The sequence below is a fragment of the Acomys russatus genome, chromosome 4 (genome assembly GCF_903995435.1).
Source record: "Acomys russatus chromosome 4, mAcoRus1.1, whole genome shotgun sequence".
Taxonomy (NCBI): domain Eukaryota; kingdom Metazoa; phylum Chordata; class Mammalia; order Rodentia; family Muridae; genus Acomys; species Acomys russatus.
Window position 1 is genome coordinate 7,618,982 of NC_067140.1, and position 70,631 is coordinate 7,689,612.

Below are 70,631 nucleotides of genomic sequence, written 5' to 3' on the forward strand. Positions count from 1 at the left end.
CACTCACAAAAGAGAGACTAGCAGGGCGGCCCACAATCCTCTCCTGGTGATATGTCCAGGGTGGGACATCCAGAGACAGAAAAAATAGTGGTGGAAGTCACCAACAGTGTTCTGAGGCACCAGAGAGGGGCGCAAAGAGCACAGCACGCTGCATGGAGAGTGGGCTGGAGGCAGACCCAGCCACTAGCGGCAGAGGCCTCCTGGCCACTTTGCTCCTTGGCAGAGAGCCTGAGTGTGATTGTCAGGGGTGCATGGGAGCCTGGGGGGGCAAAGGCACAGAAGCTGGAGAGAGCTTGCCGTGTTCCCAAACTGTATGGTGGGGTGGGGCCGGGCAGGGCCAGTGGGTGCTTAGTGCAGAGAGGGACACGGTACCACATGGTGGGACACAGTTGCACAGCGCCCAGGGAAGTCAAGGGGCCTGAGGTGGCTATAGGGAGGTACATGACAGCTCTCAGTCAACAGGAACAGAGAGAGGCTCAGGGAGAGAATGAGGGACCTACGAGAAGGCGAGAGGGCTCGTGGGAAGGGACAGCCTTCCATGTTCATGCAATAGGGAGACGGAAGGGGCAAGGAAGTCCTCTAGGGTGGCCAAGGACAAGAGGCTCTGGGGGGCTCTAGGAGATGCCGCTGCTCACCTCACAGGCCGCTGCCCCCTGGCCCTGCCCCCAGCCCCGCCCCCTCCCTGAGCCCTTCTCCCGACACCATGAGGAACAGCACAACTGGAATGATGCACATTCAGTATTTGGCAAAGAAGGACTTCTGCTCCTGAGGGTTCTTGGCCTTCTGCGCTTGTTCCATCTCTAAGCGCTCAATGAAGGCTGCAGTCTCAGGACCTAGGGTGGTGCCTGGAGGCCACAGCTGCACACATGTGTTGAACAGCTCCAGGTCCTCATCTTCCACCTCGGAGCCCCGGCAGCCCCCGGGGTACACCACCACTGACAGGCCCACCACGTTGCCAGCCACATCCACATGCAAGGCTAGCTGGTCAGGGAGGTGCCACTCCAGCAGGGAACTGGGACAAAGGAAGACATGTAGCTGCCAGCCTCAGGCCTCCTTGGGACCCGGACCCTGTAGAGGCCATTGAGAGCAGCCATATCCCAGTGCCGGCCAGGCTCCTCCTCGCTGAGCTGCCGCTGTGTCGCTCAACAAGGTGCCATCCTGCTGGTTCCAGAGCAGTGAGCCATTACTTCTGGAAGTTGGCTTCATCACCAATCTTAAATGAATGTTCCAGTAGCAATGCCTCAGTACCACAGCTCTCACTCTCACAGCCATTAGCCCCAGCCCTGTGCGCCACTGCCCCAACCCGCAGCTGCTGCCATCAGCAAAAGCACTTTTTTTGTTTGTTTGTTTTCAAGACAGGGTTTCTCCATGTAGCCTTGATTGTCCTGGACTTGCTTTGCAGACCAGGCTGGCCTCAAACTCACAGAGATCAGCCAGCCTCTGCCTCCCAAGTGCTGGGATTAAAGGCGTGTGCCACTACCGCCCTGAGTAAATAAATCTCTCTCTTTTTTTAATAAGATCAGGTTGGCCTTGAACTCAGAGAGCCACCTGCCATGGCCTCCCCAGTGTTGGGATTAAAGGTGTGCCACCACCGCCCAGCTCTGCTGGATGTTTTGAACATGTAATTTGATGATGTTTTGAACTCTCTCTCTCTTGCTATATACATAATAAATTCACTCATTCAAAACAAAAAATGTGACTATTGTAGATTATTTTCAGAATCATATAAAATAGTATGACAGATGGTGACAGCGTGGGAAGTTGGGAACAGTGACTGTGGGCAGTCTTGTCTGGTTGGTGTTCTGCCTCTACCAGCTATTTCCCAACAATGTGACCCTGGGCCTGCGCAGTAAGCTCTCAGGCCTCTCTGATCTGCTCTACTGCAGACTGCAGATGTCCGGACCCAGGACCCTAGTGTACGCAAGGCACTTGAAGGAAGCTTGGCTCTTAGACCAACTGGCCAGTGGTTGTTTGAGATCCATGTGCCTCCACACCCAATGTTGGGGTTACCTAGGTCCTGGGGACTCAAACTCAGGTCCTCATGCCTACAGAGTGGAAGCTCTTACCTACTGAGCCACTTTTCCAGCCTCAAGTTGGATCTTAGAGTTATTCTCAGCCCAAATCTCTCCTTCTTGGCTCATTTTGTTTCTCCCTGAAGTTTGTCCATATGGTCTATAGGACAGTCTTGACATGGTGACCTTGTGTCCCTAAAACCTAGTATAGCACTTGGTCCATATTAACTGTGATCCACCCAGGGATGGGTCAAGCTATAGCTCCCAAGCTGCTCTAGGCCACTTCTGCCTCTTTGCTGGGCTCAGAAGCCACTTCTACATTCCGCAATGTGGGCACTGATTAAGTAAATGAGCCTTGTCTCTGCTACCTGCTCTGATCCTACCATTGTGGTTCTTACAGCCAGAGTTCCTGCTGGCCTCTGGGTCCTGGGCCTTCCGTAGTTTCTAAGGCCCCTCCCTCCTGTAATCTCAGTCCAAGGTAGGGTAAAAGGCAGTGTCCAGGTGCCTCATTATAACAGAGGCCCAAAGAGGGCAAGTTATTTCCTCACAGTCACTCATTCTGGGAGATGGGACATTTCACCCGAGGTCTCAGGGTCACTGTCATCCTTTCCGGGGAACTCTGCCAGCCAGCCAGGTGAGGCCACTCAGCTCTTCCAAGAAGAGTGAAAACAGGGTGGGCTCAGTTTTTGTCTTTTTTCTTTGCTGTAAGTACAGCTTGCTCCCACCCATGCCTCAGTTTCCCTCCCATGAAAAGAATAATCTTGCTGGGCTTGGTGGCACACACATTTAATCTCAGCACTCGGCCAGCCCTTTCTACAAAGCAAGTCCAGGACAGCCAAGGCTACACAGAGAAACCCTATCTCGGGGGGGGGGGGACCCAAAACCAAAACCAACCTTCAGTTATGATATGTAAACATGTTTTCGTTATAATCCCAGGTACTTCCTCTCTCTGAGTGGGATCATACATTCTGATAGATTTTGTTTCTGTTTTCCTTCATTTAGCATGTTTTCATCCTTACTTTACCGTATATCAGACTTCATTACTTTTTATTGACAAGTAATATTCCGTGATATATATGTCATATTTTATTTGTCTTATTGTTTGTTTGTTTTTCAAGACAGGGTCTCTTTGTGTAGCCTTGGCTGTCCTGGACTCGCTATGTAGACCAGGCTGGCCTCGAACTCACAGCGATCTACCTGCCTCTGCCTCCTGAGTGCTGGGATTAAAGGCGGGCACCACCATGCCCGGCTCTTATTTATCTGTCTTTTTTATTTTATTTTTTTACTTCCCCCCCCATCTGTTTTTTAATGGACAGTTGCGTTGCTTCCACTTTTTCTCTACTATGGGTGATGGCACTGTGGACAACTTTCTGTGTTCACGCATACCCTCATTTCTCTTGGATAAATATCAACAGTAGAATTTCAAGGTCATAGGGTAGCTCCCATACTCATCAGTCTGCTCTTCTGAGCCTGACTTTCTCAGACTCTGAGGCTACTGATTGGGAAACCAGTGGATAAACTCAGCACTTCCAATATCTAGGGTCTTGGAAAGAAGCCTGCCCCTTCCCTGCCCTCCCCCTCCCCCTCTTTAGGCCATCTTTCAAGAGCTTTGGGACAGCCAGATCCCAGCTCCTCTCTGCTTGCTGTGGTTTGGGCGAGCCTATGATCTGTGACTCTGAGGCTCTTGCTGGTGGCTGTGGGCTCAGGTGAACAGAGTCCCCGAGCAGTGTTTTGTGTCTGCAATTTTTCTCAGCACTCACTGAGAGTCTGGCCCTGCCCTTCTCGGCTAGACATGCCATTTTTCCTTAGGGCACAGTTTCTCGGGCTCTTTCTTTTCCTCACAGGCTGCATGGGGCTCCTGGTCCCTGTGTGCCTGTTCAGGTGTGTCCTTGGAGGAAGCAGAGAGATGCTAAATAACACCGCCTGCCCTGGCTGTCCATAACAGAAGCTTACACAACTTGCCTTTTCTTTCCCCGGTGGTTTCTAAAGTGGCTTTTCCCTTTCTTTGTCCTCTGGAAAAGAAAAACATACTTTTTGGAGCCTAATAATTAACTGAAGAATAAACTTTTGCTAGGAAAGGAACCAAAAAAGATGCAAGTCACACATTTCTCTAATCAGTAACTTTTCTTTAGACCCGACGAACCCAGAGTACCCAGTGGCCTGCAGATAAGGGCAGCTTAGGAGACATGTTGACCGCACCCCCAGCCAACACCCGCCCTCTGTCTGTTCAGGTCTGCAGCCCAGGCACAGCAGTTTTGTGTGGAGACACCTCCATCTTCTTTGGTTTGCTGGCTTTCTGAAATGTTTTCTTTGTCCCAGGCACGTGTCCTTTAGCCGCTGGCTTTTTTTTTTTTTTTTTTTTTTTTTTTTTTGACTGGGTTGCACCAGTTGCGCCAGCCCCATGGTAAATGTGTTTGGAGGAGGCACTGGCCTGGCCCCACCCCAACCTCCCTCTTGGACTCCATCAGTGTTCTGTCATTCAAGGCTTGGCTGGAGGCTGAGGGGTGAGCTGGCAGACAGCCTAGGCAAACAAGAGCAGCTGGAAAGGAAAGAGGCCTTTCGGGTGGGAAGATGAACTGACCCCCTATTCCATGAGGGCTGCCAGGCATGTATGAAGGCCTCCATCCCAGAAGTCCCTGCTCCTGGTAAGCAGGAAGAGTTCTTGGAGGAACAGGGCTCTGTGCTGGCCATAGCTGCCTATATAGATCAAGGCTCAATTTTGCAATCTGCCAGCTGTGTGACTTGGGGCAAATTGCTTAACCTCTCTGTCCCTCCGTTTCCGTATCTACAAATAGGTGAAATGGCACTGCCTCCAGGGTTTCTAAAATTCCAGAAGAAGATATGGAAGCATACCACATAAACACGTTTGAGATGTTCTGTCTTGCCATTGAAAACCCACGACAGGAGCCAACACATGTCTGTCCTGTGCAAACAGCTCTACTTCTCTAGGCTTTTACTGAAACCTTTGTATTCTAAATAGGCAATGGACTGCTGTGTGTGTGTGTGTGTGCGTGCGTGCGTGTGTGTGTGTGTGTGCGCGCGCGCGCGCGCGCTCCCATGTGCATATGATGTCCATGTATGTCCATGTACACATGGAGGTCAGAGGTCAATGTCAGGTGCCTTCCTCGGTGGCTTTCCAGCTTATTTTTTGAGACAGGGTCTCTCATTAAACCCAGGTATCACTGATTTAGCTAGACTGGCTGGCCCCAAGATCCATTTGTCTTACCCACTCAACTTTATCCTCCAGTCCTGGGACTGTGAACTTGGGTGCTGTGTGCCCAGCTTCTATGTGTGTGTAAGGATTCAAACTCAGGTCCTCACACTTGTGCGGCAGACATTCCTCTAACTGAGCTATTGCCCTGATGCTGTGGTGGTACTTTTTTTCTTTTTAAATCATATGAAACAAGCACTGAATAAAAGTATGTATTTGTGGGTGACTTGCAAGAGAAAAGCTGCAAGTCAACTGAGCTATGTACAACAGAGCTGGCTGGGGTAGCTTTGTCCTTCCATGTTAGTGAGCTGTCAGGCAGGGAGCCAGAGCCCTCAGTTTTCCCAGAAGCCTCTTGCTGTGAGTCTGATCCTGCCCCAGAGCACCCAGCACACAGGCAGGTGCAGAAATGGCTGTTCACAGCCCTGGCCACCACCTGCATAAACATCTCCCTAAGATATGCAGAGGCCAAAGCATCTGGCAACAGCTGAGGAAAGCCTCAGAGAGGTGGCCTCCTTGGAGCCAGGTTTCGGAAGCTGAGGAAGAGTTCGTCAATGTCCCACCCAACCCATCCTTTCCTTTGCATGACCTCCTCTGCTTTCCAGGGGAGTGTGCCAGCTGGTCTCTGGTAAGGATCTACCAGCAGACAGCATGAAGGAGGATTGGTCAGACCAGCCTGCCTCTGCAGTAATGTTATTAAAAATAGTAATAAGTTATTAAAAAAAATAATAAAAGAGGTATTTTAATAATAAAATTTTAATAATAGAAATGTCTTGGGTACGTGTGTGTGTGCGCGCGCGCATGCACATCTGTGTCTACTAAATGCCAGCCCTCAGGTGTCATTTCTCAGGCATTGTCCATCTCTGTTTTTGAGACAGAGTCTCTATTGGCCTGGAGCTCACCAAGTAGGCTAAGCTGTTCGGCTGATGAACTGGAATTATAACAGTAGAGCTGGGATTGTAGTTAGGCACCACCACACACCATGGCATGTTACCGCAAAACACAGCTAAAGGTGACTTTGGTGTTAAGCCAAGCAGATGAGGAAGGGTATTTCAGGCACAGGAAATGGCAATAGCTCAGAGGTGCCTAAGAGGAAAGGACACTGGGAACAAGGAAGTTCCTGGCTCTGTTAGTGAGAGGGGTTTGTGGACAGAGCCTGGACACCCACACACCCTCAGAAACTCCCAAAGGATAAGTCAGACCTTGTTTGACTGTGAAAAATAGACCTTTATTTCAGTGCTCACATGTACTTCGAAAGCATGCCTACTTGTCTGCTTGGAACCTGAAGCTTGCACAAACCAACAGAAGCTGTGAGGGAACGGGGCAGAGGCACGGCGTGTGGTGCAATTCTCTGTGTAAAGCAGAACGTGTTAAAGGCATCGGTGTCATTCTTCCCAAACTCTTCTCTGGGATTTTAGGGGTTCCCAGAGCCTCTGACCTCATCACTCAGAGACACTCCCCCCGCCCCCGCTCCCCGCCCACCGCTTCCAGCTTGCAGGCCCGGCCACGGAGAGGTAGTAGGTGGGACAACTCAGGATGATGACCCATCGGTCCCCATGCATTTCTGGAGACAAGTGCTGTGCCTGGGGGTGCAGGCCGAGGAGGAAGGGCCGGTGGAGGCGTGACCCTGGTGGGCAGTGACCAGCATGGACAGTTAAGCCTCCTCCTGTGAAATCTAGTCTAGGCACCGGGCAGGCAGCTTATGGGCAGTCCTGGGACTACATCTGAGGAAACCCTGGCATAGGTGAAAAGCAGGATGGCCCGGGTACAGGCCTGGTACTGCTGCCTCCTTCCCAGAGGTGCCCTGGGCCTGGGTGTCAGGCTTTAGAAGCACAGGGCCAAGAGACCCTGGAGGTGGGCTTGTCTATTACTGCTCTGGTGAAGGAGGACCAATCCCAGAAGATGGGGTGGCGGGGGGGGGGCGGCAGAGCGTGACCCTCCTTGGAGCTTCAGCCCAGGCTGTGAGCCCCAGCTCCCCAGCCTCCCTCCTCACCCCAACTGTGTCCTTCCAGATTGGTCCACATTTGGCCTCCCTGACACTCTCAGGTCAGGGTTGCTGTCACAGATGGAGTGCTAGCTTCCAAGCCAGATGGCACAGGCCCTGTTTAAGGGCTCACCCACTGGCCCTGCAAGTAACGGCCTGCTCACTGGCACAGCACAGCACGGGCAGCCTCAGTTTCCACCCTGAAGCTTCTCATGGACATTGAACAGGCTAATGGCCCTGTGAGAACTTAAGGTGCCCAGCGGGGGGTGGGGGGGGGGAGGTGGGTGGGAGACCGATGGTCGGAGCATCCGGTTCCTTCTTTGAGCCACTGGGCTCACCATCCCCGGGTGCTTACTCCGAGGCTCTAGAAACAGTTGAAATAATACAGAGTGCTGGCAATGGTCCTCCTCTTCCCCTAGCTCTCATCTTCCAAGGCCAGGGTTCCCACTGTATTGGTACAGAACATTCCTCACAGCTAAGGGGACAGATGGGGAAGAAGATCCAGAGGAACATGATGGGCCAGAGGTACAGTCCCTTCCCAAGAGCCCCCCCCAGGCAGCCATGTCAGCCTAGGGGAGTAAAGTAGCTCATTATCTCGGGGTAAAGACCAGGTTGAGTTGAGGGTGGGCAGCAGATGAGATGGGGCTGGCTGAAAGGGTCGCTTAGGCAGGTCCGATGATGACGTTCCGGTAGCCCTTTACAGCCTTCAGCTTGTCACACTGGAAGTTCACCACCAGCTTGTGGAGGCCGACATCAGTTGGGAACAGGTCAACCCGCACCTTGGCCATGTCTCCTGCTGGCACGGGGTCTGGGCTGCAGAAACAAAGAAGGTGAGGCGAGAGGCCTGACTGCCATGTGAAGCCTGGCATCACTAGGACTTAGGCCTTAGGCCAGGGCCTTGGCGAAGGTAGACTAAGGCCAGTATTAATAATGGACCCACCTCATGGTATCTGCAGGATTGGGCTTCCTAAAGTTGTGTGTGTGTGTGTGTGTGTGTGTGTGTGTGTGTGTGTGTGTGTGTGAAAACACATGTGTGCATTTGAACAGTACACAAGTTTGGGTGTCTATGAGACAGTATGTATATATGTTTGTGTGTGCAAAAGTATGTATTAGGTGTGAGCAAGCATGCTGCTTGTGGGTGAGCAAGCGTATGTGGTGAGCAGGTGTGCCCATGCGTGCTGGCCATAAGCTGGGAATAACATGGGCATGCCCAGTGGCTACAGGAAAGACAACACATCATGTGGATTATGCATGCACTTGGTTTGTTCTGATTGTGTGAATTACACGGCAATGGAAAGAAAACCAGCATGTGTTCCTACATGTGCCTGTGTAGATGTGAATGGGTCCGAAGACACACCCATGCCTCTGTGTGTGTGTGTGTGTGCATGTTCACATAGACACACATGTGGACATCTGAGTCCTGTGAGGACTGTGTGGAGGCAACACGTATTGTAATGACTGATGTGTCTCAGGTGCTGGTGTGGGAATGACCTACAGTTAGCATGTTGTGAGAGCTGAAAGGGCACCTGCAGGCACGATGGCTTGGAGTTTAGGGTGGGTGGGGTCTAGGTGAGCAAATGAGTAGAGTGGGCTACAGGCGGGGCGGGGCTCAAGGGCCTTGCCTCCTGAATCTAGCTTTCTTTCCCGTGAGACCTGGACGCCCAGCACTTACACTTCCACAGACTTCTGCTCGTTGGTCAGGCCAGCCCCCTCCACGGTGAAGATGCAGCCATACAGGGGCTCAGAGAGTGGGTTCCTCAGGGACACCTCGGCCACCAGTTTGCGCCTCTGCTTGGGTTCCCCCAGGACCTGGAAGGGGTGCAGATGAAGGTTAAGGCAAGGGGCCAGGCTGGACACCTACACAACTTCTCCCAGTGTTTGCTAAAAGAAGTCGCTCCCGGCCCTGCCATGCCTAAGATGCATCTTGGTGCCTCAGTTTCCTATCTGCAAAACACAGATGATGGTCAGTCCTCAGGTCTCTTTCATGGAGCTTCACTGAGGCTCCACGTGGTCCTTGGGGTGTACGAAGGGTCTCTGGTGTCCCCGGGGTCCAAAGATGGCGGGTCAAGACTGGAACTAAGCTCACTCTGCCCTTCTCTACTGTGTGATACTGGGGAACACTGCCCCTCTCTGAGCCCTGGTTTTCTGATAAGAAAAACCTGCCAGTTCTTCAGGATGGAAAAGCTAAGGTGTGCAAGCATCAGCAGACTCTGGTCCATAGCTACGAGGCACTCTAAAGCAACTGCATCTGGGGCTCAGGGGCCCCTCAGAAGAGGTCTGGAAGGAAGGATGGTGACAATGGCCCAGTCAGCTTTCACCAAAGCCTCCAACCATGCAGGGCAGGACCGTAGGTGCTTCCTGTGGACATACTTGGATTTTCACAGCGTCCCCAAGTGCCAGCACTGAGTCATAAAGGTGTGAACTGGGGATCAGGAGGGTCAATTAGCATCTTCAGTGGCACCCAGGTGCAAGCCTGGGCCAGCACGCTTGCCAACCTTCTTTGGCCCCGGCAGCATCACCAAGATGGGCACACTGGCCTTTTAAGGACACCCGGGTCCCAGATCCCAACAACCACACCCCCATCCCAGGCTCTAGGAGCCCTTCCCAGAGGCTGCAAGTCCTTTGTTCTCTCAGTTTTATAGTACCCTCCTTCCACCAGGACCCAGAGATGCAGGAATGTTCCGGGCTGCAGAGAAGCAGATGTGTGCATGAGAGGGCTGTCCTGGGGCCCCATCCGCTCCTTACCCGGATTTTGATTTCCGGATTCTCCAGGTAGAGATCTCTCTCAGCCAACACGTAGCTGTTGGCAGCTGGCTCGATGAGGAGCCCCCGCACCTTGATGAGGTTTGACTCTGTCAAGCACTCACTGTATTTCTCGTAGAGGATGCGAAGGGGGATGCTGTTCTCTGTGACGAGGGAGAGGGAGGGCAGTGTGACGTGTGAGTTCTCAACCAAACTGCTGAGATGCCTGACATGCACCACCATGGCTGGATAGACCCCAGAGGCTCATGCCTGCCAAGCAAGGGCTTTCTCATTGAGTTGTTGTTTTCCCAGTTTGCCTCTGTTCCTTCTAGCTGGTGACTTGGCACGTCTCCATCTTCTAGGACTTATTGATAGTCCCTGGGTAGATGGGAGGCTGGGGAGAGTTTCCTGAATGGGGCAGGGAGGCACCTGGCTGCTAGCAGCTGACTGCCACACACCATGTCTCTCCCAATGCCTCCCATTTTAGCTTTCTTGACAACCCAAGCATGGTGGCTAGGCTTTGATTATCACCTAGCTTATAGGCAAGAAACCCGAGGCCTGGGCAAGTAAAATGGAATTGCCCTACACCATCAAGCAGCTGAGCATGCCACCCAGGCACCTGAATCGTATTGCCTGCATCACCTGCCCTCTCAGGGTGAACTCATTCCCCAGCGGGCCCACGCAGCCTTGACCCATTTGTGCAGATGAAGACTGTGCCTCTGCTAAGGAAGCCCTCATCAACTGGCTGTGTGAGAGCCAAGCAACGCGACTATCCTCTCTGATCCCTCTGGTCCTGGGGTCACCCAGCATATGCAGGGCAGAGCTCTGACTAGAGATGGTTGCAGAGCAATGGCAGACAACTGAGGGGCTCAGGGTAGGCTCAGCCTCATTTTTTTCTGGCAAGAAAATGGAGGGCAGAGGGCAGCTGGAATCGATGGGAATGCAGGATGGCTTGAAGGAGCCAGGAGCTAGGATCTAGTTACTGGCTTGACCAACCCACCCATTCTGTCTCCTTATTCACTGAGACCCTGGGCAAGTCCCTTTTCCTCCCAGGTTCCCTGGGAAACAAGAGTTTCTCAGAGATGGTCTCTGAGCTCCTTGGCATCCAGCCAACCTCGCACCATCTGGCAAGCAACTAGCACTCTGACAGCAGAGGCATCCCCTCGCCTTGCTAGACCAGCATTTACATATCCTGACTGGAATGATTTTCACACACCAGTATGATCCTCATATTTTACAATGTAATTTTTCTGTAACTTGCTTTATATTTTTAACCTTGTCATCAGCATCTCACTGCCATCATTATCACTATCAGCAGCATCACCACCACCACCCCCATCATCATCATCATCATCACCTCCACCACCACCGTCATTACCACCATCTTTTGCTAAGGGAAGATTTTCACCATTATTTGCAGCAAGCTGACACCACAATAAATATAAGCACCAATCAACAAAGTTCTGCTTGCTACACTCTGGTGGAGCACTCATGTCACAGGGACCAGAGCTAACTGATAAGTAAGTGGTCTCAAAAGGGCTGGGGCACCTAAGGCTAATTAGCACTACTCTGCCCCCTCACCCCAACTGCGGCTCAGGTCAGCAGGAGGGTTGACAAAGCTGAGCAGGGCAGTGGCCTGCTCATTGTTGGTCAATCAGCGGGTGGTGTAGGGTTTAGAAAGCTAGCCAGTGGGAGGCCTTCCACCTGCATCATCAGTGCTCCCCTGCCCCCCCCCCCTCGCCGCCAGGACTTGCTCCAGTTGATGATTGGGGAGCAGAGTCCTGGGCTCAGGAGGACTAAAGGCTGAAATGACAAGCCCCACCCTGGAGGGAAACTAGAAAGAGGAAACAATGGACATTAGGAGGATGTAGCCAGGACCGTTGGCTTTGCCAGAAGGCCAGGCTAAACCAGGGCAAATCCTGGAGAGCCACTGTTCACAGAGCAGTAACCAGGCCTTGGCCTCGGGCCAAATGCTGGCTGGGAGGAGAATCTGAATGTGGTCAGCTTCGACCCTCCCTTGGACGTTATGCCCTGTTCTAGAACATTCCCCTGGGGACGGTCACTGAACCACACTGACTGCTTTCCTGACCCACTGGTGCTGAGGGAGAAGAGAGAGAGAGAGCAGGGTGGAGGAAGGGGGAGCATCTGGACTCCATTCAGCTGTCCCAGGCCTGGCTTCCTGTCCATTAGCACATGGAAGTCCCCAGATCGTATCTTCAAAGAGCAATAAGCAACAACAGTGCTGCCAAAGAGGAAGGAAAATGAGCCTCGGGTTGACCTTGGCTTTGGAAGCCCCCCACAGGCCATGAGGTACTAGCTGTGCCTTCTAGCCAGAGCCCAGCACACAGAGCCCCTGGCCTGCCTTCCCTGTTCCCTGTGCTGTTCCCTCATGGGTTCCTGGCAGACAGGACACCCTCGTCCGTCCGAACTGTGGGCCTGGCTGGAGCTTCTGCAACACAATGCAGGTACTCTGATGGTTTCTGTGAGGCTGGGATAAGTCCACAGCTGGGAGTAAGGCACCTGGTATGTAGGGCTTGGCCTAGGTTCATCTCGTACACTCTGCCTCCCTTAGGGGTAGCTCACGGTATTGGCTGGAGGGCCTTAAAAGATGGGCTGGCCTTTGTGCAAATGGGGGGGTCTGTGGCCTGTGTGGGCTATTTTGTCCAGAGCCATAGCAGCAGGTGGTGGCAACTAGAATACGGGAATCCAGACTGGCTAGCCCGTGTAGCCCGGTGATTAACCTCTGCCCCACATTCCTGGGATCTAGACCAGGAGGTGGCGTCAGTTGGATCCTTCCCACTCCATCCACCAAGGTGGTGGAGATGCCCTGAGTTGACTCTGCCTTGTGTCACCACGGTGGTAAGGCCTGACGTGGCCTGTCAGTCTCCCTGGATCCCATGCTGAAGCAGAAGCCCGGCCCCGGTCCACATCCACATCTGCTCTGAGTGCCCAAGGCTGTCCATCAGGGGAGTATGGTGCTGCCTCAATGGGTTGGGGATAGTCACCTTGCCAGTCTGTGCACTGTGCACTGGGAAGGTGGCAGAGGCAAAAAGCCATGTGTGTTCAGCTGGCTTCAGAGTGCGTCTCGAGATGGTGTTACTGCTGGGACTCGGGCCTGGGGCTAAGGGAATTGGCCAGGCCTGGGAAAGAAGAGTCAAGAGCCAACCTGAAGACAGGCCTGCCTGCCTAGGAAAGCTAGGCTGTGCCAGAGCTGGGTGGAGGGCCGGGGGCGGGGGGAGAAGAGGGGCTCTGAGTAGGCAGGAGTGGAAGAAGAGAGAGTAACAGCTTGGGCCTCCTCCTACTCCAAGCGGGTCGCACTGGCCGATGATGACCCTTGCGAGTCTGATGGAGTGGCAGGGATGAGTGGGACTGGCCCCAGCTTTGCCTTCCCCAAAGGGGGTGACAGGGATGGACTAAGGAGCTGGACTGTGTCCTGGCCGTGGCTAGCTCAGTGTGTGACCTCAGGTCCCAGAACCATTTTAGGAGAACACCAAGGAAACCAGCCAGCAGGGCTCATGGGAAGATGCAATAAAACGAGACAGGCTCAAAGCTCAGTCCTCTCCTTTACTAGGTACACAACCCTGGGACAGTGACTCGACTACCCTGTGCCTCTGTCTCCTCACCACAACCCCCTCCCTGCAACACAACACCATCTTTCTCTTTGAGACGGAGTCTCACTATGTAGCCTAGGCTGGCCTCAAACTCTCAATCTCTCTGCTTCAGCCCCCTCACACCCCAAGAACTGGGATCACAGGTGTGCTCCACTTCTCTTAACTATAAGAATTAAGCTGGGAAGACTCCTCAGTCAGCAAAGCACTTACAAGCATAAGAACCCACGTTCCATCCCTGGACCACAAGTGAAAAAAAAAAAAAAAAAAAAAAAGCCAGTTTGTAATTGCAGTACTGGGAGGTGGGGACAGGCAGACCCCTGGGACTAGCTGTCTAGGCCATCTAGAGAGTTCCAGGCCAGTGAAAGACCCTGTCACATACAAAAAGGTGGATGGTATACACACACACACATACACACACACACACACACACACACACACACACACACCACAATTCTAAGAAAGTGCTTAGAACAGGGCTTGGCCCTGGTGACCCCAGGTAAGGGTCTGGGAGGTTAGATGCACATGCAAAGACGCACTGGATGCTCCAGGCAGGCAGAGCCTTACCAGAGTAGGGATCCAGGGTCAGGTTGAGGTTCTCAGAGCCACACTCGGGTCCCAGCACCCCGTTGTAGCTGACAGTTCGGGCGCACAGCAGGAGGCGGCAATCTCGGCTCTCAGAGGTATTGTTGCCGATGTGGGCGAACACGTCAAAGTCGCTGCCCATGCTCATGCTTTCCCCGACTCGGATCCGCATGGCCACCCCCGTCTCCTCCTTCTCTGCCAGTTTGTTCAGGTGGTTGGCCTTGGTGAAGGCTTCCCTCTCTTCGGGCGACCCTAGACAACAGAGAAGAGAACTCTTGATTGTAGCTGCAACGAGAGTCAATGGGAGAGTGTTGGGACGGGGCAAGCTGGCTTTCAGGGGCCTGATGACTCAGAGCAGCCCCCTTCTCCACACCTCTATGCTAGGAGGAGGAAGGTGTATGCTGCTCTCTACCGCTGAACTCCTATACAACCCTCAAGACCCAGCCTTACATGACCTTTCTCCCAAGAAAGCTTTTCCTACCATTCCTTCTTCTGTTGTTTTCTGTTTATGTATTTACTTCTTACTCCAGAAGCACAAGAGTCAGGGTGACATTTTATTTATCTCCATGCCACACTCAGAGCTGAACCGCTGGCGTTTATGAAACAGGGACACAGTGATTTGTTTGTACGGGGACTACACTACCCGGCTGCCCTTCCCTCAGCATCCTAATGTTGAAGTCTCCAGTGGAAATTGCCATTTCTTCCTGGGTTCCATCCACCTCTGTCCCGTGTGTCTTTTATTTTTTCCTTCCAGTGTTACTCGGTACATACCTGTTTTTCATTTTTTAGAAGATGCATTTATTTTATCTGCATGAATGTGTATCTGCATATACGTATGTACACTATATGGATGTCTGGTGCCAAGGAGGCCAGAAGAGGGAGTCAGATTGGATGAAATCGGAATTACTAATGGTTGTGAGCCACTGTGTGGTTCTATGTAGGGGCAGCACGCACTCTTAGTGGCCGAGCCCTCCCTTCAGCTTCAGCCTGTTTTCCTGTCAGTTCATCAGCCATGAACTTTGTTTGTTTGGTTTGGTTTTTGGTTTTTCGAGACAGGGTTTCTCTGTGTAGCCTTGGCTGTGTGGCTCGCTTTGTAGACCAGGCTGGCCTTGAACTCACAGAGATCCGCCTGCCTCTGCCTCCTGAGTGCTGGGATTACAGGTATGTGCCGCTGCACCTGGCTAACCCCGAACTGTTTGGAGGCCAGAGCATGTCTTATTCTTTCCAGCTAGAGCATGTCCAAGCGCCCAGTCAGTCTTGCAAAGCCTTCTTTCCCTTACTGATTCGCCATTAGCGAGAGAAAGATGCTGCCTTCTGGGTGGGACTGAACCTGTTACTGGTTTCCAGGAATGTTCTTCACGTCCTCTCTGGACTGTAAGCTTCTCTAGCATAGATGTATTCTAACGATGGTCTGTGTATCGCCAAAGACGCCGCCTCTGACACTCCCCATTAATAACATAGCACACAAAATGGACATTATCAATTTTCCTCTTGGGATGCACATCTCTCTTATAGAGCAGCTATACTCTCTAGTTTTACTAAGAGTCAAATCAATTAAAAAGTGAGACTTACAAACCAGAGTGACAGGGACTGGGGCATGGCTCAGTCAGTGCCTGTTGTCCAAGTAGGAGGACCCAACTTTATATCCCTAGCACCCATGTAAAAGCCAGGTGAGGCAGTGCATGGCTGTAGCCCCGTGCTGGGGAGCCACACGTAGGCGGCGCCCCGTAGTTCACTAACCAGCCAGGCTAGCCAACTGGTGAGCTTTGGGCTCAGTGAGAGACTCTGACTCAAAGAAGAAGGTGAGGTTGGAGGGATGCTCAGAGGTTAAGAGAACTTCCTGTTCTTCCAGGAAACCTGAGTGCAGTTCCCAGCGCCCACATCAGTCAACCCACAACTGTCTGTAACTCCAGCTCCAGGGGCTCTAGCACTCTCTTCTGGACTCCTTGGGCATACACACACACACACACACACACACAGCACACACACGCACAGCACACACACACACACACACAAACATGCACACACACATGCCCACGCACATGGATAAAAAATAAAAATACATATTTTTAAAGAATGGAGATCACCTCCAGCCTCCAAATACATGCGCATGTGCACGTATGCACCCAGACACACACATACACCACATCCTATCTATTGTTCTTTCTCTCTCCAGGTCAAATTCTTTTTCTTCCTTTCTTTCTTTTTTCTTTCTTTCTTTTTTTTAAAGATAAATGACCTCACTGTGTTAGTCTTGAACTCATATGCTTCCCCTGTCTTAGCTTCCGGCTCAGACAGATTTTTTTTTCTTTTTCTTTTCTTTTCTTTTTTCTTTTTGTTTGTTTGTTTGTTGTTTTTCGAGACAGGTCTCTCCGTGTTAGCCTTGGCTGTCCTGGACACACTTTGTAGACCAGGGTGGCTTCGAACTCACAGAGATCCGCCTGCCTCTGCCTCCCGAGTGCTGAGATTAAAGGTGTGCGCCACCACACCCGGCCAGATTCTTTTTGTTCAACCATTTTTCTAAACAAATCATCCTTTACTACTATACCCCAAATGTCTGCACCTGTTCTGGAGGAGTTTCTTAAACTAGAACGTAATCCATGGGTTTCTGACATACACAGGTTGCTAAATGTAAGGCAGGCGTATGCACAAGCCTGATGGGCTGGTAAAACTAGGTGCTTATCTGCGAGGCTAAGCTGAAGGCTCTGAGGATGCAGGCACTTACCCTCTGGGTACTTGTATGTGTGGGTTATGTCTTCTCGGTCATCACGGCCCACACTCTTAGTGCTGATCTTCTGCCCCACAACCAAGGAATTGTTGATGGATTTGAGCAAAGACCCATCTTCCTGCCGGATCCAGTCCACCACATCAGCATTGACCTCAGCGAACACAAAAGGAGCATCGTACTTGACGCTCAGGTCACCCTCCTTGATGGCCCGCACTGAGACTGGGCCACAGCAGTATGTTCCTGTTTGGGGGTAAGAGGGAGGGATGTCAGAGATACACAGAGGGTGGTACCAGACCCCTGCATGATTGGACCCCATGCAGCCCAAGCTCTCAGGATCGGACAACTCTGACCAGAGGAGCCGTTCTCAGAAGGCACCTGGGATGTGGATCTGGGATACAGACTCAAGAACCGGATAATGGCATTCAATTCTGAGCTCAGCCTCTCATTAGATGTGGAACTGTGGGCGAGTCAGTCACTTCTCCAAGCTGCGTTTTAATGTGGCATTATATCTGCATCCACTCAGTGAAGGCTCATGAACCACAGAGGTAAAGTTGTCTGTATAAAGCTCTACCATCTTTGATACATCAAACAGGCATCTTAAGGACACCAGAAGGCCAGGTCCACTTCCACCAACTGGGCGTGTTGAGTGGAAATCAATGCCTTGCCACAGCTTGGCATCAGCTGATGCTGAGTGTTTACAGAGTGGATTTACAGAGATGACTCCTCCTGACACTGTCCATACCTAGTGTTGGGGGCTAGGGATGGGTGGAGATGTTCATGGGACATGGTCACAGCAAATGAAAACTGAAGTCACAGGAATGTCACTCTGGGATACGGACAAGGCTACAAAGAGGCCGCCTACTGCTGACAGTCACTACCCATTACACAGACCCTGTCCAGCTTCGAACAGAATCTAAGGGTCCAGTGACCTGTAGATGTACAAAGATGGCATCTTTAACTTACTGAGCTCTGGCAGTTTGTCCTCTGATAACACTGTGACAAAGCATAGGAGCACTTACAACTGCCACCAGCAAGAACCAGAGACCTGTCGCCCTGGATAGCAGGAGCTGTCACCTACACTGGCTCCCTACACCTACACCCATCACCAAAACTTGCTCCACAAAAAAACAAGTGTTACTACGCAATAAAGTGGGGTTTTTGTTGTTGTTGGTTGTTTTTTGTTTTGTTGTTGTTGTTTTTGAGACAGAGGGTTTCTCTGTGTAACAGTCCTGGCTATCCTGGGCTCACTTTTGTAGATCAGGCTGGCCTCCAACTCACAGTGATCCACCTGCCTTTGCCTCCTAAGTACTGGGATTAAAGGCGTCCACCACTATGCCTGGCGGGTTTTGTTTGTTTGTTTGTTTCTAGAACTTTGTATAACTTTGATGCTCTTTGAATCTCTATGACTTGGATTCTGTACATTTAAAAAATATTCTGTGTTTTTGTTGTTGTTGTTGGTTTTCGAGACAGGGTTTCTCTGTTTCGCTGTGGCTGTCCTGGACTCACTGTGTAGACCAGGCTGGCCTCGAATTCACAATGATCATCCTGCCTTTGCCTTCCAAGTGCTGGGATTAAAGACATGCGCTACCATGCCCAGCCTGAAAAAAAAATATTCTGAAAGGATGTCCATGCGCTTTTTCAGACCTTTCTTTGGTGCTGTCTGTTGGTCTGTCTGTCTGTCTGTCTCACATATACAAACAGCACATTTGGAATTGGTGGAAGCAAGGGTGAGTGAAAATGCTATTTTGGGAGAGGGTAAAGATGTTGCTTTTTCTTTGTGCTTGTTCGCACCTTCCCTAAAAAAGTACACACTACAAACACACAGATGAGAGGCTGCCACCGCATTGCTGGCCTTGGGTTAGCATCTCAGCCCCACCAAACTGCAGCTTCTCCATGCCAGCTTCTCCCACAGGGAGCGCTGTCCCTACCCACCTTCGCTCTTCTCCTGCGGTGTGGGGTCAATGGCCTGCCACCCCTCATAGCCCGGCTGTAAATCCGGCCTGGTCATCCAGGACTCCACCCAGCAGTGGAAGTTCCTAGTGGGGGACAGAGGCAGAAGCTGGGCAGTTTTTCTGTCATTCCGCATAAATCCTACTCACCGTGGCCTATAGGAGACCAGGAAAATTCTGAACCCGCCTCTCTGGTCTCCCTTGGAGCTGCCTCAGTAGAAACCTCCTTAGTGGGGACTCAATCTTGTCCTCTGACCTTCCACTATCTCTGAGCCCTTTCAGCACCTCCAGGTCACACTGACTAACCTCTCAATTCCTTGGTTCTAGCTCCTTTCCTGCCCTCAGTCCCTGCCTGGTCCGGGCCCCCTCTCCACCCTCCTGAACACACCAGCCCTAGCTTCCTGATCCAGCCCTGGCGTATGGGGTTGGTTCAGTCCGCTCTCATTCGGAAGCCCAGCCAGGATGCCCAGCTCACACCCCAGACTTCTACCCGCTCCCGGTTCCTCCTGCTCTCCCTTCCAGGCCTGTCTGTGGTTCGCCTGCCTGTTCCTGCTCGGCAGGCGAGGACCCAGTTCAATCATGGCGTCCCCTCCCAGCCTTCCCCTCTCACCAGATCATTTCGCTCTTGTTGTTCTCCAGCTCCCCAAACTCGTTGCGGAAGTACTCGATGAGCAGGTTGCTGTTCTGGTCGTGGGCCGAATAGTAGTTGGTCACCACTCTGGTGGGGATACCGAGGCAACGCAGCACTGGGGGTGGACGGGGGGGGGGGGGAGGTTAGGGGGAATGAATAAGGGTCCACATTGTTGCTGAGGCTCTGGGGCAAAGCTGCTCTGCCCAGGCCTCCGTAGGCCCACCTGTACCCCAGGGGGTACATCACTGACCAGGTGGTGAAGTTATGTGCCTGCTACTCCTGCCCAGCAATGGTGCCAACCTGGCTGGTCACTCTGTGCCCACTCTGTCCCTCTCTCATCACTCTAAAATGCAAATAAAATCTTCGGTGGCCTCCATAGCACTGGACATCAAAACCAGAACTCTGTTGTGGCCACTGATTCTTTTAAAAGGTATTTTACATTATTATTATTGTTGTTGTTAGTTTGGTTTTTGAGACAGGGTTTCACTGCGTAGCAAGAGCCCTGGCTGTCCTGGAATCACACTGGAGACCAGGCTGGACTGGAACTCACCTCCCTCTGGCCTCTGACTCTTTTTTTTTTTTTTTTTAAAGATTTCTTTATTTAGTATGTATACAATATCCTGCCTGCCAGCCAGAAGAGGACACCAGATCTCATTATAGATGGTTGTGAGCCACCATGTGGTTGCTGGGAATTGAACTCATGACCTTTGGAAGAGCAGTCGGTGCTCCTAACCTCTGAGCCATCTCTCCAGCCCCCATGGCCTCTGACTCTTGATCACCTTTTTGTACACTTCACTCCAGCACCCCTCTAGCCTGCAAACCTCAGGAGCAAAGGGCAGATGCTGAGAGAGGTCACAAAGGGTCAGGAACCGGGGAAGGCAGAGCAAGGTGCTAAGTGCTCTGTGTAGACTAAGCTCAACTCAGCAAGCACAACATAAGGACAAGGGCAAGAGTCCTGAATGGCCCTGCCTCTGCTCTGCTTTAAATTTGGGTTTTGAGACAGGGTCTTATGTAACCCTGGCCAGCTATGTAGTCAATCATGACCTTAAACTCTTGACCTTTGAACTTCCTTTCTTGGCAACCTCCCCCCACCCCCCATTTCCTATGTTCTGAGGTTGCAGGCAGGCACTGTAACAGCCATTTATGTTCAAACCCAGAGCCTTATCTATCTATACGAGGTAAGGTTATTTACATTCGAGCTGCAGGCCCAGCTCTTTGGTTTCTTTGTTTCTTGACAAGAGCCTTAAGCCCACTAAGCAAGCAGGGTGTCCCTGAGACACACTCAGCCCTTACTGTAAAAGGGATAGATTCTCAGCGTGGGAAAAAGAAAGTAAACATCTAAGAGACGGAACTAGACTAAAAGTCCACGGTGAACACCAAGCACGGGGCTCATGTTTCACTTTTCCTTTTGACTGACTTTGAATCTTTAAGGGGGCGGGATGCGGCCTTTGCTCTACATTGGCCCTTGAAAGAGCTTCCCCAGACGGCCCTGGCTTCTGGCCAGGAGACACAGTGGGGTTTGGAGCGGGGAAGGGCAGCAGTGACTTGCTACCTTTTGCCTGGTTCCTGTAGCTTCAGCTGAAGCTGGTGTGAGCCCTAGGCCTTCTTCCACATACAGTGCACCTCTGGGTCCAGACAGGAGAGGCTGGGTTGCCCATTTGCTGTCTCTAGAACAGTGTCCTGAGAGATGTCATCACTACCGGTCTAAGGACATAGGGCTTCCCCCTGAGACATACATACCTGGTCCAGGGCCAGACTGTGCCCAGAACCAGCTGTATGACCTTGGGCAAGTCACCCTCCCCCCCCCACAGCCCCCCTCCCTGCTTGAGCTTCCATTTCCCATTGGGGAAGAGGAGCTAACAATAGTAACTTGGTAGGACGTGGTGATTCAGAGAGAGGCATGGGTGGGGCAGTCTCATCTATCTGCCTAGTGCCCAGAGCAGCACTGGGAGGTACTGTGGGGCAGCCAGCATGTCACGTGCTCTCCAAGGCAAACATCAGTGTGATGGATGCTGCTGAGAAAACACCTAGGGAGCCACCAAGATGCCCTGGAACCCTTGATGCCCTGGCACCGTGGCCTAGCCCATTCTTGGCCTGAGTCTGTGCTCAGTGGCACTGTCCCAGGCCTTAGGGCTCCCTGTGATCAGTTTATCACTGTTGTCTCTGTTTCTCAGATGGAGAAACTGAGGCTTGGAGACACAGATTCTATGGCCTAAGTCTACCTAGAGACTGAAAACAGTTAAGCCAAGCATTGCTCCCTGCATCTCTGAGCCATGGAGTTGATTGAAGTCCCCTTGTCTCTTTACATACTAGCCTGGAAGGTGGCCGCAGGCAAAGACAAAGGTACCTAGGTCAGAGGCTGGGATACAGAATCCCTTCAGGAGGTCCAGTGGAGAGAGGTGTCTTAGGCCCTAGAGAAAAGGGTCAGGGTATGGGCTCTGTGGGAAGAAGAGAGGCAGGAAATGGGCTAACAAGTTGCTATGTTCTCCAGGTCACACGGTATCTTTTGTTTTGTTTTGTTTTAGTTTTTTGAGACAGGGTTTCTCTGTGTAGCCCTTGGCTGTCTTGGACTCCCTTTGTAGACCAGGCTGGCCTCAAACTCACAGCCGTCCACCTGCCTCTGCCTCCTGAGTGCTGGGATTAAAGGCGTGTGCTACCACTGCCCGGCTGGTCACACAGTATCTTAACGGCAGAAACGGTACTGAAATCAGGTCTGCCTGTGGCCCCCACAGGCCTCCTGAGACTAGTCCCGGGCTGCCCAGCTACGACTCACCTGTGCAGGCCACGGCCGCAAACACCCAGCACTGCCCGTACTTCACGTGCTGGCAGCCGTGTTCCTTCCAGCGCCGCAGGATGTCCACGCTGCCGATCCAGGCCATGGGACTGACACCATCTGCGTAGTTGTTGTCCCAGCGACCCAGAAGCACTCCCTGGTCATCATTGCAGTTGACCTGGAGTCAATAGAGCATCATGGCAAACAAAGCCTGGGCCGAGATGAGGCGTGGGTCAGCAGGAATACGAGCACGGCAAGGGGTCAAAGTCAGGCCATCCCAGGACGACGGGACTGCAGCAGAGGCAGTGTGCCACAGTGCAACAGATGAGGTGTCAGGGGTAACTGGGGGGAGGGTGCAGTCAAGGGCTCAGGGGACAGAATCCTAGCAGAGCCATGGCCAAGAATCCAATTCAGGGGCCGAACCTGCCCTGTGAATCCAGGGTCACCCCCCAAATGGCACAGTGTGATTTGAAGTTCACAAGCACCCACACTGGCCCCCACATATCTCTGAAATTCCCACTGCTTCCAGAATAGAATTCTGGTCTATAACCCACAAGGCCCTGCGGCTCTGGCCCTGTCCACCTGCTATTTCTGAACCCACCCATCCCTCTTACTTACTCTACCCCAGCTTCTCCCCAGGGTCTGGGCACAGGCTAGGCTGCCTATTCCTCTTAGTCAGCTGTGGGACCACACTTGAGGGAGGACCCTCAAGCCGCTCCCTGTGGTGGGACCCTGTGCTCAGACACTCACACACCCTGTCTCTTCAGCACAAGCCTCTTGACTTATGGCTATGCACTCAATTCCTCAAGTTTCTTACCACTAGTGTCTGTCCCCTTTCACCCACCCACTCGAATAGAGTTTTATGGGATTTGGGATCACACATGGTTTAGACCAAACTCTACCCTAGCCCCAAGGACATTAGAGGTCGTTGATCAATATTTGCTGGGTGAATGGCTGAATGAATTGTATTGGGAACCTCATCATCCCAGAACCCCCCCCACCCCCTGCCTGACACACTCACCATGCCGCTCACCACGCGGCCCACGTAGATGGGACTGTTGCGGCGTGAGCAGTCCCGGCCACAGTCCTTCAGGAACTTGGGGTTCACGTCCAAGAGCATCAGGCAGGTATCCAAGATCCCATCCTCAAACTGTGTCCAAGCAAACAACAGACCAGGGAGCTGGGAGTGCCAGTCTCTCCAGGAAGCTGTCCTGCACCCCTACACCTGCAGGAGCCCCACTCCATCTGGCTAGCAAATGGGAGTCTAGCTGATTCTGGACACCTCCAGGATGCCAGCTGCTGAAGGCCTGGGAGGGAACAATGTGACATCTGGGGGCCCGTGAGTATGAAGAGGGGGAGGGGCACGCGCGTCTGGAACCTAATGATTCTCTGGCCTGCTTCTCTGCTCCATCTTGTGGTGCTGTTCTGGCCCAAGCCTTGTCTCAGCTTGTCCTTTCAGGCTACCAAACAGCCCTCTAAGACTTGCTGTGGCTCTCTAGTGCCATCAACCCGATGCTCAGAGATACTGTCAACCAGGGTTTCCCTCATCTCACCTCTTAGGGTTCCTTTACCCACAAATCCCTTCTCAGGCAGGATGTACACTTTCCCCACCTCTGAGTTTGTCCCACAGAGTCTGCCCTCCTGTAAGGCAAACTTGTACTTGTTCTTCAAAGCCCAGCTCGAATGCTTCTAGAAGGCCTCCCCAACCACTATGGACAATGAGACCTCCTTTCCCTTAAGTCTTGGTAAAGTAGAACCCTGAAGGTCCCAAGGCGAAGATGTGACCCGGTTTCTCTGAAGAGAATGCAAAGCCGTGGGAGCCGAGGTTGGCGAGGTTGGCGAGGTTGGCGAGGTTGGCTTGTAGTGGGGTTTGTGCATCACAGGGGCATGGTTCACTCACTGCCACAGCCAGGCCGCCCGCGCCCGGTTGGGATCGTTGCTGCTATGATCTCTCATGAGGAGGCTGTGGTCAGCATGGCTCTAAAGCATACAGAAGCACTTCCCTACACTCAAGGAAGGTTTTCTGGGTCTGAACATCAGACTCTGACCTAAAGGCTGCAGGGAGACAGCTCAAGATGAGCTCCACCCCAGGAGACTGCCTCCCCCAACACCCCAAATACCGGGTGCTGTGGTTCTGCTTTGTATATTTTCTCTACAGAGTCAAGAGGTTTTCTGGGAGGCAGGGTAATGGAGAAAATGAGACCTGAGGTTTGCAGAACCAGCCCTGCCTGGGAACCGGAAACGACAGGACAGATAGTTGCCAGCTGTCTGTGACCAGCCCAGCCCAGCCCCCATAGCCTTGCACTGACTGGTCTCGATTTGTGAGGAGCCCTGACCTGATGACGGTTATTAATTTCAGCCATTTATGTGTTAGGCTTGTTTGTTACTGAGCAGTGGCTGATTCAAACAGCTGTTCACAGGACAGCAACATCGGCACCCCTGGCAATGCTTTGAGAAGGCACACTCCACCCCTACCCAGAACTGCCTATCAAAAGCTAGGGGCGTGGCTTGGCCTCCTGGGCTTTCAGGTATCTCCTGGAGGCTCTCATTAGGAACTATGGTCCTCACCCATTTCCTGACACCTGCTGAGCTCCCACTGAACTGTCTTTTGGGGGATCTTCACTGCCCCCTCCTTTGAGAACCCCAGCAGGCTTCATTACCTCACAGACCCTCCTCATCCTTTTCCCACCCTTGTCCCAGGGGTTCTGCCTCTGCTGTGTGACCTTAGGCAAGCCTTAGACCTCTCTGGGCCTGCAGCTCTCTGAGGCACCCTGCATTCCTAACAGGATGGAATGGGTTACTCTGCAACCCACTCGCATCTTGAAACCCCAGGCTCCCTAGACACAGGCTGGCCTGCGGTCCCCGTGAGGGCCAGGCACTGTCCTACCTGCCCAAAGTTCCAGGGCACACTCTTGATGAACTTGGCGGAGCCCTGGTAGATGAAGCCCTGCTGGGTTAGGACGTATTCCCGCCGCTCCACCTCAGACTCCAGGTAAACAGCATCCGCTGTGGACAGAAGGAAGGGGCCTCGGCTTGAGCTGGCAAGCCAGGGGTCCTGCAACGCGGCAGCTGAGAGCTGAGTCCCTGGTGCCAAGGACCTCTCAATTAGAGAGGCCAATCATCAGGACACGTCACTTAGAGACAAGGCTGTCATAGATCCACCTTCCCAATGTGCCCAGAGCTGTGCTGAAAGCAGAATATGCATGAAGCCATGTACCCCCATGATTAAACACAGGGAAACTGAGGCAGTTGAGAAAGCTGACATCCAAATAAGCAATGGGGAGAGCTGGGCTAGGAAGTCCTTGGTCCTTGGTCCCAATGATCATTTTTTTAAACTTAATTTAATTTTTTTTTTTCAAAACAAGGTTCTCTGTGTAGCCCTGGCTGTTCTGGAATTCATTTTGTAGATCAGACTGGCCTTGAACTTGCAGAAATCCACCTGCCTCTGACTCCTGAGTACAGGGATTAAAAGGGTGTGTCACCAACACCCAGCTCTAATGCTTATTTTCTTTTTGCTTTCTTTTTTGTTTGTTTTTATTTTTTGTTTGGTTTGGTTTGGTTTTTGTTTTTTGAGACAGGGTTTCTCTGTAGTCTTGGCTGTCCTAGACCGGCCTGATGCTTATTTTCAATGTGACCTAGACATTTGAGCCCACCTCAGCACCTCTTGGGTTTGCCTGAAAGGTGTGGCAGATGCAAGGTGCTGGGAACGGAAGCCTAAGCCAGCCTAGGAAGGTGCCAGACGTCCTGGGGAGAAGGCACCAGAGCCAGAAAGACACCAAGGAAGGCTCTCCGTCGTCCTAGGGAGGTGGAGTCTGGCCAGCTTTGGGGTCAGGGAGGCTCCTTGAATCATGGCTGAGGAGACTGGAGGATGGCACCATGAGATGAGGACACATGTGCCGGACCTTTGTCCCAGAGATGATGTGGGTTATGGGCTTCCCTGTGACTAATGGGGAGGAAAGAGGGCCGAAGAGGCTGAGGCTTGATGGTCAGGCTGCCTTTATGATGTCTGCTTCAAAGACAGGGAAACTGAGGCTGGGAGGGGAAAGCCAGAGCCTCCTCATGATGACTCTAGAGAGTCCGTAAGGGCCTGGCAGCGGGTCTAGTCTCTAAGAATCCTTCCCTCCACCAGAGAGAAAAATTCAACCATGGTTTACGTCTTAACATCACACAAGGAAATGTTCACTTAAAAAAAAAAAACCAACTTTTTAAGCTGGGTGTGGTGGCGCACACCTTTAATCCCAGCACTCGGGAGGCAGAGGCAGGCGAATCACTGTGAGCTGGAGGTCAGTTTGGTCTATTAAGTGAGTCCAGGACAGCCAAGGCTACACAGAGAAACCCTGTCTTGAAAAACCAAAAACCAACCAACCAACCAACAAACAAACAAAAAAACCAACCAACCAACCAACCAACCAACCAACCAACCAACCAAACAAACAAACAAACCAGAAAACCAGAAAAACCAAAACCAAAAACTTTTTTAAAAGGCCGAGTCTAATGGATTCCAGGCTGACTTCAACCGCTGTATGCAGCTAAAGGTGGCCTTGTATTTCTGATCCTCCTGCCTCTACCTCTTGAATGCTGGGATTACAAGTGTATGCTACCTTGCCTTGTTTTTGCGGTGCTAAGGATCAACCCAGGACTTGGAGTGTGCCAGGTTAGTACCCCACCAATTTAGGCATGTCCAAAGCTCTTTTTTTTTTTTCTTTTTCTTTTTCTTTAAAAGAAACTAAAATATTTTCAGGACGTCTAAAAGAATGGCAAACGCTAGTCCCTGCTGGACCTGCTGGAGAAAGAATCCTAGGGGGATGCTACAAGGCAAGGCTATCCTAGACCTCCAGAGATCTGTGCAGTGCCCAGCATCTCTGCATTGCAGGGAGGAAGGTGAGTGTGTGTGAGCGCCCTAGGCATAACGCTTTCTGGCTCCAGAGTTGGGGTAGGAACAGGGACTGGGGTGGGGACGTTAGCTTTACAATACTGAGCTCTGTGAACACTGAAGAAAAGCAAGTGAAAGAGAGAGCATAGCTCAGAGTTGCCACATGGAGTGTGCTTAGCACATGAGGTGTTAGGACCATGGCTCTGACTTCTGAGGAAGTGGAGAGCACTGGGGACATGGAGCCATACTTGCTGGTCCTATGTGGTGGCCTTGGATCCAGGGAAAGGACTCCCATTTCCAGGCAGACCCAACCCTTTCCCATCTATCCTGGAGATTTCTTCCCCTTCAGAGCCCAACTTCCTGCCTCCCCCAGGCTCTGCCATGTGGGTCACCTTAGTCATTCGTTGTTCTGCTTGGCTGGGACCCACTCCAACCCTCAGGGCAGGGGAAGGCTGAGCCAGAGGAAAGGGGACATCCCCGGGAGCTGCCCTCTCCCTGCCCTGAACTCTAAAACCCTGTGGGTTGGCAAGGATTCTTGCTTCACCCAAACAAACCGTAGTTTGTCTCAGCAGAGGCACCTCTGTTCTAAACAATCCCTGCATCCTGTGCCCTGGAAGACACTCCACAGGTCACTGGGGGATGACCTCAGGCCAGTTAACAGGGCACTGGGCAGATGCAGTCCACGTGCGCCAAGTACAATGCATTTGGACTATTGGAAAGACTGGGCAGCTGCGTTCAGAGCGCTGTGCACAGATCTGAAGAAGACTGAGGGGAAAAGCAGATTTTAGCCGACTGAAATATGTATGGTCCTTCTGTGGTTTGGTTTGGTTTTGGTGCTGGCGATGGAACCCAGATTTTCAAGCATGCTCCACAAGAATTCAGCCACTGAGCTCCATCCCCAGCTTTCTCTTGACTTTTTATTTTGAGACAGAGTCACCCAGTTGCCCTGTCTAGCCTTGCACTCATAATCCTCCTGCCTCAGCCTTCAGGTATTAGGATTATAGGCCTGTGAAACTAGGCCTGGCCTTTCACGTTTGATGGAGGCCACCTTGGAAATAGCAATTTCCAAGTGCAATGTACCAGTTTCTCCGGTGGCATATGGATAGAGCTAAGAGTAACCCAAGAGAGCAGACAACAGAGGTCCTGAAGTATCCATGTTCTGATAAAAAGGAGTGTGTGTGTGTGTGTGTGTGTGTGTGTGTGTGTGTGTTGCTGGCATGTATGTAAGTGCACCACCAAGGAAGTCAGAAGAGGGCATCAGATCTCATTGAAATGGAGTTACAGATGGTTGTTATCTGCTGCATGGGCGAAGGGAATCAAACTCTGGCCCTTTGGACTAGTAGTCAGTGCATTTAACCACTGAGCCATCTCTCCAACCCCACAAAACAGGATAGGAGGTATTTTAAACTGGGTGTGTGGATGCTGTGTGGAGGATCAGAAGTTCCAGGTCATGCTCAGCTACACAGTGAGCTGGAGGTCAACCTGAGTTCCAAGAGACCCTGACTCAAAAATAAATAAATAAAGTAAAATAAAATAAAATAGGGTGTTCTGGCATTTGTTAGAATTAGAAATAAAAGCCAAAGTAGGCACAGCAGAAGAAAATTTAAAGCCTTCTTATCAAGTCTGCCATAAAATGCCCCAAAATGAACAAGAAAAGAAAACAAGCAATGATCCAGAGGAAAGGTTGCCTAACCGGCAGAGAGGTCAGACTCTGGCCTAGCCTGGAAGGCCACTGAAGTCCCAGGGTGGATGGCCTGGGGGTCCCCTCCTGCCTCACCATGTCAGAGCAAAAAGGAAACAAGACAGTCAGACCGAATGGGGAAACTGAGTCTGGGAGGTACTTCCTAGAGGTCTGGGCTTTTCACAGCCCCCCCCCCCCTTTCCTTTGCCACCATCCCCTAGCTGAGTGTCCAAGAGCCTCTTAACCGCTCTGAGTCTCTATTTCCTGTCTCAGCAGCAAGAATACTGCCGTCTCCCGGGGCAGCTGTAGAAGGAGGCAGTTATGAGTCAGCCCCTGGGCAGCCACTGTGCCCCGCTCACTTTTCCAGCCTTCAGCCCACCTGGATGAGTTTAAACCAGGGCCTCATGAGCAGAATGCCATGAGCACAGTGTCTGGCCCTGGCTGTAAGCTGGGTATCTCCCCATTAATATGGACTTCCGAACCACAACACTACCCTGTGCCCCGAGGTTCTTGCATTACCCCAAGGTAATGGTTTGGGCTAGTTACCTTGAGGTTAGGGTGACTTCAGAAGAGTTCAGCCCTCTCTCTCTCTCTCACCACATGATGCTTTTTGCCATGCTGGGCCACAGTAAGAAGGCCCTCACTGCATGCGACCACTCTGATTGCCACCCATGTTTATAAACAGTCTACGGGAGTCTATGATAGCAGCCAAATGGATCCAGACACCTGGCTCGGCTCCTAATGCTGCAGGAACTCACAGGCCCCGGACCTGGAGTGCCCCCTTTGCCATCAGATGAGCTACCTGGCTTCCTTGTCTGTAAACTGGGATGCCCAAAGAATCCTTATTTTGAGGCTGGAGCAGAAGTTGGTCCACAGCCCCACCCAATCCTCTTCGACACTTCCTCTATTGGTCCCTGCCACTCCCAGCCCCTATACGTAGATAATAGCTCACCTGGGCACCAGGCATTGAAAAGAAGGATGAAATGGCCCAGCACGAAGCTGGAGCCTTGGTAGCCAGTCGAGGCCTCCAGGCTGAGGCGGTACTGGCCGACAGGAGCATTGGCTGGGGTGCAGAACTGCAGCGAGAGGACATTGTCTTCTTGGTCCAGCACTGAGGCTGACCAGGATCCCTCCTCCACATCGTCAGACAGCGAGAAGCGGGCCTTCGTCCCTGCCTCTTCACTGGGAGCTGGGCCTGCAGAGGGGAGATGGCGTAGCTGTGAATGAAGGACCGGCAGGACACTGTCCAGGTTCCCAAGACTGGGGTCAAGGCTTGGTTCCACCTCCAGCTACAGGAGGACCTCTGCCAAGGAGCTCCATCTCCCTCAGCCTGTTTCCTCACTGTGAAGTAGGCATGGCAAGCTCACTTGAAAAGCCATAAGCTCAAAATGGTGAGTCTACAATCAGATCTGAGCTGATGTCACCTTGGACAGGCTCAGCTTGCCTGTATATGACACTAGCAGGAATGAAGGCAGGCATTGCTCAGGACCCTCAGCTCTGTCTGACTTCCTCTCCTGCATATCACTGTTGCCCAGAAAGCTGCACACTCTAGGAAGGACCTGGATGGACATCTGAGATTCTGGCTATAGGCTGGTGGTGGGCATTGGCCTACTGCGGACCCTCTGGCTATGGGTTCTAATCCCACGGGCCCAATATGAAGGTCATCCTTTCCCTACAGCCTTTTACACCTTACAGAAGTCTATGAGTCTATGATGAGGCCTGGAGAGGAAGGCTCTTAGGAGATCCTGGGGCTCTGGGGTCTTGAGGCTCAGGTGCCTCTACACTGCTCCATTTTGGAAAACGCTGCTTCCTGGTGGGTGAGAAAGGTCCTGTGTCATGTTCTTCACAGACCTCTTCCAGGTAAGGGGTGGCCTGGCCCACGCAGGCAGGCCTGAGTCACAGGAGGGCAGGGCTGGTCACTTTGGCCTTGGGTAGAGGAGGGGAGAAACAGAGGATTATTCTGGCTAGCTGGGAGAAGCCTGGCAGTTTATTTTTATTTCTCCATCCGCTCCCTGTGGCTCTGCCATCCGCTGCTAACAATATTGGGCCTACTTACCGAGGGGCTCCCTCCCAGCCTCCACCCCTCCTCCCTGTCTGTACCCAGGCCCAAATATAACTGTGAGCTAATAGGCATGGCACAGGCCTCAAGAGCCTGTCTGGGTGCCAGGGGCTGAGTTGGAGGCATTCAAGCCCTCCCTGACTTCCAGAGCTGCCATTTGGAAAGGAGCCAGCCAGCCCTGGAACTCAAGAGAGGCACTCTGGGTTTAGTCTCCGCCTCTACCCGAAACCCAGCACTGTGCAATCTAATCCAAGACCCCAGGCCCCAGAGTATGCACAGAATCTCCATCAAAGAAACAGGTTTGGAAGCCAGGCATAGTGGCGCACGCCTTTAATCCCAGCACTCGGGAGGCAGAGGCAGGCAGATCACTGTGAGTTCGAGGGCAGCCTGGTTTACAAAGCAAATCCAGGACAGCCAAGGCTACACAGAGAGACCCTGTCTCGAAAAACAAACAAACAAACAAACCAAAACAAAAAAAAAAAAAAAAGAAAGAAAAAAAGAAAAAGAAAAATAAAGAAAGAAACAGGCTTGGGCCACATGCCCCAGAAGGTCTGGTCCCAAGTTTATAGCTGGTTTGTAACCTTGTAACAAGGAACTTTGTTTCTCTAAGCCAGAGTTACACTCTCTGTGAAATGGGGCCTTTCTCTATGTGTGGAATGAAGTCATTTCTTCTAAGGCTGCCAAGAAGCTTTAGGAAGGCAGGCCTGGCACGCAGTAAGTGCTCAATAATTAGTTACCACGGCCTGTTATTCTCACCACTGACTCCCGGCACAGCAAGGGGGTGCAGGTTCAGTGAGGGCCCACGGAAAGCATTTAGCACAGGGACCGTCCTCAGGTGTGCTCCCCCTCCAAAGGAAACGTGACATCTGAGTTCCCAGGCCAGATAGCAGGCTTTGAGGGCCAAGACACAAGACAGACACTTTTAGCACAATAAAATAACTTCACAGATCCATGGAAACTGAGGTGAAGGGAGTAAGGCTGGTGAGGGGTGGGTGGGGCACGTCAGTCAGACTGCAACCCCAGCATAGCCCTGACCATTGTCCTTCCCTTCCCAGAAATGTCCCTGTTTGGATGATCAACTATCTGGTCACTCTGGAAACCTGCCTGGGCCAGGTTCCTCTACCACTGTCTCTGTTGACATACTATGCCCTAGGACAGGTCAGGAAACACACATCCCGTCTCTCTATCAGGGAACAGTCACACATGTACTCGTGTATGCGCACATGGGCGTACACACACACACACACACACACACACAGACACACACACACACACACACACACACACCCCTTTCTTCCGAGAGGGTTCTCTGGGGGATAGGTGAGTACATATTGCGCCTATCACTGCGTATATAGCTGGCTTGGCAGAGTTCCTGGCTGTGGGTCTACAAGCTAGTCTTGGTGAAACCAAGGATGCCATGATGGCCACTTTAGACCCACGTAACTCTAGAAGCCCAAGGGGTCTTGGCACTGCCCAGACCATGGTGACAGGATTGGGCTGGGGTAAGTGAGGCTTTCAGGGTAACACCCTCAATTAGCCTCACAACGGCTTCCTTCACCCCCTTGGGCTGGCTTCATCCCATGCCTCTCCACCCTCCAAAAGGGGAGAGGAGCATCATCCTTTAACAAGGGCTGTTTGTCCACTGTGGCCTGAGCCTGCTGCAGAGCCCACCAGATCCTGGATAGCCTAGGGAAAAATAAACAGCTGGGGTGGGGCCACAAACCCTTTCACTCAGTGGCTTGACTAACTCTCTCCATTCTCTGGGCCTCAGTTTCCCTGAAGTGGTAGGACAGGCTGAGCATCAGCTAGAGAGTTCTAATGGAGGGAGAGGTCCCCAGCCAGGCTTGGGCTGGGCACTGACTCAAGCCTGGCCTGGTGGGAGCCTGGTTTCCTGGTATTGTCCCTCAGGTTTGCTTGGCACCCGGGAGGGTCTTGGATAGCGGACAGGGAAACCCTGACTGCCTACAAATGGAAGTGACCCATGGGGACTGGTGAGCAGAGATTAGCTGTAGAGTTCAGGAGGTCATTGTCCCTCCCAGCACTGAACTTGGGGTGCTAGGTACCCCTGCTATAACTGCCCAGACTGCGTAGACGAAGGAAAAGGGTGTGTCAGGGAGGAGAGAGAACGTGGACGCTCAGTTTGCTCAGGCTGACAGCTGTCACAGAGCACACATCACAGGCATACACTGAGGCCAGGCAGGCACTCAGATGGACATGGGGGGTTAAGTGACAGAGAGCCTCAAGTGTCAGGGACTGAAGGCTGCAATGCCTCTAAGCACTGTGTGACCCACTGAGTGCCTTAACCATCTGAGGCTTACCTCAGGCTTCCTGTCTGCAAAATGGGAGGCCCTTATGATGCGTCTACACTAGGGACACCAGGGTGGGCGTGTGGACCACTCCACTTTATGAGGTCAGTTTTCCAAGCATAGTCCCAGCCCTGCACAACCGAATACTACCTTCTCCTCCACTGAAGCTGGAAGGTCAGCCGCTGGCTAGGACCCATTGGTTGATAGTAAGGGACCTACAGGTGCTGATGTGGGGGCGTTCCTAGGTAATGGCTGCATCTGTGGATGAGGAGGGAGGAGGGATGGAAGGGATATCCTGGCAGCCTGCAGGCCCCAAGATAAGCTTATCAAGAGCCCTCGGATAGAAGGGGCCTCAGCAGCCTACCACGCTTTCTATCCACAAAGACCAAAGAAAGCTGGCCTTTCACACCCTTGGGCCGGAATCCTAGCCAGGTGGCCCCTCGCTGACCCTGAGGGAGTGGTTCCTATCAGAAATCAGACAACTGATTTGACACTCAAGGCCACTTTCCTAGAATGGTCAGCCAGAGAGATTGGGAACAGGGTGGACAGGGTCCAGCATTCCCTCTGCCCATCCGTGGAGTCCCAGGGGTGATACAAACAAACAAACGACCACCAATCTCCACAGGACACTGCAGGGCCTTCTTACTGACTGGCTCAGTGTGAATTGCTGATGAAACGCGCAGGCTCAGAGAAGCTAAGCAAGTTACTCAGTGTCACATAGCAGGTCAGCAGTCCACCCTACCTCTGGTCAACTGGACTCTTTCCCCACCTCCCAGAGCTGGTTTAAGCCAGATCCCAGAGGCCTGGTGGTTTCTAGGTGAGAAGAGACTGGGGAAGTTATTTGGTAGGAGAAAGATTATGGAGGATCTTGATGAACCTCCAAGGCAGAAAGCTGTGGAAAGCAGCAAACCAGTACATAGTCTTGTGGGGCCTGAGGTGGCCCCTCCCTTCCTCTCCCGTTCTGGGTGGGCCTCAGTTTCTCGTCTGAAATGGGGCTAATGGCAGGTGAGATCCCTACTGTTGGGGGAGGCTGTGCAAAGAGATGGGGATATCCATCCATCTTGTGTCCGTCAGGAGCAGGACACGGGTACCTACCAGTCACAGCACCGAATGTAAGTCTGTCCACACTGGCCTCGTAGCCACGGCCCTCGAAGTGTAGCGTCACCCGGAAGCGCTGGCCACGCCGCAGCACCAGTTTCTCGTGGCACAGGTCGGCTGTGTGGTGGTCACGGCCATTGGCCTGTATCTCCAAATCACACCTCTCCAGGATCAGCTCTACAGAGGCAGAGAGGGGACAGGTGTGAGCTACTGTGGCATCTCTCAGCAGGCTGTGGACAGGGACAGGCATGAACCACTATGGCATCTCTTAGTGGGCTGTGGTCTCTGGTGTACAATCCTACTTGCTGCATGTTGGGGGTTCTGCACCCCCTGTGACCTTCTCTAGACCCTGGTGGCATGCTCCCGCCTCTATATGGCACAGCCCTGACCCTTTCAACCCACAGCCTCCCAAAGTCACAGGGGTCTGGCAAGGCTAAATATCTCCATGCCTCTGCCATGCCCTAGTCATATGATCTCCAGCAATTCAAATTTCCGGGGCCTCAGTTTCCAGGACCCACCTCGTAGGGCCCTGATAAGCATTACATAAACTGGTGTGCGTGTGAAGATGGGGGAGTCTGAGCAGGCTCACAGGACCAGTGTCCTTCAGGTCAGGAGTGAACATAGCATTCTCAGAGTTGTCCGGCCAGTGAAGGACCGCGTGATGCAACTGGGGGCCAGGCAGGGCTGGACCGGGGATTGGCCCAAAGCCATGCAGCTTAGGTGCCGGGCCTCCTGTTGTGCAAGAATTCCAAATGGAGGGAAAATGTCCTGGAAGTGCAGAGGGCTTCTCCCAGAACCACCTCAAAGAAAATGCCTGTGCTCCTGGTCCCACAATAGGTGAGGTGTCCCTTTAGTTTGGAGCCACAGCCGCACCACAGCAAAGAAGTTAATGCCACTGCCATTGAGGCAGGGCAGACCCACAAAGTCCTCAACCTTGGAAGGCTCTAGCAGGAAAGAGGCCATTTCTCTAGAGACCCCTGGCCGTGTGGAGACAGGGAGCCCACCCCCACAGGCTGAAGGGTGCAGCAGGAAGGGTTCAGAACCACAGAACTCATGGCCTTCTAGGCCAGTGGGGCGCTGATGGAGGGAACCCCAAGGCAGAAGGCCTGGGCCATCTCCCAGGTCCCCCAGCTTCTGGAAATAGGGATGGGAAACTGCCTTGGAGACGAGCAATCCCTGAGGTGACATATCACAGCCTGTTGAGGTTTCAGAAAAGGGAATGACCACAACCACACCGCACGGCCAGTCCTCTGGAATTTCCCTGTCTGTTTGCTTCAGATCCCTCTTCCTTCCCCTTGACCCAGGTCCCTTTCTTGAGGTCACAGTGCAAGCAGATGCCATCCCTGAGTGGACTTGACTCACAGGCAGCTGGGATTCTGGTCCGACAGTGTTAGGAACATCCTCCATTGTACAAATCCTGACCTATGTGTTCCCCGTGTGCTTCCCATGTACGTGTGTGCATGTGTGAGCACATGCCACATGTAGGAGGCAGGCAAGAAATAAACAGGGCCCTGGACTCCTTCCACTCTCCTCAGCCCTCGCTGCTGTCCCGAGGCTGGCAAGGCTGTCCCTAATGTACAACAGGGGACTCTGAGCTTCAACAAGTGGTCACGGTCTGAGCTTGGAGAATATGAAGGCTCAAGGGAACCCCGGAGAACAGGCAGGCCTGGCTTCAGCAGCGCTCTACCAGTTGCTGGAATGTCCCTTCGACTTGAGGCCAGGAATCAGCCGGGGAAAGCTGAACTCCTTTCCAGGCACAGAGGAAAGCCAACGGCCCCATGCCCGCCAGCATCCCTGAGTGGCTTCTCTGCCCCTGGCACACAGCAGAGATCCCACTCTAAGCAGTTGGGGAGAGGTGACTTAGCCTTCCCAGTGCACCTTCTGGAAGCATTTTCACCTCTTCCAGGGGGCAAGGCTAACGGCTGTGCCCTGGGGTGGGGGAAACTGAGGCCGACAATTTAGGGCCAGCAAGGTCCCTCGCATTGGCCCACCTGTTGCTCTCCTCTGGGGACTTGGAGACAGCCTGGACTGCTCCGGACCCTACCTCCCCGCGGCCCAGGCACTCACCCTCGGCCATGACCAGGCTAGTGGCGACAGCTCAGACGCGTTGGGACACTCGGGCGTAGTCCACCGGTGCGGTGCTGCCGGCTAGCCGCGCGGCGCGAACTTATAGCCCAGGGCGGCCGGGCGGCCGGGCGGGCTCGGGCCGGCCGGGGCGGGGCGGGGCGGACACCTTCGCCTGTCAGGCGGGGGACCAAGGGTGCAGGGAGCGCCCCCTGCCGGATACAGGACGACCTCGGAACAGACACCTGGATCGCGATGTACAGCCAGATCAGACCAGGGCCACTGATACATGAGACATATAGATGATTCACAGGCCAGACCATTCCATACACACATGCATATATATGCACACAGAGCAGACACACACATAACCAAGCAGACATACAGAGGTCCACACATTAGTCCCACAGAATCCATTAACAATTTTGAACACACAGTGATTAAATCACATCTGACATTAAATCACATCGAAAGCCTAGGGATCAGCCAGGATAGACACAGCCAGACATGGGGCTGGGTTCCCACTAAGCCACATATAACCACCATATGAGCTTACAGACTTTTGGCAGACAGGCACACAGGTACTGGCATGTGGACACCCATATCCTTCCCAGCCCACCCAGTCATTCATTCTGTTAATCCCACCCATTCCCCATTGCTCTCTCATCTGCTCACCTATTCCCTTCTTCCATCTCTCCCTCCCCATGCTCCCTTTCTTTGTAGCTAGCCCACTATTAACTAAAAGAGGAAGAGCCCCCTTCCAGGGACTGCACCTCTGACCCTTCCCACGGACCAACTCCCACCCTGGCCCCTCAGATGACAACTCACTAGGCTCGCTTATCACTATGAAGCCTGAGTTTGGGGGGGAGGCTTCCTGAAGAGTCACGGGCCTGTGGGGCTCCCTAGCCCCTTTTCTGGAACGCTTTGTGTGACTGGCCACTTTGGCCTGAAGGGACACCATGAGACTCTATTTGAGAGTGAACTCGGGTGCTAGGAAAAACCCACACAGTCCGTGGGGACCCTGGGGCCAGAGGGAAGAACTGGTGAGCGACCATTAGCCAAGAAGCTACTCTGAGTACCCATCCTGCCTCTGGCAGCTATGGGCTCAAGATGGCGTCTCAGCCCTGGGGGCCTCCATTCCATGCTGCACAGAACAAGGACGAGAATTCATCCCTCACGAATACAGCATAGTCAAAATGGCCAACACCTGGGGAGTCTTGAGCCCAGGCTCATCCCTGACATAGAGGGGCAGGGATGCCTCTGCTGACCTCTCCCGTTCCAGGAGGACACATTCCACCCACATTTGTCACCACCCCAATGCCTCAAGGGAGAGGAATGCTATGAAGTGGCCCAGCCCCTTACTATTACTACTACCATAGGGCCCACGGTCAGCCCCTCTATGGCTGACATGGAGACCTATCACTTTTGCCACCACAGCGTCCCTATTATTATGGTATCACCCCCTCCTCCTGAAGTCCTGTCTGGGTTCCCCCACAGTAGTATCTCAATTTCCCACCTGTACGGTGGAAGCATGCATTGCGTCACCATGCATGCTTTGGGAGGTCCGTGCGGGGCCAGACACAGACGGGGCTGGTGCAGGAGTTAGCAAGCCGTGACTCACTGAGCGGGAGGATGTCCAATCACTTATTCCTGGTGCCTACGAGGGACTCTGCATGAAACTTTGGGCTTGCCCCTCACCCATGGCCGGCCCCACATTCTCTCTCTCTCTCTCTGTCTCTTTCTAAAGAACTGTCACCACCTGAGTGCCTCAGGGCCTTGAGCCATTCCGGCCTGGGTCACTTGACTTCACAGAAGGTAGCAGGCAAGGGCTGGGGCAGATCAGAGACTTGGTTTCCCAGTCTTGTGACCAGGGTCCCTTGTCCCACTCTGACGTCCGTCTGTTGAGAAAGCCTGTGTCATACCTCACAGGGGGAGATAAGACTCAGAAGTGCCCTGGTGATGCGAAGAAGGTGGTCAGGGGTTGCGGGTCCCTGGACAGTATTGTGAGGAGCCCTTTGCCATGCTATGCAGGCAACAGACTGTGCAATGGTTAGAGCAGGAAGTGTGTGGAGGTCACTGTGGCTTGTGTGAGCATTGGCAAGCCACTGTCCATCCCCAAAGGGCATCTCTGAGCTCTGGCTCCTCCCTCTGGGAAATGGATGTGTCTCTAGCTGGACGGGGCTGGGGGGCGGGGTTAGATATTGTTTAGCTGGTGTTGGTCCATAAGAAAGAATCAGTAATCATCACCCAAAAATTCCTTAGGATCTGGTGCCTTCTTGTGAAGTGGGGCTCCCCAAGGATGGGAAGCAGGTCACAAATGCTGAACACTGTTTGCTGGGGGTGCTCCTGAGGGCTCCCTCTCCCCCATGGACTCTGTGTGCCTGAGTCTGAGTTCTGAGTCCGCAGTACTTGGCCTCTCATCTGGAAGGATGCTTGGGTCTCACAGAAGTGACAAAGGTGAGCTTTTGGATACTTGACCACTCCATTTATGGCCACGAATCCTGTGGGAGCCTCACTACATGGTGTTTGTCGTTTGTCAAATGAGGTAATTCAGGCCCAAAGGGATGAAGAGACATGACTAACGTCACAGTCCAGCGTATTAGCTAAAAGGTCCATTCTGACTCTTCTAGCACTCAGGTCAGCTCTGTCTCCGGCAGCCATAGGGGAGCCCTCAGGGGCCTGCGTCAGTCTAGTCTGCAGTCCTCAGCAAGCAAAGCCCTCAGGGTTGTGCCTCACGCATCTATATGACCTGTGGTCTGTCATAGACTGTGAGCACTCAAAATGTCTGTGACGTTACAGGGGAAAAAAGGCAAGGCTGGGGGGGAGGGGGAGTAAGAAAAAGCTGAAGGGAAAAATAACAAGAAAGGAAAGGAAGAAGAGGAAAATTAGACTCAGAGATGGAGCAAACTTGAGGTCACACAGAATGACATTGTCCATCCCCAAAGGGCAAAGGTTCCCAGGCCAGAGCTGACTCTGAGTTGCATGAAAGGGAGGGGAGAGTAACCAAGGGTGGGACAAGGATGGGGTACAAGGAGGCCTTTCCTCTTCTACCAACTGTGACTAACAGGGATGAGCAGTATCTGGCGTGAGGAACCCAAAGGAGCTGGGCCACGCCCCTCAGTTGAGATGATGGCTGCAGTGGGGCCATCAGCACAGGGAGGTGTGGAACCGTCAAGGGGTAGGCCAGACCCTGTCTGCAGGGGAGGTGAAGGGTGGAGAATGGTGGAGGGCCACCAGCACTCCAGCTAGAGTCTACACACGGGTGTGTGCCATGGTACCCGGTTTTATTTCATCAGGTCCTCATGCTTTCATGGCAGATATTGTGCCAACAGTGACATCTTTCCCGTCTTCCTGTCTTAGCTTTTCTTCTGCTCCTGTGACGAAATCGCCTGACAGGAGCAACTTGAGAGAGAAGGGTTTACTTTAGTTAGCTCACTTTGGATCAACAACTTGAAGCAGCTAGCAACATTGCATCTACTACAGCCGGGAAGAAAGAAGGCGAGGTGAACGCATGCTGCTGTTCAAGCTCGTCCCCACACAGTCCAGAGTCCCAACCAAGGAATGGGGCCACCCAGAGCGGGAAGATCTCCCATAGCAGCTGACCGTGCCAGTCAAGGTAATCCCCGGCAGCCATGCCCAGAGGTCCATCTCCCAGGAGAATTCAGATTCTAAATGACAGTCCACTCTGGTGCAGCTGGGATCTTGGCTTACACAGCAAAGGATTCCAGGGCCAACCAGAATGAAGCCAAATTGGGGCTTATTAGGTAAAGGACTGGGGAGCTGGTTCAGCAAGTAAGGGAGCTTACTGCTCTTACAAAGGTCCTGAGTTCAATTCCCAGCACCCACAGGGCAGCTCACCATCTGTAACTCCACTTCTAGGGTCCAGCGCCCTCTTCTGGTCTCCACAGGTACTGCATACATGTGGTACACACACATGCAGGTAAAATACCCAAGCACACAAAATAAAAGTATCTTTTTCAAAAGAGAAGCATTAGCCGGAGGTGGTGGCGCACACTTTTAATCCCAGCCCTCGGGAGGCAGAGGCAGGTGGATCTCTGTGAGTTTGAGGCCAGCCTGCTCTACAAAGCAAGTCCAGGACAGTGAGGTCTGTACAAAAGAGAAACTCTGTCTTGAAAAACAGCAACAGGGCTGGAGAGATGGTACAGTGGTTAAGAGCACTGACTGCTCTTCCAGAGATCCTGAGTTCAATTCTCAGCAACTACATGGTGGCTCACAACCATCTATAATGTGATCTGATACCCTCTTCCGGTCTGCAGGTATACATGCAGACAGAGCACTATATATACAATAAAAAATAAATAAATCGTTAAAAAAGAAAAAGAAAAAAAAAGCCAACAAACTAACAAAAAGAAGCACTTGTATGTATCTGAATGTCTTAGATACAGCTATATGGAAAAACCAAAGGCCAGCCTGGGCTATATAAAAGCCTATCTCACAAAAACAAAAAACAAAGGAAAAAAAAAAAAAGAGCAAAGGGGGGGAAAGACATTTAAAAATTACAGAGACAGCCATAACCATGCCTGTAAGCATCACAGAAACACACTGATTTGCAGAAAACAGTTTGATACGGTTACAGTGCATTTGGCTGGTTCATTAGCTGCTCTAACAATCACGTTTAAAGTATCACCAGAAAGGGGCACCTCCTTTTTGCCTCTATGCAGCCCATCCCCACAGCTACTAGTTTTGAAGAAACACTGATTCCAGCCAGTGACAGACTGAAATCATGTCCACATCCTTCCTTGTGTGGCCTCATAGCTTTTCCTGTCTTCTACCTGGCCTCAGCAACACTGCTCCAAGCCTCGGTTTTCTCCTCTGTCAAGTGGGCAGTGACAACAGGACCGTACTCACAGGCTCTATGAGTCTAACATTACACTTGGTCCCTTGAGCACTCACAGAAGGAGGTTGTTTATGGAGAGGGGGAAGAATACCGAGCCCCCCCCAGGAGCTTCAGGATTGCACGCAAGCTAGAGGAACCAGTCACCACTGCCCAACCAGGGAGTGGGGTGTCATTTTCCCAAGTTGCCCACGTTCCAGTCTCTTCCTCATATTCAGAGAGCAACCCCAATTAAACTAAGTGGATCTCGGGGAAAAGAATTGAGGAAGGGCTTGTTAAGAAGGAAAAGGAGGGGACCAGAGAGGATGAGGAAGAAGATGAAAACCCAGAATGAGTTTGTATGAAATGTTCAAAGAGTTAGATATTTTTAAAAAGATGTATTTATTTTTACTTCTGTTTACAGGTGTTTTGCCTGCATGTATATATGTACCCTGTGAAAGCCTTTGAGGTCACAAGAGGGCTTTGCATCCTGTGGAACTGGAGTTATAAACAGTTGTGAGCTGCCATGTGGGGTGCTGAGATCAAATCCAGACCCTCTCTCTGCAAGAGCAGCCAGTGCTCTTAACTGCTGAGCCATCTCTCCAGCCTCAAACAAAAAATAAAGATAAAGAGAACAAGCAAGAAAAGAAACTTCATATGGGCCTTGTCTTTACTTGCATTTGCACATATTCAGACTAACAAGTACACACACACACACACACTTTTTTTTTTTTTTTAAAGAAGTTTTGTTTTTAAAGAAAACATAGGGCTAGGAGTGTGGCTCAGTGGCAGAGCGCTCCTTCTAGCTTGGCCCTGAATTGAATCCGCCTCAGTCTTTTAAAAAAAAAAAAAAGGCAAGAGTAGATTGTCCCCTGTGTTGGCCAAAAGAATTCTGAGTCTCAAGGCTGAGCAAAGAGAGCAATTTCCAGGGCGGGAGGCAGGGGCTCTACAGACCAGCCCTGTGGTGTGGGGACAGACAGTAAACATGTGCTCACTGTGTAATTGTAAACACGCAGGGGAGGGTTTGGAAAAATCCAGCCGCTGCCCGCATTACTAGGAGGGGCCCTGGCCCCAGCTGGGGGTGGGTTGCTGCCCTTAAAGGTTTCAGTGTTCCCTGGGAGGAGACAACATTTTAAAGTGGAGGAATGATCTTCCGCCTCCCTTAGGTGAAGGTTAATTTAGTAATGAGTGGCCTGTTTTGCGCTCTCAGAATGGAGCTTTCACAAAACGCGGGGATCCTCCAGAGTGCCGAGGGGAACATCAACCCCGAAAATACTTCTGTGAATACTGGCATCATCTCCCTGCCAAAGCCACAAAAGAAGAAAGAGAAGAACCAGGGGCCCCCACATCTGAAGCCTGTGGTTTCCGATTTCACACTGAGCTTCTGTACACTTCCCAGCCCTGCTTCCTGTGTCTTTAGAAAGAAAAATCAGTCACAGTCTCACGGTGTTGGCCTAGAACTCATTATGTAGACCAAGGCGGACCTGAGCTCTCAGAGGTCTGCCTTCCTCTGCCTCCAGAGAGCTGGCAATAATGATGTCTATAGCTGAACCACTCCGATATGCTCAGACTCAAGTCCCCGAAAGCATTTGAAAAAAAGAAAACAAAACAAAGCAAACCAAAACGGTCATTTTCTATAAAGCAAGGTTCAGAGACGTGAAGCGACTGGTCCAAGGTCACAGAGGACAGGAGAGATGGAGGACGACCTTCACCGCTGCTGGGCTACAGCAGAAGGTCACCTGAGTGGCCATAGATGACCCTCCAAGTTTCCAAGGCTCAGTGGGGGCTGCCTGCGATGCTAGGGGTCCTCCGCCCCGGATTCTGCAGGGTTGCTCCGCTCCTCATCCCTCCCTCTGACTCAGGCCTGTGTCTGCAAGACACACCCAGTTCAGTCATTCAGAGCCAAGCTCTCGCTCTTTCATGGAAACAAATGAGCGTCTAAGGGTCCCACGCTGAGGTTGTCCGACTAATTCAAACGCCTTCGCCATGCTGTCTACCGCCCCTTCCCGAGCCTCCGGGATCCCACTGTCATTCTTGGGGTCCAGGTTCACACCTGGAAGGGCACCGCTTGAGCCTGTTTGGATCAGAGCGCCCCAGCACAAGTGAGCTTCGAAATTGATAGCGCCCTCTACAGACGCAGCTGCCCCAGTACTGTGCAGCTAGGTAACTCTCCCTTTTCACAAGCTCGTAGGACTGTCAATCAAGTGGTCTTACTTAATTCTAGGTAAGGGCGGGCCTGAAGGCCAAACTCAGCCAATCGGACACACTGACTTGGCTCTTTATGACATGAACTCCACTTTTCAGTAACGGTTGCTGGTCCGTTCGCAGTCACCTTCAGTTCAGGCCTTTTGTCAAGCTGGGCCATTCTAGCTTTGATATTTCTAAGAAGTCCGATTCTGGTTATAATTTGCATGCAGTCCTCTCATGCCGGATTCTATACAGTGCAGTTCACTTAGGTCAGATATGACTGTCATGATGCTAATTCATAGTCACGATGTAGATTCTAGAACATTCCTGTTGCTCCCCAAATTGTTCCCAGGATCTGGCAAGCACAGCTGCTCCCTCTCTATGCTGGGCAACCTGTGATCTGTCTACAGGGAGCCCAGGACCTCTAGCATGCTAGGCCAGGGCTATCTTTGAGCTACAACCCTAATCCTCATTTTTTCCCCCTTAACTTTTTATTTTAAGATAGGGTCTCACTAAGGAGCCCAAGCTGCCCTTGAGCCCACCTTATATCCAAGGGAGGCCTTGAACTTACAATCCTCCTGCCTCAGCTCCTCCTGAGTACGTGGTGTTACAGATCTGAGGCACCAGGCCCAACTTGGCTGTTAGGTCTCTTGTTTCTCTGTTTGCAGAATGTCATATGAATGGACTCCTGTGTAAATACAGCTTCCACTACCCTGCTTCCCTCTCTTAGACTAGCGTGGAAGAGTCTTCCTTGTTGCTGCAGATCTCACCAATTCCTTTTCATTACCAAGTAGTATTCCACGTCATGAGCAGCCCACAATTCATTTCAGTGTGAACCCGTGACTGGTTTCCGATTGTCCTGGGTGATGACACCTCCAGGTACTGCTCTGCAAGGACTCATGGGTAAATGTCTGCTATCTCTCCAGTTGATTTGGGGGATGTCACCCAGCCAGAAACTGTGTGGACACTCTCACATGTGTCCTCATCTAGGGTTGGTAGTGATGACTGTGTGCCCCTCTGCACCTCAATGACACCTGTCATTACTCTGCCCAGAACACCAGGACTCAGGATCTCCAAACAGCACGCCTGTAGACACACACACTGGTTTTGGAGACTTCCTTGTAAGATACAGTGTCAGGGAACCATAGCCCCTGTCTGGGCTCGCTGGCCTTGGAGGTGTAGGTACCTCACCAGAGGAGTTGGCAGGGAGTGTTCTAGAACTTCCCACTGGCTGAAGGAATTCTGTATATCCTGTGAAAAGATTAAATGGGGTCAAACAATGCATTTCTGATGTTTCTACTTCCTGCTTTGTTTGCTGTGATGGCAGGGTGGGGTGGGGTGGGGGTGGGGGTGAGGGTGGAGTGGCGGGGTGAGGGAGTGGGGGAGGGTTGGACTGAGAGGGGTTGGGCTGAGAGGGGAGGGCATCATCTGCCTCTTTACTCATTCCAGGGTGTTGGAGCCACTGGGTGCCTACTGAGTTTGCATCCCCGGCCATCAATCCCAGAAGAACAATTTGCACTGTCTGCCTTTTCGGTTTAAAGAGAGAGATACCCCTGTCATCTTGGATTAGCATCACTCCTTTAGAGGAATCTTCGGGTGGGCGCAGGCCGCTCTCTTAGCCAATATTTCCAGAATGTTCGAGTTCCTAAATGAGACCTGACAGGCCTTTCCCCACCCCCAAGTCCCCCCCCCCCCTCCACCTTATAAAAATAAAACGAATTGTCGCTGCACAATCTGGTAACTCTGATTCGATTAACCCTGTCACTTCCCAGGGTCGGCTTGTTGTGCAGTAGAAATGGCTGGATGAGGAGGTGGGGGACACTAATGCGGCTGGGTCGGGGTGGGGGTGGGGAGGCCCTCTTGTACAGGTTCCCGCCTTCCTTCTAGTCCATTACTAATTCTTCCTTGTTTGCACCTGATCCCACATTGTCATTCTCAGGGTGGTCCCCTGCACAGCAGCTCCAGCACCCTGTGTTCATAGAAGAGACTGAGGCTGGAGAGAGCAGAGCACCTGCCTGTGCCTTCTGGTGGGGTTTCCTGTGCTGGGATGGGTCCTGGATCCGTGGGCCAGGCTCACACTTATGCTGTCTGTATCCCTGGGCGTCTCACGCATCCTGGCATCAGCTGTGCCACCCTCCCCATCTCCAAGTGAACACCAAGTGTCACCTTCCTTCCCTGCTCAGTCAGCCCAAAGCACCCAACACCAGCAATCCACCATGCTGCCATCACCTCTCCGGCTCAGCTGAGACTGTCCCCAGGCCTCCTTAAGGTGCAGGGCATTGTGGTTTTAGCTGTCAGCAGTTCTCCCCACAAAGCCCACAGGGAAACCGGCTTAGTTACTGCCAATGGTCCACCCTCTTACAGATGGGAAACTGGAGAGGCACCATCAGGACCAGGGTCGCCTGGGTCCCACACTCATCCTTCTTATAAAAGGACGAGCAAGTCCTGGTGTCTTTTCCCCTGAGCGAGCTCTTCTTCCTTTCCCTGTTCCCTGTCCCTAGTCTGTGCTCTCTCTACATAGCCATCCTGCAGCCTGTTAGATTTAACCACCAACTTGACACAGCCTGGGTTCCCAGAGAACGGAGTCCTAATTGGGGTATTGCTTAGGTCACACTGACCTTTGGGCATGTGGACAGATGATTGTCATGACGGTGTATTCATGTTGGAGGGCCCAGCCCACTGTGGGCCACACCATTCTCTAGGCAGGTGGCCCTGGGTTGTATAAGAAAGCCAGTTAAGCCTGAGCCTTTGAGTGAGGCAGCCCTCCTCCAGAGCTCCTCCGTGCTTTCCTTAGATGCGAGTTCCATGGTTGGAGGTAATGCTGCGTGCATGAATTTAGCAAGCAGCTCCGTCTTCAGGTTCCTGCCTTGACTCCCTCAAAGATGGACTGTGACCTGGAATTGTAAGATACACCAAAACCCTTTCTGTCCTTTGGCCTTTGGCCAGAGTGTTTCATCACAGCAACAGAAAGCAAACTAGAACAAGTCTTTAAAACCTGAGGCAGAGGGCACCAGTCCCCTGCTCCAGAGCAGGCAAACGACTCTTCTGCATTTCATTTCAGCTCGAGGGCTCATGTGCCTCTTGTTATATGGCACTTTTCCCACTGGTCATAGCAAGATGCCATTCTTAGACTTTGCCCAGTTGTCATGGCAACTAGAAGAGAACAACGCAGTGGTAGCCAGGTCTGTGGTAATGGGGCTGGAGCTAGTGACCTTTCTGGAGGATTCATCAGACTCTTGCCTGGCATTCCAGCCATTGCTCCTTCCACAGCAGCAAGGGACCCTGGGAGATGCCATAGTACACAAGAAGTGAAAGGCGAGTTAAAAGCAGGAATGTGTATGAGGTCATTATCCATGATGGGGGTGGGACTTTGCAGTGATGCAAGTGCTCGGAGGTCACACACATTCTTGTAACCTGTGTTCTGTAAGAAAGCTAATAAGCTAAAAAGGTCTCACCACCTTGGGCTTTGTAACATCTCACGGTGGTCTGTTATTGATGCCAGGCTCAGGTGGGTAGATGTCTGTTTGCTCTGCCCCACACCTCCAGGCCCTGCACGACCTGGTCACTGCTCTTAGACTCCCCCTCCCAGCCCTGTCCCTCTTCCCTCAGCTCCAGCAGAATTGCTTTTCATTGCTTTTATGTTGGTTCTTCCCTCTGTCTGGGCAGAACAAACAGACGCACTTCCCCAACTTTGTGCCTCGGCTGCGGGAAGCTTAGAAAGCGGGAACTCCACAGTAGAGATCTGGCCCCATGTGTGAGGTGCTGTGTGGTCTCAGAGCAAGCCTCACTTTCGCTGTCCTCTTCAGTAGAACTGACTGACAGCTTTGGAGGGCGCAGGTCAGTCACAACCGTGGGAAGGCAGACAGGAGACAGATCTCATGAGGTCACAACCTCGGAAGCAGCTAGTTCAATCTCCCGTCTCTCTTCCCACCCTCGCCCCCTCCCCCCTTCTTTTTCCCCCTCCTCTTCATTTTTTTTCTGGTGCTAGTGTTAGAACTCAGGGTGAACTGTGATGTCGGACAAGTTCGCTGCTACCATGCCACACCGCAGAGCAGCAAATGATAGCTCCCATTGTTCGAGACCCCTAAAAACCTAGAGGCAGAGGTATGGGGTGTTTTGGAGATGGACTGACTGACAGAGGAATTTCCTGAACACTTATTGAACACCTTGTGTGTCCTAAGTTGTGAACAGAGTTCCGTTGGGGCGGGGTGAACAGGCAGGTGCTCACCGTGTAAGCGTTCACAGCCCGAGCTCAGAGTTGTGCAGGAGATAATGTTGCTATCAAAGGGGGCTGTCTGGGAGATCAGGACAGGCTCCACGGAGGAGGTGACAGTCTGAATGTTGCAGGACGAGGTGGGCAGACATGGCAAAGCATAGTATTTCCAACAAAGAAACATGGGTGTACACACAAAACCAAGTCAGAGGGGCAAGGAGATGTGGAGAAACACATGGTGGGAGTTTTAGGGCCCATGGAGGTATGAGTGTAGCATAGGCTTGGGGTTCATGTACAAAGAGCCAACTATTTCAAAGCAACAGGAGCGGCATGTTTGGGCCGGAGTTTGGGGACAATGGCAGTGACATCATTAGCTGTGGGCCCTAAGAGTTGAATTTTGTGATGTCAGCAGCCCTGGGCCCTTTTGCAAGATGAATACATTGAGGCTAGAGGTGGCGGTGGTACCCATGGCCACCCAAGGCAGTAGCTCCTACCTAGTCTTGTTGGGAGAGGGAGCAGAGGCTGAGGATGAGGCTGGCCTGGGCCTTGGCTAACACCATTTCCAGTCTCGTCTCTTCGGTCCTGCCCTGGATTCTCAGAAGACCTTGGTGAGGACAATGATACTCTTTGTATACATTTCTTTTCCGGGTATGTGACCTTGGCAGTGACGTTGCCTCTCTGAAGCCTCAGCTTCCTGCCTTCCTGATGAGTGTAATAGTGTCACAGCAGTTGGGAACTCTTGGCTTCCTCCCAACTTACAAAGGTATCAAGAAGGAAGAGGCAGCTGTCACCAGGAGTCTTGCCTACCAGCTGGCCGTTGTCAAAGGTGGGGAAACTGAGGCACATAACTTGCTTCATCATACCTAGTGTGTTCTGGGTGACAGAAGCCTGTAAGACTCTCTATCCCAACATAGTGACATAAGCACACCCCCATGAGGGTCTCCTCATAATATCTAAGGCAGCCCCAAGGATGGGAAGGCTTCCCCACCCTTCCATCTCCTGAAAGCCTCTGTTTCTAGGTACAGCCGAGAGATTTGACATCAGGCCTGGTTTGGCAGCTGGCACAGCAATGGCCCTGGGCCCTGATGGGTGCCTGGAGCAGCTGGGCTGAGTCATAGATCCTGTCCTCACAGACCCTGAGTGTGACCCGAGCCAACCTTAGCAGTACTTAAGATGGCTCTTTCAAAGGGCCCCAGGCTCTGGTACTCAACGAAACTTATGGGTGACAGAAGCACTGTGAAAGAGTTTGGATCCCACGGAAAGCTCAGTTGCCCTGAGGCTCTGAGGAAACTGCCCCCCCTTTCCTGCTCTCCCCCCCCCCCTCCGCACACACACCAATGCCCAATGAGCCCCACACCGCAGGGAGCAGCATCCACTGTGGGCCCAGTTTGGCCAGCCCTATGAGAGACTGGAGCAATGAGCTCAGTTGCTTTCCCTCTGAGGCCCATCCAGAACATCTGTGCTCTCTCTAATTGATACTGCTGCCTTCTCACTGTTTGACATTTACAAAGTTCACAGAGCCAAGCGAGGAGAGTGAAAGTCACTCTGGAAATCACCAGCAGAGAGCAACTGTTGACTTCTGTTGTATCTCTCCAGCTTTGCTCTGTTATAGCCAAGCAACTGTGAACTTGCATAGCTATGTACGCATCGCATTCCTAAAAAACAGAATCACCCCATATTCAAGATCTGTGTTTTGAGAGCCTCCCCTGTGCCCAGCATGTGATGGGTGATGGAGAAGGATATGGTACCTACTCTTGCGGAAGTTGCCACGTGAATGCAGTTGCCACCTGCCTTCTTTTAGTCTGTGGAATGCTTTTCAGGCCATTTGCATTTCTGCAGTGTGTGTATCTGTGGTCTTCAATTTCACGCCGCCATAGACTCACTGTTCTGTTCATCCCCTTGTACACTTAAATTTTCATTACTACAAATAGAGGTCTCTCTGTAGCTGTGAGCTTCTATTGTAGGTTGGCTCACTCAAACTCCATTTCAACTTCCTCCTGGTATGCAGAATCTGGAAGGAGAAAGATGGCATTTCCCAGACTCCTTTGCAGCTGAGGGTTGGAGATCAACTAGGTAGTGCCTATTAAAATTCACTCCAGGGGTCTGGAGGCCGGGGCAGGGCCTGGAGAGGTAGCTCAGCAATTAAGAGTACCTCCTGCTCTTTCAGAGGACCTGGGCTCAGTTCCCAGAAACCTTGTCTGGTGGCTCCCAACTGCTTGCCACTCCAGTTCCAGGGAATCTGTTGTCCTCATCTGTGTCATGCGAAGGTGCACAAGCAAATGGATGAGTGAATGAATGGGCGAGACAGATAGAGAGACACTGAGAGAAACAGAGGCAGAGAGAGAGCATGCACACACACACACGCACACGCACACATTAAATCTTGGAGTGCACTTGTGTGGAATAGGCACACAAATCCCAGCACTTCCTAGGCAGTCTGAAGGACTGCGCCAAGCTCGAGGCCAGTCAAAGCTCATACTAAGACCCTGTCTCAGAAAATGAACAGAAAAAGAACAGGGTGATCTTGTGTGATGTTTAAAGACAAAGAGAGGTAGAGGAGACTCCCTCATGCCCTGGGTGTGGAGGCCTTGAAGCTTTTCATAGCTAGGTCATCAGCTCTTGGGCTGAGAAGTGGTTTGTGGTTCCAGCAGTACTTCTGATCCCCAGATTAAAACCAAGGCACACACATTCCCAGACATGGTGCCTAAGCTGCTGGGTTGTCAACAGCATGGTGGTGCCCAGCTAAGCTGCCTTCCTTCTTTCTTTCCTTCCTTTGTTTCTTTCTTCCTCCGTTTCTTCCTTCCTTTCTTTGTGTGTGTGTGTGTGCACATGCACATGAGTCATGCCACGTATATGGAAGACAGAAGACAACTTACTAGACTCAGTTCTATCTATCATGAGGGTCTTTGGAGCTCAAACTCAGGTCATCAGGCTTGGCAGCCTTTACCTACTAAGCCATCTTGTATGTTGATCCCATTTCAAAAGAAAACAGCTCATTCTTACTATTTGAGATCCCTTGCAATCCTATATGAAATCTAAGGCCATGTCACTTATGGTTTAAAAAAAACAAGTGGGGTGTTGGGGGAAGCCAGCTGGAACTTTTTTGGTTTGTTGTTGTTGTTGGTTTTTGGTTTTGTTTTGGTTTTGGTTTTCAAGACAAGCTTTCTCTGTGTAGGCTTGACGTTCCTGGACTGGCGTTGAACTCACAGCAATCCTCCTGCCTCTGCCTCCTGAGTGCTGGGATTAAAGGCGTGTGCCACCACTCCTGCCCGGCTCCAGCTGGAACTTTTTAGCATTAAATTTGACATTTTTGTTTTTGTTTTTCCAGAGTTTCTCTGTGTAGCCTTGAAATTTGACATTTTATTATATCACTTTGTGTATATGTATGTGTATTGTGTGGGTGCATGTAGGTGGGTGCTTTTGGGGGTGCACTGTTTGGGTAGGTATGCATGTGTACAGAGGCCAGAGATCAACTGAGGGTGCTATCATCAGGAGCTATCCAGTTTGTTTTTCTAAGAACAGAGTATTTTGTTGGCTGACTTGGAGCTTGCTGAATAGCCTAGGCTGGCCCCAGGGATCCACCTAGCTCCTTCCCAGTGCTAGGATTAAAGATACAAACCACTGTACCCAGAACTAAAAAATATATATGCATATATCATATAATTTATTTAGTTATTTATTTAGCTAGACGGTGTGTAGGGAGGTGGGACACTCGTGTGCCGTGGCAGCTACGTGGCAATCAGAGCGCACCTTCCAAGAGTGAGTTCTTCCCTGCCTCCATGTTGGTCTCAGGGGTTGAACTCAGGACGTCATATTTGCATGGTAGGTACTTCCCTGGCTTCTCTATCTCCCCAAATCTAATTTTGCATCTTCATTTTTAAAATTAATTTTTTAGATTACCACCCAGAGTAATGCATGTGCCATTATGCTTTGTTCTCATTTGTCTTCCTCACCTGGTGATGGTTTCGGGGAGTGCTACCATCTTGCTAGTGAACCTTCTGACCTATGACCCCCCCCTCCCTTTCCAGGGCTCTTCCTGGTTTCGGCGAGGCTCTAAGGTGTCTGTTACATAAGCCGTGGACTTTCATCAAAATGGTTCCTGACTGTTTAATTCTTCTAGCTATTGGGACTGAAATTGCTTTCTTAATTTCATTTCAGGCTGTTCGCTGCCGGTGTGTAGAAGTACCATTGATTCTGTGCATTGATCTCTGTGCTCCCGAACCTAATCAAAGTGGCTCATTAGTTCTAATGATGTTCCACTGACCCCTTACCGGCTTCCCTATAGAAGCTTATGGCACCTGCAAACAGAGATGTTTCTGCGATGCTTGTTTGCGTTTTGCCCTTTGAGACTGGGTGTGTAGCCCGGGCTGGCTATGAGCTAGCAATCCTCCTGCCTCAGGCTCCAGGGGTGCCACACTGTGCCCCCTTCTACCCTCACCCAGGTCACTGTGAAGATATGCCTTTTAGAGATGGTACAGTGGGCTGGAGAGATGGCTCAGAGGTTAAGAGCACTGACTGCTCTTCTAGAGGTCCTGAGTTCAATTCCCAGCACCCACATGGTGGCTCACAACCATCTATAATGTGATCTAATGCCCTCTTCTGTCACGGAGGCAGAGCACTATATAATAAATAAATAAATAAATCTTAAAAAAAAAAAAAAAGAAATGGTACAGGGCTTGAAGACATGAACATATTCTAAAGAGACACTTGTGGGCTATCGGGTGGTTGAAACAATGCACCCTAGAGAGATGGGTTTCCTAGGACTCTCCTGCTGGGACAAGAAAGAGCACCAGCCAGAGGGAAGCTTGTCTCTGAAAAGAGATTGCACAAGGCTCTAACAACTTAAGACTGGATCCAGACATGGTCAGAGGCGAGCAGGACCACACCTTGACTGGATGGTTTTACATGTGCACAGCCTTGGTCCTCTCTTCATAACCTTCTTACCTTCACTTCAGAACCCCCAAACTGAAGGTCTCTGGGAAGACCCAGATCCCTTCTCAATGTGGGTGCACTGAATAAATCTCTCTTCTGCTTCCCACTACTAGTTTGGCTCTTTTAAAAAAAAGATATTTTTTAGATTTATTTATCTTATTATTTAACGTATATGAGTGTTTTGTCTGCATGTATGTATGTATATATGTTCGTGGTGTCCTCAGAGGTCAGAAGAGGGTGTCAGATCTCCCGAGGCTGCAGTTACAGATGGTAGTGAGCTGCCGCAGGGATGCTGGGAATCAAACCCAGGTCCTCTACAAGAACAAGTGCTCGTAATTGCTAAGCCATCTCCCTGGCCCACAGTTGGGCTATTTGAGTTGGCTTATTGAACATGAGTGGTCCAACCTGGCTTGGGGCACAGGCCCTGATGGCCGAGTTTGATAATAAAAGTAGCCAAACATCTCCAGGTTACACTGGCGAGCAGAGGATGGGGGCTCACGGGCAAGTAGTCTCCTCTGGTCCAGTTCTCACAGTCCTGCTTACTCAGTGGACACGGCTCTGCAGTGACCATCACTATAGAAAAGCCTCTTGGGAGCATTGCTCGTGTTAGCTGTTCTCGAACCTGTCAGCAGGAAGCTCCCCACCCCTTAACGACTGTTTCATTAAGGATTAGCATTGTGCTAGACCATTTTAAGTGTCCAATTGACTAGGTGGTAATACCCTGTTATTTGACTGGGTATGATCCTAGACTTTTCTATAAATGTCTTTTTTCTGTTGTTGCTGGGTTTTATTTTTTTTTTCAGACAAGACAAACACCTAACATTTAAATCAATAGCCTCTGAGTATAGCCAATCGGCCTCCATTCAATTACTTGAGAGGAAAGGAGGTCCTTGCACATAGACTGACTTGAGTGAGCCATAACCTCCTTCTTGACTCCAGCCTGTTGGTCTACCCTGAGGAGCAAACCTGTATCAATAGTCTATCTGTAAATCTATCTATCTGTCTATCTATCTATCATTAAACACACACACACACACACACACACACACACACACATACACATACACACACACACACACACACACACACACCATTCTGCTTTCTCCTTCTCTGGAAAGCTTTAATGCTGGCATACATACAAGGAAGTGGCCACAAGTAAACAGCCTGGTGAGTTTACACCCTGACAAATCAGACCAGGAAGTGGGCCACTGAGCACCTTCCGGTACTTCTCCTCTTGCTTTCACTGGGTCACTGACCGCAAAGGCAGGCAGGCACTCCCTAATGTTTGACAGTTCAGAACTAACCGGGCTGCTCTAGAGCTTTGTGTAGGTGGAAATAGCTTCCTGTCTAGATCTTCCACTCCTTTCCGTGTTTGAGCGAGAGCCTTCCATCTGTGTCACTGTGAGCAGGCATGCCTGGCTCCTCTTCCTTGCTATAGAGAGTCCACAGTGTGCCTTGCCTCAGGGACCACATCTCTTTAGCCCTGATGGGTGTGGCTCTGTTTTCCACTCAGGGCTGTTATGGCTCAAACATATATAACAGTCTCTAGGTGAGCCTTTACTTTTGGTTTTGTTTGGGTTTGAGATAGGGTCTCATGTAGCCCAGGATGGCCTCACGTTTACTATGTAGCTGAAGATGACCTTGAATTTATGATCTTCCTGCTTCTAGTGCCAAGCTTGAACCCGCAAGTGTAGTTACCCAAGCCTTTTATTTAAATCAAGTGTTTTGTGTTACTCTTCATTTAAATTTTTTGAAATGAAACTCATGGGTGGGGCTGGAGAGATGGCTCAGAGGTTAAGAGCACTGGCTGCTCTTCCAAAGGTCCTGAGTTCAATTCCCAGCAACCACATGGTGGCTCATAACCATCTATAACGTGATCTGATGCCCTCTTCTTCTGGCATGTAGCTGTACATGGAGGCAGAGCACTGTATATATAATAATAAATAAATCTTAAAAAAAAGAAGCTCATGGGTAGTAACACACATTACACAGACACACACACACACACACCCCTCAGTGCAATGACTAGTCTATCATATAAAGAATAGAAGGGAAGTTACCAATAATAAAATAATGTGTTTCAATATAGTCTTGGGAACAACCACCCAGGAAGGCATAAGAAAAGTGTCAGACTCAGGGCCACCCATAATGAGTAACTTCGGATTCTCAGCATGTGAGCAGCGTAGTGACCCTAAGACCCAGGATGCACAGGAAGATGAAACAGCCGGAGGTTCAGCTGGGAACGAAAATAAAGCCTGCTGTCAGGCAGGGACATAACAGCCTGCGCTCATTTGTATGTGACGAGAGGAAGAGGAGGAACTATAGCTGGAAAAGGAGACCATGTGTGGCTGCCTGTCAGCTGGAGAGAGTCAGCAAGGGGCCCCCAGAGCACAGTGACGACTTGCTGTCACAATGAGAGAATGCACCCCCAGCTCAGACGTCTCCTGCCTGCAGAGTCAAGTCAACGTCATCTGACAACATTCCTTATTAAGAAAAGGGGAAGAGTCACAAAAATCCACCTTCTATCTAGCGACCAGGGTAAGCCAAGGGTGAACATCTGTACTTGATGCTAAACCTCTCTCCATTCAACCCTTGCAGTTGGTTTTTGCTGTTTATAGTAAATACAGGCACACTCAGGACCTGTTTCCTATAACTGCGGTTGGAGATCCTTCAGCCTTTTGACCAGACAGGCTGTGTGGAGTAAGAAAATGATTCAGAAACTGAGTCACTGTCCTTCCCTGTCAGTTACAACCTGTTCCCGAGCCACAGAGTCTTTCTGTGACTTCCTGCAAAGCTCTTTGGCTCTGCTGTGGACGAAAGCCTGACCTATTTAGATTTGCGGTGGGCATTTGAGAGCAGCCACAGAAATGGAGTGAAATCTGTGGGAGGAGACCATTCCGGACATTTTGGGAGACCCAGGATCCCTGCTTCTTGGGCTCCAAATATCACTACAGCCCTTAATTCCTTAATTTGTTGCGACATCCAAAATAACCTTATAAATGATTAAATGTCCCGTCCCACCCCCCCCAGAAACCAGCTGACTTAAACTCATACTGTCGGCTCTGGTTGGTGTTTGGGTTCAAGGACAGGTTGTTGGGAATTACCCCCTGTGTTCCGTCCGCTCATCCTCAGCCGATCTGTCCTGCTGCTCCAGGCCTATGGACAGCGTGTCTCTGATGTCCTACGACATGTTGCCTCTCCTGAGCCATCTTTCTATTTTAATGTGGTCTACAGACGATTTGTTGAACTCACAGCATGAGCCTGTGCTCCATCGACTCGTTCCTAAGAAAGCTTGGGTGTTAGAGCTCACTGATGGAAATGGCACAGCTCTGAATGGAGAAGTGACTTGCTCAGGATCACTCAGTGAGTCAGTGGAGGCAGAACCCAGCAGGCTGCCCTAGGGTTGACCTGTTCCGGGCCCTGGGGGGTTTTAATTCCTCTGATAGCGACTCAGCAGCTCCGAGCAGGACCACACAGTGTTCAGATCTGGCCTAAAAAGGGGTGGAATCCAGCGACCTGCTCCGGCCAAGTGCACAGCGTCCACAGGCTTATTTCAACACTTGGCTAGATGCCACCGAAGGGCCCAGAGCCAGCACTTTGTGGAGGAAATAAGATGCACAGCCCTGTCTGATTAGACACATCAGAAGATGCCGTTCAGGCTCCAGTGTCAGGATGGTAGGCAGGGCGAGGCTGGCATATGACCTCCACAGTGCCCTGGACTCCTTTTTTCCATCAGTGAAGTGCAGCAACCCTTCCTTGCTGGTTATTTCATGTTGATTGTCAACCTGGCAGGAACTTTAATGGCCTAGGAGGCTGATCTTAGACTGAGTTAACTCAGGTGGGAAGGCTCAGTCTTAGTGTGGTTGGCACTGTTCCGTGCACTGGAATGCCTGGGTGCAGATGCTCACTTCTCTCTCGCAGTTCCTGACTGTGGATGCACCATGACACACCACCGCTGGCTCCTGTCCCCGTGTCCCCCCCCCCCATTGTGAAGGACTGTATGCTCCAACTGTGGTGAGCCAAATAAACCCTTCTGCCCTTAAATTACTTTTGTCATAGTGACCAAAACCACAAGCATTCATTACACCCTCCTCCCTTGCTTACCTCCTAAAAGGTATTGTAAGAAGCCAAGGAAGTATGAACGATTTAGACTTTCTAGAACATTCCAAAGATACTGACTTGTTCTGAGATGGGAGCCGTTGAAGAAGCGAGAGCTGGGAGAAGTAATCCGCTCTTGACGTTGGGAGAGGGGAGAAGCTCGCACTGAGGGGAGCCTTGAAACCGATGGGCAAGTGAGGAGCTACTGCCATAATCCAGATGTGAGATGGTAGTGGGGCAGATGTGAAAGGGTCAGAGATTAGATTCTGGGTCCCTTCAGCGTGGTTTGAGAGACAGCTGCCAAAACTGAATAGGAGCATTCTGACCCCAGCAGAGGACAGTTGTCACTGTCTGGGATCAGGAGGTGGGAAGTGTGAGTTGCCTCAGACATCCAAGTGGGAATATCAAGACTGTCATAACTGGACAAATAAGCAGGCTGCCCCTCCCTGCTTAGCGGGTGACCTCAATGCTTTGCCCTTGACTCTCTGGGGAGGGGCAGTGTGGTTATACAACTGTTACTCCTCTCTACTAGGCTCCTTGATGGTCTGGCCTCCCCTCCTACCAGCCTCTCCTGATGTCCTAGCTCCAGTCTGACTCACGGTTCTGTATTTCCTCTGAGATATCCTGGGGAGTCCCTGGAAACCCTAAGCGAGCACTCAGTGGTCTAGGCACTCGGTGCTTAAAACCAGACTATCTGGGGCTGGAGAGATGTCTCAGTGTTAAGAGCACTGGCTGCTCTTCCAGGGGACCTGGGTTTGATTCCCAGCACCCACATAGTGGTCTGTAACTCCAGTCCCAAGGGATCCAACACCCTCCTCTTCCCTCTGTAGGCACCAGGTATGCATGTGGTATACAGACAAAACACCCATCCAAACACCTATACATGCACACATACACGTATGCACATCCACGTACAACATACATATACATACTCTTAAATCAAGCCTCCTCCTCCATCCATGGGATGGACAACAAGGAAGAGTGTTTTTCTTAGCGATGGTGCGTGCAAAGGGCGTCAGAGCCACCGTGCTGTGGTTGCAGACCCGTGTCCTCTTCTGTGAATGGTCGTTGGCTAGCCCAAACATCAGGCAATCAATAGAGTGAAGTTCTAGCTCCTTCTTCCTGCCTCTGAGTCAGAGATTGACAGCTCCTGGAGCTCCTTAGCTGTCCAGTCATGTGGGCTCTGAAACCACCTCCTAGAGGCAAGAGGCCTCTGAATCCTGGTCTTGTACAGGAGCAGGAAATCCAGGTCTAAAACCAGGTTAGGTCTTTCCCACGCCACTCAGCAGTGCGGGTCTCAGCTGAGGCTGTCCTGACCTTGCTCTAGGATCCCCAAGGTCCCTTAACCTCTTCCTAATATTCTTTTTTTTTGGGGGGGGGGAGACGGTGTTTCAAGACAGGGTTTCTCTGTGTAGCCCTGGCTGTCCTGGAACTCACTCTGTAGAACAGACTGACCTCAAACTCAGAGATCTTCCTGTTGCTGCCTCCTGAGTGCTGGGATTAAAGGGGTATGCCACCTCTTCCCGGCTATTCGGTTGCCCCATTCTTCCCTCCCTCCACAGTCTTTGTCTGCACCTTTGCCCACCTTCCTGGTTTTATTTGGCCAACGGGCCAAACCTTTAGATGCAGGGCTGCCCTTCTAGCCTTTGCAGGATCAAAGTATAGACACCGTGGAGAGCCACTGTGTGACCTCTGGTCATAAGCAGCTACATGTGTCTCCAGATCTCTTAGCAGCCTTTGAGTATGACTGTCAGCCCATTTCACAGATGAACAGCACACTGAGGCCCAGAAAGGCTATAAAACAGATCCGGCATTCAAAACAGCAGCCTCAGGTGGAAGGCACCTCTACCAGGCCCTGTTATCCAGAAATCTCATCCTGTGGTAATCAACCCATTGCAATGGTTAACCCTCCAGCACACCCAGGCTGGAGCCACTGCCTTCCTGTAGACCAGGAGAGCAAGGCCTCTTAGACTGGCCTCCAAGGGAGACAAGTCCAGGCAAAAAGCTGGGGAGGCCAAAGCAACACTAATTAGTTAGATGTCAGAAAGGGTGGCTGGGGCCAGACCAGCTGAGGCTTGGCTGGGTCAAGGAGGGGTCAGCAAGGAAGCCAGGCTTGGAGAACAAGCCCTCTTCCTCAGCAGCACAGCCTACCAGCTCCATTAGAGGCCTCAGTGGCAAAGCCACGTACCCCCATGGCCATCTAGTCCCACACCAAACTCAGCCTCTCTCATTGAAAGAGACCCCCCCCCTTCTCTCACTGCCCACATAATTTGGCCCTTTAGCGCTCCCAGATGTAGGAAACAGAAGAAAGGGCCCTGGATGCCTATAAGGACTTCTGGGCTGTTCATTCACCAAGTAGGGAAACTGAGTCAGAGAAGTGGTTTACCCAAAGCCAGCCGGCTAGTACAGCGGTAGATGTGGGAACTGAACTGAACTGCCTGACTCTGGAATCTGCTCTCCATTGCCTCCCAGGCCTGCCAGAAAAGTGGGGGGAACAGTCAAGGAGAGGAGAGAAGAGGCTACAGTGTCCAGAGGGGGGTGTTCAGGAACATCCTGTCAGATGTTTCCATGATGCCGGGGGCCACGGGCCATTTGGTAATGAGAGGGTTAGCACTGGGCACTTTGGAGTTGGAATCATTTGCTAGGGGGAAAAAAAAGAAAAAGGAAGTGAAAAATGTAAAAAGCCACAGACTCATAGTGGTCAGTCAGTCTCCTCACCCACCAATGCTGAGCCACAGGCCGGGGTGGAAATGCAGGATGTGGCTGGGCATTGGCATTGTTCCTTCACACATGGGCTTTTGTTAGACCTGAGCCATACCTCACTGTATTCACAGCCTGAGGCTACGCCATTGGACCAGCAGGATCTGCTTGACCAGGAACCAGTTCCAAGGTTCTAGATAGGGCATAGCAAGGGGCTGGGGCTACCCCTAAGGATTACGAGCTTGCCCAGCATGCTAATGGCCTGGGTCTGATCTCAGGCACTCGGAGCTTAGGTTGTGTGGCACACATGCACAGATGTGACCACCTCTGTGCTGGGCAAGGGACCACAGGAGGTGTGTTCAGAGAGGCCTTCCAGGGTGCTCTGCAGGGAGGTAGGCCCCAGCTGGGCAGGTAAATGGGATTGGCTGGTGGCAAGGCTTAGACAGGCAGAGAAAGGCTTCCTTAGGGAACTAAAAGTGGCTTGGTATCCAGAGACAGGCCTGGGGGATGGTGGGGGCAGGAAAGGGGGCCCGGGGAGGAAGCATGGCCTCCAAGCCCAAACACTCAGCCCGTGAAATGCTAGGCACTGGGCTGAGAAGACTTGGCACAGGAGGAAGATGACCAAAAAGTTTCCATGGTATTTCCTGGACCAGACACCTACCACACGATGTGGTGTTACACATGAGTGTCTCAGTGTGCCTCAGAGTACAGGGTATCTAGAGTCAGAATACAACGATGGTGGTGGTGAAGCAGTGTGCCCATGATGGACCGAGCTGGACCAAATTCTTCTAATTCTTGCCGTGCCTTCTTCAGTACCCAGGGATGGTGAGCAGCCATTTAGTTCCTGGACAGTCTTTGTGGTCACCTCACTGTTTGAGAAATGCTTCTGACCTATGTCCCCCTGACCCCCCGTTCTTTAGGACTGTGCATTTATCCAACCAGTATGACCCGGGCTTGGGGCCAGGACTGTGAACGACACAACCAGGCAGGGCAGCACATGGTGAAATGTATGACACAATTGGGTGACAGACAGACATCAGAGGGTCACTGAGCAAATGTGACCAACGAAGAGGAAGAACATGTTTTCCTGAGACCAGAGGATGTTGGCCTGAGTGCTTCAAAGAGGGCTTCCTGGAAGAAGCGACCTCCAATCCGAGAGCTGCAGGAAGAAAGGCAGAGAGGAGCAGTCAGCACCCTGCACTTCCTTGTGGTCTCTCAGCCCTGGTGTCTCCAGTTCCCCAGACTTGCTCATGTCCGTCCACATCAGTGAGCCTCAGTTTGCTGCATGCACAGGGGTACAGAGGGAACATGGACTCAAGGCTTACCTCGACTCACGTGTCCGCTGAGCAACAAGAGCAGCCATCTTCCCAGCTTCCTGTTTTCAGGATCCTCCACCGACCTCAATGCCTGTCTCTTCGTGCTATCTGCGGTTATCTCTCGACCACTCCCTAATCTTTCCAGAGAGTTCCCTGCTTATCTGCCTTGCTTGCGAAACTACTGCCCAGTTCCTGAAATGGCACCAGCTCACTCTGGCTCCCCTGAGGCCCAATGCCATATACCCTCAGCTGTGGGGCATGCTGATCTGGGGTCAAGGCGTTCAGAAAGACTTTGATTTCCACGGAAAGGCTGGCTTTGGTGACACTGGGACTGGGTAGCAGTCACCATCACTACACCATCATGTCTTAATCTTCTCAGGCTTCTAAACAGCCGGGCGTGGTGGCGCACGCCTTTAATCCCAGCACTCGGGAGGCAGAGGCAGGCGGATCGCTGTGAGTTCAAAGCCAGCCTGGTCTACAAAGTGAGTCCAGGATGGCCAAGGCTACACAGAGAAACCCTGTCTTGAAAAACCAAAAAAAAAAAAAAAAAAAAAAAAAAAAAGAGTTCATTCATCTGACAAATGTCTGCGGAGTACCTACCGCCACCCCAGAGAGACATACTGATTGCAGGCCAAGCACAAGTTGAGACCACAGCGGTGGCCCAGTCCTGGCTGTGCTTATGTTCTGCTGAACTAAGCAACGTGGGCAAATAAACAAGCAGGGGTTATCACACTGGGTGGTCGCACGGAGACTGCAGAAGGATTGAGGACAGATGTTGGCTGAGGGCAAAGTGCTTTGTGCATAAGTGGGAGGACCCAAGATCCAGTTCCCACCACTCTCATGAGAGCTGAGGATGGCAGTGTGTGTGTGTGTGTGTGTGTGTGTGTGTGTGTGTGTGTGTGTGTGAGAGAGAGAGAGAGAGAGAGAGAGAGAGAGAGAGAGAGAGAGAGAGAGAGAGAGACACAGAGAGAGAGACAGAGAGAGAGAGAGAGAGAGAGATCTCAGCTGGGGAAGGTAGAAACAAGTGGGTGCCTGGAGTTCACTGGCCAGCAAGCCTAACTGGTTCTCATAGAGGAATGCTGGGGTGTCTTTGAAGATGATGGGCCTTTCTCAGGAGCAAGGGTCTCAGAAACTCTAAAGCTGCTGGAGTTGACTTGAGCAAATGGCTTTGGGGTACTTGCCTCAGGATTAAAAAAAAAGAACTTCATGGTCCACAGAGGAGGAAATTTAGAGAGATATTTATTCTAGATTCATAGATGGGAGCACATGGGAGAGGGAACAGGGCTCCTCGACAGCAGGAGGGGGTCATAGGAAATAGGGTCCCCTTCATATTTCTAGTCTGGGAGCCTTTGTAAAGGACTTATATCAGAAACTGGGGTGAGCTATGGGAGGGGGTGAGCTGTCAGCCCAGCTGGCCCAGCAAGCGTCCACTGTCTGTTCTGTTTCAGTCACATCGTGAAGTCGCTTTGCAACCTGAGGCAGAAGTGTTCATCTAGGAACCAGAATCCTTCCGGCATTCTAGCTTTTGGCAGGGATGTTCAGGCAGTGTCTACTTCAGAGTCCTCGCCCTGCCTGACTGGTTGTATCACCTGCTCATCAATCCCTAGAGCTCCAGAGTCAGTGAAAGGACCTGTTTCAAAAACCTAAGGTGGGCAATGTCGGCCTCCGGCCTCCACGGGGGTGATCCCACGATCTCATCCAGCACTGCCTGCAGCACGCAGATGCTACGTGAGAGATAAAGTCACAGAGGACCTTCCTCAAGATGGGAAGCCAGGGCTGGAGAGATGGCTCTGCAGAGGACCCACCTTCAAATCGCAGCACACCCACATGGTGGCATACGTCTGTAACTCCAGTTCTGGGTGACCTCATGGCCCCTTTTGATCTCCAAGGGCACCAGGTACCCATGGCTGGGGGTGGGGGGTGGGGGTGGGGGAATGGGAGCGGGGCGGTAGGGGTAGGGATTAGGGGTTGGGGTGGGGGGTTGGGGTGGGCTGGGGGCGAGCACACATGCACATGTATGGCCAAACACTCAAACACATAAAATAAATAAATCTTAAAATTTTTGAAGAGGTGACATCTTCTGAGGAAAAATACAAAGGAAACAAGAAGAAAGCTATGCAATCTGAGAGAATGGGTACCATAGCGACCGGGACAGGGGAATATAAGTATAAAAGTCTAAGGCAAACATGCACTGTGAGTATGTGCTCATGCACGTGTGTGTGCGCGCGCGCCTATCTGTCTGTCTGTCTTGAGTTAGACATCCTCAGGGTTGCATACCACAGTTCATTGTCTGAGACAAAGGCTTCTAACATAGCGCAGGCTAGCCTAGTCTCACAGGTGTGCTCCCATCTCAGTCTCTTAGAGTCCTGGGATTAAAGGCATGTGCCACTAGGACCAAGGACATTTTTGTCATGCATTGTGTGTGTGTGCGTGTGTGCGCGTGCGCGCAGGCGCGCGCGCGTCAGTCAGAGGCAGCAACCCAGAGAGACTCTAGCCCCCTTTGCCTCCCTCACTCTCCCCTTTCTGGCATCATCGAGATAAAGAGACGGAAAATCACAGATGATTAGATGATTCTAATGTGCAAGTAAAATAACGCCTCAGCGAGTGCATTATGCAAATCTACGCAATTAACATCACAAATGAGGTGAAGCCTGGGGCTAGGCAGATAACTTCTCAGGGGGCCTCGGCTCTATTCTTGCTGGTCTCCCAGTGCCAGAAACTGCTCTGGGTGGAAGGGACAGAGTGGACAGGGCTTGGATGTGCCTCAGAGAGTGCATTTTACTCTATGGAGAAGGCTTGGGCATTGCTGCGTTTTCTGGGCGAGGGTGGAAGCATCTGGTGTACCTGGCCACTTTGCACACGGCCCCCTCCGGGGTGGACTTCCCTCCCATTAAACAGTTGCATTTTGATGCTTAGTGTGGTACAGTGAGCTATAAAAGAGGTGCGTGGTCAGTTCTAAAGTCACGTGTGCGGTGACTGGTCTTAAGGGCTCTGTGGTCCTGGCTCTGTTCTGCTACACACGCTTATCCCGTGAAAGGCAGTTGTCACCCGTCTTTCACTTGTCCTGTCTCCATGTTGTCAGCTGGAGCCACTTGAACGGTGACTCAGTCTTCGGAGGCAGGGGCCTCATCACTCGCAAGCCTGGCGATGGATACTGGCTGTCAGCTGGGAGCTTGGCACTGGACCACAGGCCAAAACACTTCCCTGTGGCCCACAGGGTGGCTTCTCTGTGTGGAGATTAGATCAAGCTCCCCTTATAGCTTGTTGGCCAGGCTCCAAGACGGCCAAACCAAAATGTGTTTTCATGACCTAGCTTTGACGTCACACAGTGTCAAACTGCTGCCACACTATTCTCAAAGCAGTCACAAAGGGAAATGGACACAGCACAGCCAGGGAGCCAAGGTCAACCTGTAAGAAGGCTTCGTGGAATGAGAGATGCCAATTGTCATGGGCGTCTTTGGACAGTGTCATCCATCGTACCTAGAGCCATAGGATTCTGAAGTGGGGTGTGCGTCAGAGTCTTGCTTCTGAGACTCCAGCCTATATTGGTTCTGTCAGGGATTGCCCCAGCTCCTCACAAATCTGTGAGACCCTTTTCTGGGTCAACTCAGACTTTATTTCACAGAGAACACAGAGCTGTGCAGCAGCCGGGCCTTGGCCATCGGCCTGAGGGAGCCTTTCCTTAGAAACAATGAAGTAAAAGCCCCCACCTACACATCTCCCTGTGACCCAGCAGTGGGCGCAGTGTTGGTCAAGGAAATGTGGAAATGGTGAGACAGCCAGCTGGGAAAAGCCTACTAGGCCAGAGGGTGTGCCTGTGATGAGGGCTAGAGGGCGGAGCAGGGACCCTTGGATTACAATTAGTGGAAACAAGGCTTATGGGAGCTGCTGGGGGCACACCGGGTCAGGGCTGAATCCTGAGATCTCAGCTGTTGGACCTCCAGGGAGGTTGAGGCTGCTCATGGCAGAGCTCTGGCTGCCACTTGTGAGGGCCTTCAGTTCTGAATGGCCCTGGACTCAGTGAGCTTGCAGGGGAGTGGGTGGTGGTGGTTTGCTGGCCTGGTGGGCGGGACTGAGCTGGTGGGAGGAGTTTGCCTTGGTTCTCACAGTGAGCAATTGGCTGAGCAGGACACAAAATTTCTAGCGCACTGGTGCAGCAGAGGACTCTTAGGGTTCCAAATCCTTTGGAAGTGGCTCTGTTGTGCTACCAGCCTCTCTCAGCATCCTCCGTGTTGCCTCATGCAAGCCTGATTTATAGTCTCTGTTTTCAGAGGAAGAAGTGTGATTTACAGAGAACGCCAAAAGCTGAGCTGGATTGAAGCCCAAAGTTTGTCTGTCACACTCAGGAGCCTGTGGACCGGAGGCTTTCCCACAGGATACTGGAATGTCGGGACGTTCCCAACCTTTGTTCAGTATACTGGAGTTTCCAGGTCATTTCATAGTGCTCCCAAGAGACCATCTGGATGTGGCTTCCCCTGCAGGGGATTCTAGGACATTCGAAAGCTCTGCAGGAGGTTCTAGGACAACAGCAACGGGTTGTGCTGGTCCCCTACCCCCAGCCATTCTGGCCCAGGAAATGGCTCCTTTAACAGATGGGTAAACCAAGGCTGACAGGAAATCAGTTCTCCCGTAGGAGTTGGGGAAAGCTGCAGCTGGGATGGGCAGACTCCCTGCCCACAGTTCCTCCTCCATAGTGGCTGGATATGTGGGAATCACAGAAAGCCAGGACAGCCAGCAGCTGCTCCCTGCAACTTCAGCTGGTCAGTGAGTTCAGTGACTCATCTCACAGGCCATGGCTCTGGCTTGAGCTTCCTACCCAGCCTTGTTCCCCAAGAGTGAGAATGGCACCAGGCCTGTCCCCCCTACTTCTCCCAAGAACCCAGGGAGATAATGTTCTCAGTACACACACCAGATGGGATGGGCATCCATGCAATTTACTGGCCAAATTGGAATGCTTTAAGGAGTCACTGATCATTACACATGGATTGCGCATGGCAGATAGGAGTGTCTGCCATACTGCCAGATAGTCATTGCTTAACTCACAGCGTATCTCAGGCCTCGGCCACAGACAAAAGCCAAAGAGCCCAGGGGCAGATGTGGGCTTGAGAATTCCACACCCTGAGGGGAATCCAAGTGTGTAAGAGACTGTGGAGGACTGTGTGAGACGAGCCTGCCTGGGGCCACACCCTGCTTCTGCCACTTGTGGGCTGTGTGAGCTGAACTCAAGCTTGTTACTTAACCTCTCTGACCCTCAGTGTTCCTATTCATAAAAACACCACAGGGCAGTGGGAACAGCCATGAGATGGAACCATACAAATAGCTTGACCACAATAGCACATACTTAGTAAAGAGGAAGCTATTGCTATTGAGAGGTTAAGATTATTGACTTTGGCGGGTGCTGAGATTAAGTGGCAGCACCTCAGTTATAGCCGTGACCTTGACTTAGGCACAGGACCGTGAGAATGAAGGCCAGTTGAAGGGAGCATGAAGGACGGAGGCTTACACGCTGTGGGATCCAGAGAGGACTTTCTCACTGGGCAAGGACATCAGGGTAGGGTTCCAGGAGGAGGCTGACTCTGGGCAGGAGCACAGTCAGGCCTCTTTGGAATAGTAAGCCAATGTCAGTAGGGCCACCCATGTCATAATCCGCAGAAGGAAAGCTCACTGCATTCTGCCTCTTGTTGAGACAGTCTCGCTCTGTAGCCCAGGCTGGCTTTGAACTCGTGATCCTCTTGCTACAGCAAGAGTGTTTGGATTCGAGGTGAGCACCGCCATGGCCTTTGGAAGTTCTGTTTTTTCTCTCTATGTGAAATTCTCAGTGCTGGCTCTGAAGAGACAGCCCAGCCGTTAAGAACACTTGGTGGTCTTGGAGAGGGCCAGGGTTAGGTTCCCAGAATCCACATGATGGCTCACAACTGCCTGTATTTCCAATTCTCGGGGTCGCTCATGCCCTCTTCTAGTCTCTGTGGTCACTGCATGCATATGGTGCACTTAGCCCAGCAACCCTGACCTCAGCTCCCTCCCTAGCTTTACTCCTCAGGAATGAGACTAGCACCAGGCCATGCAGCCAAAACACTTATGATAAAATAAAAATAAATAAACCTTAAAAGAAGAACTGCAGTGCTCTTTTTTGAGGTGTCAGGTGCTATCAACCCCCTCCCCCACCCTCCCCCACGCATAACTTTTTCTTGGTGTTCTTGGGTTCATATTTCACCTGCGTTTTGTTTAGTTCACTTGAAAGAAGAGGGTGTTCAGAGCATGGTGGGGGATGGTGAAGCCTGGCCTGGGGGGTGGGGAGAGGCTAGGCTGCTGCCTTCAGGCCTGACCTCTGAGCCTGGCAATTTTAGTCCCTCCTCAGTGAGGCCTGTTTTTCTGGCTTCTGTGAACATGTGGCCCTCTGGCTATACGCTTGGTTCAGAAATCGCCTAACATCCTTGACCCCCAATTTAAAATCCTGAGATAAGAGTCCTCTGGCTGCTTGAGCGCCACCCACCCTGACAGCATCAGTCTATGATGAAGAGGTATAGGCATAGGGTAAGCAAAGCACTACCTACGAAATAGAGTTCAGTAAGAAAGAAGTCTGTGATCAATTAATAATGTCTGCCACAGGTGCTGGCTGGGTATAGGTAATACGCGTGTTTCAAAGTTGAGAACATAGAAACAGATAGGACCATGCCTCAGGGTCACCTGTCACGGGCATGCTGAGTGCTGCCAAATGTGCTCAGTAGTAGATACTATTGTGCCAGGAGATAGAGGAGGCTTCTAGGGGCATAGCCTGGGCAGAGGCCTTGATGTAGGAACCCTCCTCATTATGCAGAACGCTGGGTGGCTAAGCTTGTAGCAACCCTTCAGTGGCTGCTTGAAGAGTACCTCTCCAACCACGTCTTTGTCCTTATATGTGATGTCACAGCTTTGGGGGGGGGATGGTGGAGCCCAAGTTCAAACCCTATTTCCTTTGCTTGCCAGCCCAGTCTCTATGTTGTGGCAGAGGAGGGAGTAGGGGGCAGAGGAGCGGGAGAATGAAATCAAGAAATAACAGGCTTCACGGGAGCAGTAATGACATTTTAACTTGAAAATTGCAAGAAGACAGGGCTTCGGAGGCATATGCAAATTTCACATAAACTAGATGCAAATGAACCTGCCTCTGCCTGCCTCTTGCACCTGGATGTGGCTCAGTGACAAATCCTAATGGGCACAGCGTGGCTGTATGATTGATTATCAAGGCCAGCTGGGATGACAACTGTGCTCTTTTTCTGGGAGCCGGGGGAAAGATGTGCCTGTTCCTAGGTGGCCCTGAGCTCTCTCTGGCAGGGGATCCTAAGGCATGGCCTTATCATGCTCAAGGTTAGCGAATTTAGGGCACATCTACTACCTATATTCCTGCCGGCACCCATGGCAGACATCATTAATCAACCATAGAGTTCTTACTGAGCTCTGGGCAGTCCTTATTAATAGAAAAGAGGTGCTGTTCATTCATTTATTCATTCATGCACCTGACCACCATGAATTCCAAAGGACGCAGAATAGGCAGGCTCAGTTCTTGTTCTCACAAACTAGTTTAGGACAGGGCGTGAGTATTAATACAACATTGCAAAATGGCAATTTTGATACATGATATTAGGAAAATGTACAGGTTTACGTAAGGGGTGTGTGTGTGTGTAGACATGTGTGTGTTGTGTTAGGGATTGAATCCAGAGTCTTTCTCTCTCCTGATAAACTACACCCCCAGCCCTAAAAGGAATTTTATACCTTCAAGGTGACGAGGAAAAGCTGACCTTGTCGACCAGAAGGCTAAAGAAGTCTTAAATTTAAAAGCAGGCAGAAAGAATTCTCTAAGTCCTGGAAAAAGAAAGAGCTTTTGTGAGACACTGTCAGTCCTTGTCTAGATTCACATGGTCACGTTTTTGTTTTTTATTTATTTTGTTTTTTGTTCTGCTTCTGTCTGTCTGTGTTTTGTGTGTGTGTTTTAAATAGCTTTATAGAGATAAATCTACATACCACAAAATCCACCCACTTAAAGCGTAAAACACAATGGTTTCTGATCTATTCACAGGCACACCATAGTTAATTTTAGAACACTTGCATCTCAAGAAGAGGAGGAGGAGGGGGAGGAGGAGGAGGAAGAGGAGGAAGAGGAGGAAGGTATCTGGGGTTGGAGAGATTGCTCTACAGTTCCGAGCACTTATTCTTGCAGAGGACCCAGGTTTTATTTCCAGCACCTATGGTGGCTCACAACCATCCCTAACTACAGTTCCAGAGGATCTGATGCCCATTTCTGACCTCTGCAGGCACCAAACACACAAATGGTGTACATACTTAGATGCAGGCAAGCAAAATATTCACCCATAAAATAAAATAAATAAGCCTGACAAAAGATCTACTTGGGGAAAAAATGAGGAAAGCTCTGGAAACCTCACCACCAGACCTGATGCTGCCTTCTGCAGTTTTAGGCACTGGCAACTCTCCCTTGTGTTCTGTGTAAATGCAGTCGCTGTAGCCTCAGCCTCCCAGGCCTAGTTTCTTTCACACAGCGTGATGTTCATAAGGTCATCGTGAATCACTATTTCTCTCCGAGAATTTTCACTGTGGGAAAACATGCACAGCCTAGCATGGTCATTTTAACATCTTCCAGGTGCACAGTTCATTGGTGGTCTTCTCTGAGATGTGTGGGCACCAGCCCTAGCTATTCCCAAACATTTTCCGTATGTCCAAACGAAAACTCCCCACCCACTAACAATTCCCATCTCCTCCACCTGCCGGCTCCACCTAACTCTTCACCCACTTAAAGCCTCTGTGGACATCTGGCCATTACACAGAATGGAACCTTCAACATGGCGCCCCTTCTGTGTTGGTTCCGCTCACTTAGCATAACGTTTGCCCTGAGCTGCAGCAGGCATCAGAACTTTGCTCCTGTTTAAGTGGAGCGTAGCTCAGTCGGTAGAGCATTCGTCTGTCACGCGCTTGAGAAGTTCTGGGTGTGGTGGCCCGTGCCTGCCATTCCAGGGATGCAAGAGGTCAGAAATGCAACGTCATTCTTGGCTACTTAGTAGGTTCGAGGCTAGCCTGGGATACTTGAGATCCGGTCTCAAACAAACAAGGACATCATTCTTTTCTGAATATATGGATGTTGTGTGTGTGTGTGTGTGTGTGTGTGTGTGTGTGTGTGTGATTTATGTATTCATATTTTCTGGACATCTGTGTTGTTTCTGCCTTTGATGTTGCAGAGTTTGCATGAAATATCTTTTTTGTTCCCTGTTTGTTTTCAGTTCTGGGTTTGTATCCAGGAGTGGGATTGCTGACTTATCTAAGCCAAAGCAGCTGCACTATTACGAGCCTAAGGATTTGTTTTCGCCCACACGCGGTGTCTTCTGTGTTTGCTGTCGTAGTCATCATCCCTGTAAGGGCTGAGAGGCAGCTTGTGGCAGGGTTCATGTGGACAACCTCACCGCAAAGGATGTGTCTCTCCATGTTCGTCTCGCTCATTTATGTGTCTCATGGTGTGTGTGTGTGTGTGTGTGTGTGTGTGTGTGTTGCCAAATATGAGAAGAAGTCAGAGTCTTCTTTGGAGAGCTGGTTCTCTCCTCCCACTTCCCATGAGTTCCAGGAATCGAACTGAAGCTGCCAGGCGTGTGTGGGAGACACTTCTTCGCTCTCTGAGCAGGCCCCAGGCAAATCACTCGTGAAATATGACATCCGCAAATATTTATCCTACTGTACATACTGTCTTTTCGCTTTCATTTTTTTAATTTAAAAACTTGCTTTAGATGTTTTAATGTATATGAAAGTTTTGTCTGCATGTGTGTATGTGTGTGTCTGGTGCCCATGGAGGTCACGAGGGGGGGCCGTTAAATGGAGTTACTGATAGGAGTGAGCCACCATGTGGGTGTTGGGAACTGAACCTGGGTCCTCTTCGAGAACGATGGGTACCCTTCTCCCAGCCATCTCTCTGTCCCTTCTTTTTACTTTCTTGACATGGTCCTTTGATGAACAGAAGTGTTAATTGGGGAGAGAGTGGCTCCTTTGCCACCTAGGCTGACCTTGAACGTCCTA

General features: G+C 51.4%; 2 protein-coding genes across 2 annotated transcripts; both read right to left on the reverse strand.

Annotated features, from left to right (window-relative positions):
* Window positions 1-697: 697 nt before the first annotated feature.
* On the reverse strand, window positions 698-2,398 carry Emc10 (ER membrane protein complex subunit 10). The gene is given in 5 exon segments (XM_051144835.1): window positions 698-1,013; window positions 1,016-1,142; window positions 1,144-1,185; window positions 1,187-1,312; window positions 2,381-2,398. Coding segments are annotated over 5 exon segments (591 nt in total). The 3' UTR covers window positions 698-735.
* A 5,154-nt stretch (window positions 2,399-7,552) lies between these two features.
* Tgm2 (transglutaminase 2) lies at window positions 7,553-36,428 on the reverse strand. The gene is made up of 13 exons (XM_051143702.1): window positions 36,305-36,428; window positions 34,235-34,414; window positions 29,727-29,969; window positions 25,108-25,226; window positions 23,242-23,370; window positions 22,221-22,398; window positions 19,427-19,562; window positions 18,800-18,903; window positions 16,865-17,107; window positions 14,122-14,391; window positions 9,950-10,110; window positions 8,877-9,013; window positions 7,553-8,017 (listed from the first exon to the last, which is right to left on the reverse strand). Exons 1-13 carry the CDS (start codon window positions 36,312-36,314, stop codon window positions 7,867-7,869), a joined length of 2,061 nt encoding a protein of 686 aa, XP_050999659.1. The 5' UTR covers window positions 36,315-36,428; the 3' UTR covers window positions 7,553-7,866.
* Window positions 36,429-70,631: the final 34,203 nt, after the last annotated feature.

Excerpts from the sequence above, each read along its gene's own strand:
- Tgm2 (XM_051143702.1), bottom strand. Across the intron at positions 18,904-19,426 it reads AACAAGAGCGAAATGATCTG|GAACTTCCACTGCTGGGTGG; the intron begins GTGAGAGGGGAA and ends GTCCCCCACTAG. Across the intron at positions 17,108-18,799 it reads ACCGCAGGAGAAGAGCGAAG|GAACATACTGCTGTGGCCCA; the intron begins GTGGGTAGGGAC and ends ACCCCCAAACAG.